Below are 72,089 nucleotides of genomic sequence, written 5' to 3'. Positions count from 1 at the left end.
GCATAGGGATCCTCAAAATATAAAGATAGATGTCTTATATATTTTTTTAAGTTGCTGAATAAAAGTCGGATGAATTAATTTTCATATTTTATGATTAGTTTTGGAGATAACAGAATACACTGCTTAAAATTTTCTGGGCATGGATAACGTAAGGCTGATTGCATTAAAGCTGCTTGGCAGAATTTTACCTCATGTTTTTTTACTCTTACTGTTTATCTGTATTTTCTAATTAATGACAATAAACACATAACTTGAAACATAAAATAGAAGGTAAATCTACGATGCCTTAAGGAAGCACACCACACTTCATGTATGTGTGTATCTTTTTCTCTGTCCACATCGCCTGGCCTCTGAAACCGGACCAGCAGCTCTGCTTTCCTTCCCCGGAGCCTCCATGGGCTCATGGTCACTCCATGCTCGGCACCGCACCCGCCCCCTTTCCATGTCTGCCGCCCTTTCTACCCCCTACCCCAGCTGGCTGGCCCCGGCCCGCACGCAGCCGTTCCTATGATGCAGTACTGCGGAGGACGGGTGGCGGGGGGCTCAGCCCCGCAGAGCACCTACTAAGCAGTCCCTTGGAATGCAGGCAGATCTCCTGGCACAAAAGCCTGTCTGTGATGGTCCCTGCTGAGGGCCGTGCTGCCAGCTGCCCCCCGATCCTCTCTCAACACTGAGGCCTGCACACTTTTCCACTCATCTTTATTTTTGTCTGAACAACGGCTTTGCCTGACTCTTTTTGGACGCTACTGCATTTGCTTCAGCTGCTCTGGTTTCCTCCACAACCCAGGGGCCAGGGGAACGCCCCTGCTCAGCAAGTGTCCTGGGTGAACCTCTGGGGCTCCCCGTGGTAGGATCTTTGATGGCGTACACATGTCTGAATGGCCTTGGTCAACACGTGTGAACTTGTCTTTGAGATTCCTCTTTCGGAGCCAGGTTAGAGGCACCCATTTGAGACTCCACCTGGCTACCTTCTGACCACGTCTTTGTCTCAAAAGGGTATTAATAAGTGTAGCATTTATTTTATTTACTAGGATTGCTCTTCCTAGAAATTCATTTTCCAAGAATGAAGATTTGCTGCGCTGAAGAAATTATATAAGATGTGCCAGCGCCCCTGAAGGTGCCCCAAGCGTATTTGAACAATTAAGACCAGTCCTAAGCAACGTACAGCGCCGGGGTCAGGGTTCTGAGTAAAGCTTTTGGAACGAGTTAAGTCTGGGTAGCTAAATCATTCACAGTACTTTATAAATATGTTTTCTGACTTTCAAGTTAAATGAAATAATGCATGGAAAGTATTTCTGAAGTCTCTGGTATATTAGTTCCCTCTCTCACCTGGTGTATTGGACCCAGTTAAAGAAACACAGCAAATCGCATGCTATTGTTTTCAAACTTTGCTTGAAATCCTTGATGCAGACGATTTATTCATTTGAGTTCACGTCCCAATTTGAGCTCTATAGGCCCACAAATAAATAAATGTTTAATTTCCTGCTAACCAAATATCCTTAGATGTCTTTAAAACAATATGCTGTCTCCAGTGAGTGACTGTGCCGTGTTAAAAGCTCAAGTTAGTTTCACATTGTGAAACCCCCCCCCTCCATCTCCCTCCCTCTCCTTCCTTCTCCCCTCTCCCTCCCCCTCCCCCATCATAGATTATGAGCCAGTTCCCACCTCTCTAGGCTTCAGTTTCCTAAACTATAGCACTAATAATCTCTAATGTGGCCTTTTTACTTCTAATTTTCTATAATTCTAATATCTGTTTATGCTTTTATTTCTATTTGGAAAGTAATTGCATTTGGGAAATGAGTTATAATCATATGTGTTAAAAGTCAGCTATTTAAAATAGACAGCTCTCTTAAATAAATTTAGATAGTGGGCATCCAATAATTTCCATTTCTCATGACTTCCATGAAACAGAGTGGTATTCAGCCCCAGTCTTTGAAATTCTTTTCTGGGGAGGGTGAGAGCAGGTTCAAGGACAAACAGCTCTGCTCCTGGATGCTACATTCAGAGAGTGAAGGAGCACGCTGAACCGTCCTCCTGTAAAACTCACCATCAACCCAACTGCGATCAATCAGTGTATGGAGAGGGCTTGGAAACTTACATTGTTAAAAGGTATAGAAGAAAACATAATATACGTTGCCGTCCACACTGGACTTGTGGGAAGGTTAGTGAGTGGATGGCAGAGGGAGTCCAACAACATTCAAGCCTTGAAACGTGGGGATGGACAGGCCACTGCAGGGACCAAGAGGAGGAAGCAAGGAGGGCCAGGATCGAGATGGGATGGACTGATTTTCCCAAAGTCTGAAGCTGCTGAGTATCCCATGCCTGTCTTCCTATTACACACAACTAAAGGCCCCAAATAGAGCGAGAGTTACAGGGCTATAGGGTAACGACTACACCCACATTGAAACAGAGAAGAAAGGTGACGAGAGAGGTTTCACGGGGCCTGGACAGTGGGAGGGAGAGCCTGTCCCAGCATTGAGCAAACATTCGTCCATTGTTAGTCCATAACTATTTATTATTATTGATACCTATATATGTGAAAATGTGCTGGGTGTTTGATCATTAGTATTACCTTATGTTCCTCCGTGTAGGCATTCCTCTGGTTTCTCTGGACCAGGGGATTTCCAGCAGACCTATGCCAATCCCAAGCCAGGAGAGAAGATTCATGGATTCTATCTGAGATCCTATTAGCACTCACTGGCCAAATGTGGCAACTGAGCACTTAAACACGAGCTGGCTCCATGCGTGATGCACGGGGACTGCAGAGCACACAGTCGTGGTGACGGATGTTAGCTAGACTTACTGTGGTGACCACTTTACAATATATGCAAGTATTGAATAATTATATTATACCTGAAATTAACATAAAGTCTTATGCCAATTATATCTCAATAAAAAATAGAATTACACACAAAATTATGTAAACCATCTTTTAAATATATTTTATGTTGAATACATTTTGCTCTAGATATATTGGATTAAATAAAATATATTATGAAAGTTAATAAAATATACTATGAAAGTTAATTTTCTGTTTTCTTTTTATCTGTAGCTACTACAAAGTTTTTGACTATATTTGAAGCTTGCATTGTATTTCTATTGGGAAGCACTGATCTAATCCAATGTTTCTGAACATTTGCATACAAATCATCTGGGAATTTTCTTCAAGTGCAGATTCTGATTCAGGAGGTCTGGGTGAGGCTCCCAGGAGATGCGGTGTGGCTGGCCCTGATGCTGCATGCACGTCTTCCGTATCTATTTTAAGAATAGAATGAGATCAAAGACAAAGGCATTTTTACTCTGTAACTGGGAAGCAGAACTCCTGCTGTGGAGTGTATTGAAAGATAAAGCAAGAATTGTCCCTTATTACAAATTAAGAAGACCACACATCAAAGATGTGTCCTCAAGATGTTTCTCCTTGCAAAGTCTCTTCCATCTTGATACTGTAAATAAGGCTCGTAACTGACAGAGCCGAGAAGAGTTGGATTTTATGAGCCTACTTACTTGCTTCATTCCTGATATGATGTAGATTCTGGACCAATGAATGTCCTCTCCTGAGCCTAAGGGATTTGGCATATGCAGTTGGAGAGAAACAATGTTTAGAGCTTGAATGCCATGGGATATTGAGTGGAGAAGAGCCACCCCATGTGGAAGGCTAAGTGGTGTCTTAATAAGTAAAAAAAAGAGGGCACTAGCCCAGGATTTGTGGGTGATGGTATTAGTGCAACAGATGGTGCTTAGAGCCCTGCTGTCAGGTAAACCCTGGGGAGACTCTGCTCTGTAGCTTGGCTCCCATCTTGTGGGAGGAGTAGCATCTTTGTGTGGGTGCTGTTGTGTCTTCATGATTTTGTGCTGTCAGAATGCTTTGGTTTGAGAAAAAGAAACCAGTTGGGTCCTTTAAGCAGAAAAGGCAGCTTATTAACAAGATATTGGGAGCTCACAGAGTGCCTGGGAGCAGAGGGCAAGGAGAGAGGGCTGTGCAGCATTTAACAGTGCTCGTGCCACACAGCTGAGCGAGTTCCCTCAGGACATCTTAACTGGTTCCTCGGGCGTCAGACCTGCTGCAGTCGCCCAGGCCCCCACCTGCTGCCATCATTGTCCCACCCAGGTGGCAGAGCTCACAGGGAGGGACATTCCTCAAGGAGGGATGGAAACGGAACAGATGCCCACTATTGCTAGCCTTTGCTGCCCAGCGAGGGTACGCATCTCTGAAGAGAACTTGTATAGCCCCTTGGTCCCCCCTGAGAAAGGAGCAACCCCAAGTTTTGTGCAGCTGCAAGCCCAGGGTCTCTAGGCTGTGTCCCTCCTCTGTTCTGCCATAATTCCATGTCAATCCTCTGAACGCCATAGACCACCAATACCATAAAACCACGGGTGAAAGAGAGGAGAGAAGACCATTAACAAAACCCTGTAAAACACATGTGACGAAGCAAGGGAGAGAAGCGCAGTGGAATGTTACCCTCCTTTTGCTCGCCGGGTCTCCACAGACATTCACTCTATGCCCCTGCCTGCCCTGTCCTGCACCCTTTGCTTTCAGCCACACCCCTGCCAGACAGTGGCTCACCTCCCTGGATGCCCCAAATGTCCCTACTGAGAGATCCGAGCCCCAGTGTCAGTCTGCATGGGGGGGGCCTCTTGTCCCCTGTAGCTGTTACCTATGAACATGGCATTACCGAAAGGTGCTCAGGAACCCCCTCATTCCTTTTAACTTCCCCTCCCCTCCTTCCTGCACTGTAGTCTCCCTATGCTCCCTAGCAACCGGGATCAGGCTCCTCAACCAGCACCATACACCCTCCTTGGCCTGGCCCCCCAGTAACATGAAGACCCAAAAAGAAAAGCAGAGAACACAGAGCAAAACATCTTGTCCTCTGCTTGTAGACAAAACCTAGACAATCAGACCCCAGTAACTCCTATGGTGCAGGTCCCTGTGTTTTTTATTGAATTTGCCTCCTGGCCTCTGGTGAGACTATAATTTACCAAGAAATTTAGAGGGAACCCTAGCCCCTACCCTTGGGTCCTTTTAGCATGCTGTCATTGCTATAGTGGGCCAGTCTCATGTCCTATGGGTGGGAAGATGATTCTGTTTCCTGCAAAGATGTAGAATTAATTTAACCTGAGACAGGACCATGGCGATATACTGTTGTTCCCAATACACGAAGGGAAACCACCTGGCCCCATCTCTTGTGGGGATAACACTGTGTTGATTTCCTTGAATAAAGTACATTTGGAATGACACCCTGGCTTAGGGTTCCAGTAAGTCACAGCCATCCTCCGGGCGCCTGCCTTCCGTACCTGCCAAGTCAATGAATAAAAGGAGACAGGAGGAGAACCCCCATGGCTCCATCCTTCCAGACTTGGTTGATGACTCTACATGTGTGACTTCTCCAGCAAGGCCACAGTGCTTTTGATTTACTGTGCTGACAGCTCATTTGTTAGGGATCTAAGGTGGAGATTCTGACGATCGTTGATTGTCTTTTTCATGTCCTCCCCTAGGAATTTGGGGGAAAAGGTAGGGAGAGTTTAAGGTCCCCCTGAGCTAATGTGTCATGGGTCCCTCTCCCCACAAGTCTCCACTTTACCCAGTGGACTGTGATATTCTGTGTTCCCAGGAATTTAGGCAAGCCAGGGTCCAGTGACACCCATGAGGTATGGGTGTTTCCCTTTTCCTGTATATCATTACCCTGAGAAACAGCTACAGGGCCGTCTGAGAAAGGTCATTCACTTTCATGATGTTACTGCAAGGTCTTTCTTCAAAGGTACCTTCATTTCAGATGCCCTGGGTTTGGGGATCTACTCATTTCTAGGACTGGATGAGGACATGGAATCTTTATGGTGGCGCTCATATCAGACACCTCGTCCCAGATGCCAAAAGTCTTCCATTCTACAAATCAAACAGAGCCTTCTTTGTCAGTTCAGCAAATCATGACATGTGGCCATGGGTGATCACTTAATTGCTTTGCCTGCAGGTACCATGAGAAACAAATTCCTAACTTGCCGGATTTTCTCTCCCAAGTGAAATAAGTAATCTTAATTTCCCCTATTTTGATGTGTCTGCTATATCCTAAGTATCAATACATGTATCACTCTGTGTATGTAGTTACAAGCCAATAAGCTGGCTGCCTTAAGTAGAAAAGATAGAACTACTAGGAGGTCTGCAATATCAGACTTCAAGGTTAGCTCATTAAGAACAATCCCTAAAAGTATGCAGTAGAGTTGGTCCAGTTAGGACAGTGCTGCTACCACCATAGCACGAGACATACTGTTCTTTCTCCAGGAAATTAATTGTGCTACAACTGCCACCGTCACCACAGAATAAGCTTTGAGGGCCATGCTCCTTTGTAACCACCTTGCAATTCAAAGTTTAGGAAGGGCATGTCATAATGGTGAATCATAGGTCATGTGCCCACAACTTAGCTGAAAGGGAAGTCGGGAAAATAAATATCTAGTAATTTTAGTATCTATAGTGAGAGACAGTCCCTACTTACTAAGGAGACTCAGATATTGGGGTGGGTCTAGGTATAGGAAGGAGGTTCACATGCTGGAAACTCAAAGAGAATGAAAAAGCGCACTACACTGTGAAGAGCAGACATGGTGTCCTTCTCCTCTGGTCAATTTCTAGTATCTTCTCTGCATTCATGTTTTTTCTAGATTCTCTTTCTCTGAATGATTTTCAGTACTAAATCTATTCTAGATATGCGTGATACTTAATACTGTTCCCAGTAAAATGAAGAAAAATTCAATTCTAAATAAGGTAAAGGTCTAAAATGTATCTATGCATATATATGTTTTTACTTTAGTGATGAGACCCATAAGTGAACTGGAAAATCAATCGAATACTTTGAATAAGCACCTTATTTGTACCAGCACTGTTACTATGTACTCATAAGCTAAGATAAGTCCCTTCCTTCAAGTAACTCAAACAGTTGTAGAGACATTAAACAGATGACGCAAGGATGAGAATACATGATATAAAGACTCCAGATGCAAGATTGTTCAGAGACAAGAGATCAGGAACCTAGAGGTAGTTTGGAAAGACTTGTTGGAAGGCAGATATTTGTGAAGTTATTGGGCTACCAAAGCTTAATTGAATAGTACTTGTTTTTGTAAAATTGCAGACCGTGTTTTTAAAATTATGAACTTGGGGGTGAGATAAATATCTTTTATAGATAATCTTAGTTTGCTGGCTGTCATCATCTAAACCTTAAATTCTCAATGGCCTTTCAGATCTCAGAATCACATTTGATACAATTTATATCTAGATGTTTTGCCAAGAAAACGACCAGTTGTATGAAATCAGGCCAGCGCTATAAAATCATAGATTCTCTAAAAATCTGAATATGGATGCTTTATTTCTCCAGACTCCCCCAATATCTATTAACATGCAATGGGATAGTCAGTTCAATACAGACACAAAGCACAACGATGAGTTCATGGCCCGTCCTTTCTGATCCAGCTCGGTCACTGAGGTTATGCAACCGACTTCCTTCTGCCCATAACTGTACTTGATATGCCAGCTCTTCATTGTGATACGACCCCCAGATTTTACTCATTCCTCTGTTTTCCAGTTAATCACCTAAACCATATTCCTTTTAACTATTTGCTCCTGAAGCACTCTACAGACGTTTTGATTAGTTGAAGCCAATTCCCCACAGTGAGAATGGGTTTCCCGTCTGTATCATTGTTTGATAGCTTAATAAAATAACCCTTATCTCATATATGTCTAACTCGGAAATTTTAGTTTTTGATGGAGTGGGTTATGTTAGTGCCTATTTTTGCATAGCATACATTGGGATACAGAAATATCTAGATTCCAGATTATAACCATTTTAACCCTTTTCTACCCACTGTAATGATTTCATTCTATTTGCTGCTGTCCTACGTGAGTCTAACACTCCTCTGTGTATCACACCACTCTGTCACTGATGCAGATATAATTCTGAACTAAAGCAAAGAAGATATTTTAGGACATCTCATGAGCTTCCTGAACCAAGACCCAGATAGGTCATGCTCCTGCTTCACATGGAGAGCTACCCCCATGCCTTAGCCTTGGTGTGAAAAATGGCATGTGAGGAAATGGAAAGTCCCCTGTAGATACCCGAGACCAGAGTCTGCTCAGAAATCCAGAATTGAAAGGAAGAGACAGTCCTTCTTACACTATGAGAGATCCATCTATTGTCAGAACAATCAGAACATACATTAGATGGATGGAAATACAGCGTAGGATATGACCTGTGTGTTTTATAATTCAAGACACAAAAGGACCTGGGTTTTTTTTTTTTTTGTATTAAACTGGAGGACATATCCATTAGAAGGGGCTTCATATTCCAATTTATATTCTCTTACTAATTAATTAAATAATGGAGATAAGCTATGAATTTTCTACTACAGAAAGGCTTTAATCTGTACAGTGAACTTCTAAGGGCAGCATAAAGTATATTAAAAATAATTTAAGAAAGGGTTTGATAGATATTTGGAGGCAAAAAATGTCTCATTGTATGATTTAATTGCAAACTACAAAGAGATTTTTCATTTCAGTAGCCTTTGGGGTATTCCCCAGCCCTTGTGGTGTGTACTTAAGGGTTTTATTTACTGTCCCATACTGCAGAGCAGATTCCATTTTCTAAGAAATCATAACTTATTAAGTGAACCTACAAGGTAACGGCAAGATGCCGGCTGAAACGCTGCTCTGCTGTGTGCTCTGTGGCTTCATGATTCATTCATTTCTTCCCCTCCTCTTAGGCCATATGAATGCTGCAATCTCAAGCTCTAAGGTTATGCAGAGGGTGGCTGGAAAGAATACAAATGCTTGGCTGGAGCCACAGCCAGTCTGGGGCAGTTGTTGTCAGTAAGAAGAGGGTGAGCCCATGTGCTGGCAGTGTGGTGAGGGCAAGGAGTGCTTCCTGCTGCAGAGCCCAGAAATTCCTCCCCTTTAAGGTAAAACCCCAGGTGCTGCGCTCCTGTCATTTCAGGGAAATACGCCTGCAGCTTCAGGTACCATGAGCTCGTGAAGTAGGGTTATGCCTCTGTGTGTGTTGTGTGTGCTTGTGCACACATCTTTGCATGTGTGCAGGAGCCCAGTGTCTAATAGACAATGTGTTTCGATAGACATGCACATGTGTGTAAGAAACACATTCACATATGTAAATGTGTGGTTTAAAATGCCATGGCTTAGTATCCTTTAGAGATTTCTTTCTTACTATAAGATAAGATATTTGGAGATAAATTTAACTTAAAAAACTGAACTTATTGCTAACACAACTAAGATAAGGCAGAGAAACTCACAGGGAATAACTACATATGTGTGTATGTATGTGTACATATATATTCTTTTCACTTGTCCTTTATTTTAAACGTGTATTTGGAAGTATTTTTAAATAATGATATATATTCGAACCCTTAAATAGTGTACTGGAACTCACTATTTGCCCTAAACTTTCTTTTTTTTTCTGTAAATTTTATTCTGCTTCTTGTTTAGAGGAAGGCTTTGTCCTTATAAGATGGAAAAATTCACTTTGTGCTATGGTTACCGTTTTACAATGGGTTTGGAGTCCTCCCTAACTGCATCATGACCACACAACCTGAAGAATTGTCCTTTATCAGCATGGCTGCTTGTCTGGGGAGCTCAGGATCTGTGTCTTAGACACAGGAGAATACATGCTCCCATTTTTTTTTTTCCACAGACTAGAAATGATTCCTATTCTTTGCTCCATAGAACATCCGATGTGGTGCCCAATCAGCTGAAAAAGCTGCACAGACGTCATTAGTTCTATGTGTGTGTGTGTATGTGTGTGTGTGTGTGTGTGTGTGTGAGAGAGAGAGAGAGAGAGAGAGAGAGGAGACAGAGAGAGAGAGAGAGGGAGGGAGAGACTGCAGATGCTTAGCCCAGTGCCGAGTGGAGTCTCCATTAGGGCAGCTCTATTGATTTCTGAATCACACTGCAGCAGCAGCAGGGCTGGAGTGCAGGATGGAAAAGATCACGTCTCAGACACAGGGATTACTAAAGGCAAAATAAGTGTGTATATAATAAATATATAAAGATAAGTATATATGTATATATACACACATATATTTGATTTCACATAAAACTCATGTATCTGTTACCAAAAGAAATCAAAAAGGGGACATTTAGACAGCAAAACTGGAAGATTGTTACTGATGTAGAGTGAAATGTATAGGAAAAGTGAGATAGAATGGATTCAGAAAAACCCTTGCTTCTAATTTTTAAGGCATTTTTCATGAGAGATGATAATGTTCTAATTTCCAGAATGCCTTAAAAAAAAAACCCTGAAAAATTTGTCAGAGATATTGAAAAGTATAGTTTATTTGAGGGCAATCTTAAAGCTATACCTGAGAATTTTTTTAAAGTCAGAGATACATTTTTATTAAATTTTGTTAGATTATTGTATCAGTTCGTCACCTTTCATTTTTCTATTTTTGATGCTTTGTGTTGCATAATATCTAGGATACAGTAACAGGCTGGTTGCAAATGCTTGAGACAGAAATAGGTTTCTTCGGAGGCTGCATTTCAGAGGGTCCAACTGTGAACCTGGGAGGTAGCGTTAGAGTTGTCACAAGGTCTGTTGTCCAGGATTTGGTTAGAAATGATTGTTTCTAGGTGTAAAAAATGTTGTCTTGGTCTTTTAGGCAGCTTGAGTTTACAACTGGTTCTTTTACCCCAAGGCTTATCAACTGTCCCCCTCCCCAGAAGAAAGACGGAGGTAAGTTCAGTTCCACAGTTCTGGTGTCGGCAGGCAGGCAGTCTGCATGTGAGCAGCAGAGAATTAGAATTGAACAATCCATTTTACAAGCACACACACACACACACACACACACACACACACGGCAACACCAGTCGGTTGAGGGGGAAAAGGGCGATACCTTTTTAAAAACCGAAAGGCAGTAAGCCATTATTAGCAAGAGCTATATTGAGCATGCTTGCCAGACAGGCAGCAGAGCTGAGCTCCAGTTCCGCCCAGACATGTGCCTTGCCATTTTCATTTTAATCAGCCTGCTCAGGATGGCTGCTGATTCATTTTGCAGGATGTCCCCCTGGGAGCCAAGGTGGAAGCCTGAGGCGAGCTGCTATTGCATCAATGCAGCCACACATCAGACGGGGGTGGAGGCAGGGGGAGAGTACGGACTGCAACGCACCACATCCCAAATTTCAATATGGCTCTTTAAAAAAGTCCTTCGTGAAACCAAGGACTTTACAGTAAATATAATAGACGAAAAAGAAAAGAAAAAATATGTCACATTGTCATTTCATCATCCAACTACCCCCAACATGCGCCTGCATGCACACACACACACACACACACACACTCTTCCACAGAAACGCTTAAAATTCTAGCTATTTTTATGGTCACTGCGAAATGCAATACATACGTATATATTTATTTACCTGGTAACTAGCTGGGGAGGTGTACCTGGTTTAGCAGGAGGCTTTGATTTGTGGGATTGACAACCTTATTATGCAGTGAGCTTATTATTGATATTATTCTGCTCTCGGTTGCCATGGCCACCTTGTGAGAGACATTCAATTTTCTCTCCTCCATCATCATTATCTATGAGGCCATCTGTTGTGGAAAATGAATTCAGCCTCATTTGCATGACTGATAAGCAATTTTTTTTTATCTATTTAACAGAAGGTCATATGCCGGGGATTTGGAGCTCGTGAAAAAAATGTGGAAAAAAAAAGCATATCGAGAGGATGAGTGGGAGTGTGTGCATTAGGGGATGTGTGTGGAAGTAAAACAGATCCCTCAGGCCTGAGAGCCTATCGCACCGCATTTGTCATTCCTGCCCCGGCGACATTTTTTTTCCCTAAGCTACTGCACACTAAACAAGAAGAGAGCTTTCCTTGCAGTCTTCTTGAAGGCCCCCTGGTTTTTGTACTCATTGTTGGTGGGTGTATTTTAATTTTTTTGACTCCCTGGACTGTGGGTTATGATATCAATATTCACTGAAGACAAAAAGCAGCCTTTTCTGCATCTCGGTGGTAGGCATATTCCTCATCATCCTTTCAAACTTGGGGTGGAATAGGGCTCGTTTGCTTTCTGTGTATTTTGAGTCAGCGCAGTTACTAACACTGAGCGTGTCGCACTCGTGAGCGGTTGTGGTCATGTTGTGAGGTACGTGATCTTCGTTAGGTTAATTCTGGGGGCTTAGTGCACAGGGTCTGTTTTACTGTAGTTCAAGGGCTGGTGCTGCAATGCCTATTGTCTGCTCCTTCTTAAGGTTATTTCATAGCATGGCTGGTAGCTGAAGTGTTCCTGGGCTAGGAGTTTGTAATCCACAGAAGTCTCTCTTTAAAGCAAAATGGGTATCATGTTGCATGCTGTAACCGTGATGTTGTTTATAAAAAAGACCTTGCTGCATGGACTGTACTTGGATGATATACGGATATTGAAACAAAAACTTCCCAGAGACTTTACTGAATTACTTGACATTGCAAATAAAGCAATTCATTTTTTACAAAGGCTGTTAAAACATTCTCAATGTCATATTATATCGGCCTGATGATAAAAAGTTGACTTATATTGTTTAAATTGAGAAACTCAAATAAGATTTTCAACTGTAACTGAAACATTTCAAGTTCATAATAATGAAACAGTGTTTCATTTGTAACAGAAGTATGCCTTTAACACAACTTAAATTAATAAACTAAAATTTCAAACTGTGAACTTTATCTTCAGGGTAGATCAGAATAAGGCCATAAATACATGCACAATAAATATTCATATAATGGCTAGCTATTCAAAATATAGAGCTCTGATTTTCAGTTTAGTATTAATTTAGCCATGACAGTTTCCCATACCACTAAAACAATATAATCTATAGAATTTTAAGTTATTTATTTACTTACAGTAAAAATGTTTGTTATAATAGGAGCTTTTTGTTTAAGTGTTTGTATTTTTTACTGAACAAAACTAATTTCATAGACAAAAGCACCCTAGTACCGCCCTTACATGCATAAGGGAGGCTTTCTTTCTAATTCTTCAACTTCATGAAACTCATGTGGCTTTTTAAATGATAAATAAAGGCATGTATTCCATACAGATAAAAATGGGCTTATTTTAAAAATTATAAAAAGGGTTTTTGCACAATACTCCTTTTTGAAAAACAGCACCACTCATACCTATAAGTTTTCACCCCTCAAGAACTTTGAATCCAGAGTGTTGATTGTATATAATACATGCTAGTGATGCATTCTAGAAAAAAGGAAGTTTATTTTTTCTAGTTGACCTAAAGGAAAGTGTATGATTCTATCACCTCAAAGGCAATAGGTCAATTGGTCAAAATTCTCCTTAAAGTTGTACTGTAGTCATAATTTTTTAAAATTAAATACAGTAGACCAGAGCTGATTCATTTGCATAATAGTTCTTTACTTCATGGCACTTTTAAAACTCTCCCTACAGTATCATAGACTTCTCAGAAGCAATAGCAGCTATTATATAATCCTTCTTTTCAAATCAGCCATATTTTTTTATATTTTAGCTTGAGTATTAGAGAAATAATTTCTTTTTTAAACATTAATTTTACACTTGAAGAGTTAAAAACAGTAAAAGGCTGATAGTTTATGAAGATTATTTAAAGTGACCACTTTTCTCAGAGGACTGTAGTTGAAGCATCAGTAATATGATACCTGGATTTATATTGTAATATGTTGCCTTTTGATCATAACATACAGTCTTCAGATTTGTGAAGCAAAATTGTCAACTTTTGAGAAACCTATGAGGTAGCACAGTCGATTTCCCCCCCCCTCCAAAAAAAGTTAATTACCAATCTTGGTTGGATTCTTCCTTGCCTCCCTGACATTTGACTGCTGCTAATTCACTGATTAATCTCATTAATGTGATTATAGTAGGATTTGGAATTGGCTGCCATTGTTCTGTCGACAGCGCTATTCAGCCTGAGCACTTGCCACCTCATTCAGTTTTGCTGTGATTTTTCAAAGGCTGGTTGAGTGAGCTATTGTGAGCAAGGCTTCTCTCCCTTTCCCTTTCAGCACCGGGAGCTGTCCGCTGCTGATAGCAATTACATGCAGCAGTGACTGACTTCCTACTAGTTTACTGGCAATGGGAAAATGGCTCAGTTTCATCACCTTAATGATTGTACTCGTTGAGGTAGAAGGCGGAGCAGACTTTATGGTCACAATGGGATGTTCTGAAGAGTGTGGCAGAAAAGATAGGCAATCTCTAGACCTTTATGTTGCACATAAACATTTTACCCTACTTTTCAAATTACTAGACATGATTTTATTAAAATTACTTGCATACATGTAGTTGTGAGTTGAAAAACCTATGAACACTATGTGGACATGCTTTTCAAATGGAAAATCGTTATGTGATTATTGTTAAAATTTCATTTTTGAAAAGATGAGCCAGAATTACCAATAAGGCAGATAGACCAATAAGGCAGAAAGTACACAGAAAACATAAATTTCAACTTTTCTAGAGTTAAACTTGCATCCTTCAGCAAAACTTAGGCCAATTTCATAAATTTGTGTTAGATGATGAGATCAAGGTTGAAGGCCCAATAATTTGTGACCATGTATGTGTGGTGTACAAAAATTCCTAAAGGAGTATGAGTACATTATTTCCTTTGGATTGTATGAGCATGATTTTAGGAAAATGTGAGTATTTTAAGAGAATGGGCCTCTTCGACGTATAGCTTTCATTGTTCCTATCATATTTTTAACCTAACTTACTTTTCACCTAACTTATTCATTTTTTACACTCTCAAAAATGTTTACATTTCACACCTTATTACTGGATACACCCAATTATTTCACCCTCTGATGTTTTCTGTCTGTTTTATACACCAGCTTTCAATAGATTAAGGAAAAAAATAAGTTATTTTGCAGGCTTAAATCTTCTTAAAGTTTTTCTATTTGTTAAAACTATACTTAAAATTCAAAACTTAGAGTTAAAAATCTGATTATTTGTTGATTTGCTTTTAGAAATACTTCACATGTCTGATAAAAAAATCCAATCACTTCTCAGAAAAATTCATTTTGTTGCCTAAATATGTTTTCAAAGTCACATGTATAAACTAGATTTCCAACTCTACCCATGAGGCAATCTAATTTAAGGGAGAGTATTGTTTGTAAAAACATACTATATCATCTAAAATAATTTTACTCATTAAACAATTTGGTACCTACATTTTTAACTTCAGACAACTTAAAATTGTATTTCCTCTGAAATATTTTATATTAAGACCCCCATTCGGTGGAGTAACAGGGACCAGCAGGATGCTTTTCTGTAACGACCCCACTGTCCTGATGTTGAAGTGTGGCTTGGCTGGATGGCCCCTGGCGTCCAGGGCTATAATTTTCTAATCAATAACCAGTTTTTCAAATGCATCTAGTACTTTGCCATAAAGTCTACCTTGATGCAAGTTCTCACCAGAACTCTGTCTAGGAAGCAAATGAATGGCAGATTCAGAAAGAGAGATCTTCAGTTTTGCTAAATTCTAATAATCAAATTACTTTGTATCATAATTTGATTGCAATAGTGTTATGCATTTTCTTGTTTTCAAGCTTTTTTAAAAACCTCTTTTCATGAATGCCTTCTTTTTGTTTTCTTTGAAAAGTGTGTAGCATTCCTCAGAAAAGAGTAATAGAGGATAAACTTGAACAAAAACTTGAAAATGATTAACATATTTTTCACCAAATAAGTTTCATCATAGTGTATTCTTTACCACAACTCTTACCTTACATTGATTTACACCTTATTCCAAACTAAACTAAGGAGAAAAGATAGCACAAACTTAAAGAAGAAAATATTTATATAATTAAAAAATTTTTATTTTGAAGTTGTAAGGGGTAAATAACATCCATATATTATGGCTGATATAAAAAATATATATTTTTAATTGGCATATACCCAACAAATTAGAAATATTGCCTATAATGATCATAACTTGCACAAGGAATATACTAATTTACTTTCGTAGTAATTTATTGTATGATTTTTTCTGATGTCAGATTATTTTAAGGTAGCAGACATACATTCTTCTAACATTAGGCTATGTTTCAGTGCAACGTGGTTTCAGTTGGAGTATATGCTTTGTGTCCTCCTGTCTCTCTGTCTCTCTCTGTTGCTCCTTTTCCCTCCCTCTTTCCCCCATCTCCCCCTCCCCTCTCTCTCTCTCTCTCTCCCTCCCCTGTCCTCCCTCTTTAACTCTGCCCCTGGTTGTCTCTTTGGCCTCCCTCTCTTCTCTCTGTGTCTCTTTCACACCTGCATTGTTCAAGCATACACAATGATTTTCCTATGCCTGTTTTCACAATGAAACTGTGTTAAGCTTTGACATCATAATGAGTCCTCAGGGTATCTGTATAAGTAATCAGAGATGGCAGAGAAAATGTAAGCCAGGTGTTATAAAACTAGAAAGGATGCATAAATGCTATTTATTATGTGAGGAAATACTGATAAGCATTGCTGTGTTGGGCTGTTCTGTTAGGAAATTTTTCCTAAACTGTATCTCTTTAAAAAATCCCTACTCCCCACGTGGTGATTATTGGAAAAGTTGGGGGGGGGAATGTTTTAGTTTAAGTGTGACGGGTGCTGTGCTGCGAGAAGACGGAATGGTACAGGATAGTCTCTTAAAGCGTCTCTTGCTCTCAGACTGCAGTGATTTCCAGCAGGGCTGGATGGGAAGGGAATTGTAACCTCTGTAGTAACCAGTATGTCTGGTCTCAAGACATCAGGCAAGACGCTCGGGATTTAGAGGAATCACCTCTGAAAGCTAGAGTAAGGTGTTCTTGGCAACTTCAGAGCTCCGTGTCGTCCTCCCCACACAAACCACAGTCAGCATTGTGTTCTGGGGAAAACCTGCAGTGGTTTATCACGGTGGTGGCTCTGCCCTCCACTCTCCCTGTACACGGTGAGCTGACAGAGTGGCGGCACTGGAGGGAAGGGGCCGATGGAGTGGAAATGTATAGGCAAGTGTGATCAACATGTGCCATGGTCTCTCCGTGGCAGAAATAGCCCTGCGTGTGTGGAGAAATAGGCTGCAGATCGGGGTTGTGCTGGATGGCTACCAACTCTCCTACAAAAAGGTACCTCTTTCTTTCTACTTAACGGTTGCCTAGGATTTATCTGATTGTTGCCACTTGCAGCTCTTCAGAATTATTTCACTGGCCTCTTAAGTACCTGGACAAATAGTTGTCTCCTGCTTACCTGGCTATCTTCAGCTCTTATTTGATGCCAAATTATAACAGTTCTTAAAATTGCCTGGTTTGATGTACAAACGAGTCAACAAAGGACTCTTTCTCCAACAGAGCTTCTTCTCCACCTTAATATCATTGTGGGAGCCTGGTATGTGTGCAGGCTGCCTGGAGTTGTTATTAAACAGGAGTCTGTGTATTTGAGGCTAGCGTCCAGGGGGAGGGTGGGAGGGGCTAAGCAGCCTTTATGGTTTCATATGGCCTTTCAGAGCAGTGAGTGTGATAGGAGCAAGGCTTGCAGGGAGCGCAGTGATGTGGCTACTACGGCTAGGGGAAAACATGCGTTGTTAGACTCAGGAAGCACGTAAAAAATAAGCAATTTTTTTTACTGGAAAGATGTTAATGAAAGTCACATATCTATGTTCCCTTTTGTATGTTTGAAATCTTATTTGCTCTTGCCTTTTCAGATAAAACTTTTTCTGACATTTGTTTTCTTCCAGCCATGCTAAGAGGTTGATAATATTTGAACTTTCTTAGAGGAATAGTTCTATGTCTTTTGTTTGAAAAGAACACGATAGAGGAAGCTCACACTGAAACAGAGCATAGTGCGGTTGGCAACCCGAAAGAGATTTTAAGAGTCAGTTGGCGTTAACTCTTGTGTAACTGTTCTCCCATTTGAAGAGGTGGGGGGCCAGGCTTGGAACCTCTTTCTGTGTTGTTTTGGTGCTCAGCAATAGGACCACGGAAAATATTGTGGGTTCAGCTGACTTTCTGAGGTCTCTTTGACCACAGCATGAATTTACCATAACATTAGTGTGCGGGGGGGTGGGGGGTGGGGGCCGGGGCGGGCGGGGGTGGTATTTTTAGACATACAGCCTAGCCGGTGGCTGTTAACAGCCTGACTCTGGTATTTACAGTTCTCATCTATTACATGAAATACGGCGCTGCACATGATACACATTCTGCTCTAGAGATTTAGGGGCCTGTGGGTACAATGTAAGAAGCATACAGCATGCATCCCCAATCTTGCCTGACTGTGTTGGAAGCTTAATAAACATCCAGGTTAGAAATGATCGGTTTAAGCCACAGCTCTAACTTGAAAAATATCTAGCTCAGCCATGAAGTTCCCTCCCAGGCTAGGATTTGGGGAAATGGCTATGTTTTTGTAGAGCTTAAAGGATGCAGCCCGAGACAGGGTAAGTCAGCAGTCTGCCACTGATGTTGTTCTGCTGCAGCCCTGTGGTCTCCCAGGGAGCCTGTGCCGGATGCACAGCCGGGCGGGCTCGCAGCCCATCTCGTCCGAGGCTCCTGTCAATGGAGGCTCCACATCCTGCGCCAGGCAGGGCGCTGCACGCATGCCCTGGCCCCGTCGTTTAGTGGTGCCAACTTATTAATTTCCATCTCCGACTTCAGGCCTGTTAGTTTCCTGTCTGAAAGCATTATTACTTTTGTCCATGTGGCAAAATAATTAGCATACAGATGAGCAGTGGCCCCGGGTCTGAGCGCCGGTAGAGAAGAGGTGCGGTGGGAAGTTGATTGGATGCACGGAGAACAAATGGTGGGCGTGCAGAAGCAGAAGAGTTTGTAGTCGTGGAGCAGGTTGGAGAATTTTCTGGGTGAGTCCCTAAGATGGAAGCAGGGGTGGCTGCCGTGGGAACGACGGCTCGGAGGCTGGCCTAGCCGGAGGAGCCCCTGGGATGCGGGCTCAGGGCGTTCACTCGGACCACTTTGTTTGCCATTCTTCAGGTTTCTCCTTGCCGGTCCCTCCAGGTAAATATGTCCTGTTCTCCTTGTTGTTTCCAGAGCGTTAGGTCCGCTTCCCAAAGTGGAGCAAAGTTCAACTCCGATGGTGGGTAACAAAAGGGTCGGCCTTGCTGCCGGTCTGGGGCAGCCGCTTCATCCATCTTCCGTGCGTCTGTCTGGAGTGAAAATGAACTGTTTAGAGATTATTGTTTTCAGAAATTTACAGCAGCCATTATTCAGTGTGTTTAATTAATATTTTCTGAAACAGTGTATCCAGACCAGTAAAATTAGCAAATGTTGTTTCAATGAAAGCCCAGACATAATTAGTTTTGACTGGTATATATTTTTCCTAGCTGGAAGAAAATTTTAGCTAATTTAACCAGCAACTTACTGGAGATTTTGCAAATCGAACTGAAGTTTCTATTGATCTGTAGGATCTACAGATAAGAGATAGAAAAATTAGCACAAGCTCTGATACTTTCAGTTCTTTTCAGAAAAATGGAGACTGTTTTTACAAATCAGTCTTCTGAATTGAGAAATAAGTCTAAAGCCTGCTGGAATCCTAATTTTCTATTGTCATCAGTGGCACACATTTCTTATATAATTCTGTGACTGTAGTACTGCAATATGGGTGTTTTAATATTTAGTTAAATATACTTTCATCTCAAGAAATTCACTGATAAATAGTTCTATCCTGTTTTCATAATCCCTATTCTCCTTAAAAGGTAAGGTTTTCATTTTAACTGACCTAATTATTTCATCTGCTTTTAAGGTAGGACTTAAGTAGAAATTACTATCCTTTAACTGTCTTTTTATAGGTTCCTGAATTTTTTAAAATCACTTAAGGATTTTATTTTGCTTTTATTTTGAAGCTTTTTAATTTAATTTAATTTTTTTTTTACAGAGTTGCTTTAGTTCAGCTGTTTGCTTTAGACAATGACAGTGAATATTTGATAAAAAATACAACTTTTTGGAGGGTCATTTCTTCTGTTTAAAAAAGCTATGTCTTTCCAAAAAAGAAAAAATAAAAACTACCTTCCATAAAAGTAAACCTCAAACAGAAGATATTGGAAAACATTTTAACCCTTTATATGCAGCTTCCGATACTTGGTTTTGATAATTTTCCCCCTCATACTTGAAGTTTCTGAATAGTCACATTGAGCTTTGCGTAATAGCTGAATTGTGCATTTTTACATCAAAGAATATATATGTATACATATATATAATCAATTTTTTCTATGTTATCTTTAAATTTGCTGGTAAACTAGGATGAGAAAACAACTGAGGGGTGTTTTTTTTTTAATTTAACCCAAACAGTATTAAATACCAAATTATTTCAAAATAGATTCGTGAACTCTTACCTAGAGAAAAAGAATATTTCTTTTATTCTTCCATTGAAGTATTTTATTTTAGAGTTGAGCCAAGCCTTCTATGATTAAAATCATTCCTTGTAGTTTTACAATGGGTTATAACTTTCTTGGGGCAAATTATCAGCATTCATTTTCTGACCTCAACGTGTCCATTTACACCCAGAAGAGAACACTTGACTGTTACCTACCACGTTGCTTTCTTTGTGCCTGGCTGCCTTTCAGAGGTAGAGTCTAGCTTTTTTTTGAGGGCCAAAATTATGTCATATTAGTTTCCACTTGACAGAGTTACTTTACGCCACTGTCTGTCACACTGGTTCTTGGGTACACTGGTTTTGTGGACTTGGGAAGGGCTTGCCTTCAAAGACAGTGAAAAGTCCCAGGGCTGGAAATATGGTGATGTGTGCCTAACTGGAAATGTGGTTTCTAAGGGCATTTGTCTTTTTCTTTTCCTTTTTTTTTTTTTTAGTTTAGTTCTAAGGTTGCAGATAAACTTTAGAAAGAAAAGTAGCCTTTTATAGCAAATTTCTTTAAGCTCAGTGAGTGGCCAAAATACTAGTCTGAAATCAGGTGCCCTTCAATTCCAAAGGGAAGAGAGGTCGGGATACGGGGGGTCTCTGTGCCTAGGGTGGCCCAGGGCCATTCTTCAGTGGGTTCCCAGTGACGGGGAATGACGAGAGTATCAATATCTTTTCTTTCAAAAGGTTATTGACCTTATTTGTTTAAAATTCTGTACTAGGATGTATTTTTGTACTTTGGGGGAACTACAATTAATCTCTTCAAAGGTTCTGTTGAGTGCATGTATATATGTGTTTTTAAAATGCCAGTGTGGAAATGTTGTGTGCAGGCTGACAGTGTTTGAGCCATTGGATTAATATGTGTGTCATGTAGACCTGTTTTAGATATATTTGGGTACTCATTGTATAGTTGAAAGGAACTTTATGACTCAGTGTTACATACTGACTGCTTTTTACTAAAGTCTGACTGCTTACATGGTGCAATCACATGGCTTTAAAGAAAATCACCCCAAGATTGTTGGACATTAGCTTGAGATGTTTTCAGGTTGGGATGTTGGACTTAGGTCATTAAATCAAACAACTCATGGATTAATAACTGATGAGGTAGGGGTTCTTTTTAGTACATTGATGAAGATTTTTATTAGAGAATTTCTAGCTCAAACACTGTTTTGAGTAGTATCTTCATGCTTGGACTCAGTGTATTTTAATGGCACTCAACAGAATGCTTTCTTAAAAGTCAGAATGACCCCTCAATCACAAGAGCTCCCACATCACTCAACCCTAAAAGAGATGGACAGTTCTTAGAGACTGACTTTAAATTTAGCCCAAGCTCCCCTACCTGGTACATGGATCCACTCGCCTGTTACCATCTGATCAGAAGCTGAAAGCATAGAGCATGGTCGCCATGAAACAATGCTAGCCAGACTGGTTGTGGAAATAATTGAGTCTGCAGGGCACCCCGTAGAGAGCCAGCAAATCAAGGCTGCTCTGGAGCGGTCGGCTAGATTGTGAGCGTTCAGAAATCAATGCTGCATCTGCTAGTGGACCCTCTGGTTCACTGAAACTCCCACCTGCCTAATGCATCTGGGCAAGAGCTTTTCAGAAACCAGTTTCCTTCAGGATAAATTTAATACATCTTGAGGGCCAGGCACAAGCAAATTGATTCTATCTATCTCTGCACCAGGAAAACTCATAAACATCTGTAAGAACACAGATTTTCCATAACCCTAGGATTAAGGGATGCTATTCTGTGAAATATCCCAAGCCTACTCCCTTCATACCTCATGCCAGCATGGCATTTTTTAATTAGGAAGTTGATTAAAAAGGGCACGGTAGACCACGGATGTATGGCCCTTTGGCATCCGTCCAGCTGTTTGTTGTCTGGGTGGTGCTCATCACCAGTTGCAGGAAAGAGGGGGGATGTGTGGTGAGGCTGAGGGATGGCGAGAATGGGACTGTACTGGTGTATGTGCTCATGGCGCTGGTTGTAGCTTCATCCTTAAAAACCCTCATCTCTGCAGACAGACTTGCTGGCTTCCTTTAGGAAGCAGTGATCACTGCACTTTGAACACATGAGCAATGGATGCATTGCATTGAGAAATCCTGTGGTTCTGATTTCTCCGTGGCCAATATGATAAGTCGTAATTATTTGCGTTTTCTGGATTCAAAAATCTGACCTCATGTCCTGTAGTTTGGCGAGAATGGTCACAGTTCCCAGAATAGTGCTGTGTCGTTTAAGAGTAACTGGTTTTCTTTCTGTTTTTTTCCTTTTCTATCTTTCTTTTTCTTCCTTTCTTTTTCTTTCTTTCCTTTCTTTCTTTCTTTGTCTCTCTCTCTTTCTTTCTTTCTTTCTTTCTTTCTTTCTTTCTTTCTTTCTTTCTTCTTTCTTTCTTCCTTCCTTCCTTCTTTCCTTCCTTTCTTTTCTAAGGGAAGCTTCTTTCTTCACTGGCTCTTTTTAGGGCATGGACTATATTATCAGAAGAATAAATGTGGTACTCGATTGTAGAGTTCCTGTGGCCAATGTGGTATGAATAAGTGCCACGTGATGAGTGAAACCCTGCCCCCTCCCACGAGCTCCTTCCCAACCCGAGAGCCCCAGAGAAGCAGAAAGAGATGCCCAAGTGAACTTGGGCGGTGGGGTGGCCCTCGGGCCACTATGTCCAGGACAGATGTTGACTCAGGGTTTAAGATCAGGGGAGTGTGTCTCTCTCTGTGAGAATTCCAGCTGCTGGGGTAGAGATTCTTCCTTTTGTTCTCCTCTCCTCAAACCCAACTTGCAAATTTATGAATCATGTTTAGATTCTGCGTTTTAAAACAGTTTAGTAACAGTCTCGTTAGACTCAGTAACAAGGGCAGCCCAGGGGCTCCCTCACCATCTTCTCCTGGAAGAAAAAATATCAGTCAGTGCTGAAAATTAAAGGGGTAGCTCCTTAAACTCATCTCCTCCCTTCATTTTTAGCACATTAATGAGCAATTCATACACCCTGCATATATTGAGCACCTACTGTGTGCAGAACCAAAAGAGATAGCACTATGATAAATTTCTAACCCACAGTGAGTCAAGGTGTATAGACATACATACATACATATAATAACTATATATTAATATATAGTATATACCTATGGCATATATTTATAAATATAATTTATATAAATATATTTATATATTTGAATATTTGTATAAGTATAAACATAATATAGCTATTATTTATATGTATATTATATTATACATGTATAACACATGTTATATTACATACAACATACATAATATATTTATATATTATATATAAATATATTCTTAGTAATCACAATTCTTCTATGTCTACTTTTTCTTGCATATATTTTGAAATAGATTAAACCATTTTTCTCACTTAATAAGAGAGTAAGATAATCGTTGATGTCCCTTTCTTAGATGATTCATACTTCGGGGATCCAGGTGATCATTCTGAAAATTAGCTCACAATTGCACGGCATTGTATAACCATATTTCTCTACTTGATTAAATATATGATTTAAGTTTATCTCCTTCTTATAAAATCTAAACTCCAAGTTTGTGAGAGTTCTAGGTAGTTGGTCCTCATTCACCATGGTTTATATATGTATATCTTAGCTGTCCCCTTATGATATGCAGTTACAATTGAACAAGTCTTTGCTTACCTGAGAATGCGTGAAACAGTAAACAAATTTCTGTTTTGAGGAAAGAGGGTTGGTAAATGTCACGTGTCTGTTTTGCAATTTCTGAACATTTTAAAGCTGTTGATCCCAGAGATCAGCAGCAGAACATTTGAGGAAGGCATGGCTAAGCCCCAGATCACCACTGAGTGGGGTCTCACTCACCTCTGACTTGGGTCTGTGACGTCACGCTCGGCCTCGACGCAGGAAAATGAGCAGGGTGGATGGGGGCAGTGACCCGGTCATCCACAGGCTCACCACTGGCTGGAGAGACATCGAGGGGAAGAGAAGAAGAGGATTCAAATTAGAAACTGGTCATGCATTCAGACATTCAGATGACTCCACTGCAGTCCCTTGGAGGCAGATCTGTTCAGAATAAGAACCTTCAATTAAGTCTTTTTTCCCCCAACATTTAAAAAAATTAATTGTTATTGGAGTATAGTTGATGTACAATGTTGTGTTAGTTTCTGCTGTACAGCAAAGTGAATCAGGTATACATATACATATATCCACTCTTTTTAGATTCTTTTCCCATACAGGTCATTACAGAGTATTGAGAAGAGCTCCCTGTGCTCTGCAGCAGGTCCTTATTAGTTATCTATTTTATATAGAGTAGTGTGTATATGTCAGTCCCAATCTCCCAATTTATCCTTCCCCTTGATTAAGTCTTGTAAAGGAAAAGTTAGATTAGAATTAGCATTTTATGTTCTCTCGGAGTCTGGAACTTTAAGTAGCTCAGACATCAAAAAACTGCATGTCTTTGCTTACAAATGGAAGTCTGAGATTACGTAAAAGTGAGAAGTGCTGGTTGATGGTAGATACTTGTATATAACAGGAAAGGAAATCTTAATCATTTGCTCAGATAAATTTCAAACTCATCTGTTAATCGTTCTTTGGTGAACATGGCACATTTGGTAGTGAATTAACCCTTGGAATTTTCCACAAACTTTGTGTTTTGAATCTTCCTTATCTTTTGCCATTCTCTTCATAGTCCCAAGAACAAGAATGGAGGTAGTTTCACTGCCCAAATGTTCTTTAGCTAATTTGCTGTTACTGGGATTTTGTTAGCTCGAAAACAATCCTTTTCCCTAAGAGACCCACACCCATAGTGCAAGCCAAGAAGTGTTGTGTCTGTTCTCCAGGGACGGTGTAACACACCTGTTTACAAATGGACTCTGCCACCTGTTCATCTAGTTAGTGATCAAAAGAGTGTCTCATCAAAGGGGTCAGTTGGGTGGGAAGGACGGTGAGATTTGTGAGATTAGATGTGGCTTCTCATTTTTAATATGTAACATTTCATGTATGTTCAATTTTGAAGAAGTTAGAAAATACACTCAGCCTGTGATAAATATTCATGGCTGTCAACATGCCAGGGGTTAGAGGCAGGATGCATACAGGGCACAGTATGGCCAAGGATATTGTGTACTTGGTGCTTTACAGATTCAAAATCCAGCATATGCAGATTGAATCATTTGTTTTAGCTTCAGATGCATTACTGAAATGTGAGGGATGCTGACTCGGCAATCAGCATTAGAAAAATGGGACTCTGTAGAAGAAAACGACCTTCAGCACCTGATCTCCACACGTCTCATCCTCTCTGCACAACCCTGTTCCTTGCCTGCTCTCCACCCCACACCCTGGCCCTGGCCCCGTTCTCCCTGATGGGAATGTGCCCACTGGCTGTAAGTTTGGTGCACCAGCATCCCAACTTGCTCCTGCCCAGGGATTTTCAGGTAACCAAGGGCAGCATTAGGAGGACCACTAACAAACCGCTTTACTGATTTTCAGCTCTCTCCCAGAGTCAGGAACTCTCCCCTAGCTTGGTGATATCGGTTGGATTACACATGTGCTACGAAATTCTGAGTAAAATTCTTCAACATATTGAAAATGACCAATGACACTAGGAACCTTCTCTTTCCCGTTAACTGCTCAGAGGGGATTTTCACCTAATATTATACAGTTTAGTCATCCTTAGGCATCCTTTCCTTTTTAAAAAAACATTCCTTTTTATTTTCTCAGTGAGATTTTCCCATCTGTAGCTAACCTAGACAATGACAGAGCTCACGTAAAGGTACCTCATCTTAGTTCAGCTCTTCTCATAATTCAGGGGTGACTTTAAACAAGTCATTTCTACTCTCCACGTCTCAGGATCTTTGCTTAAAATGGGGGAGGGAACTCCATAACCTCTCAGCTCCTTCCTGGTTCTAACGTTGTGTGTCTCTGTATCTGCCACCCCTGGGCAGGGTCTCCTGTGCAAAGGTGTCACTGTGCAGCGGTGGGGCTTCAGGCTGCAGGCAGTGCCCCTGCCAGAGGGCAGCAGCACCTCCTGCTTCTTGACTGGGATCATTTCTAAGGAAGAGCAGGAAGCGAGCCTAAGGCCAATAGCCTGGAAGATTTAGAGGAGGTGTTGTTTTTGATTAGTGGGTCTGATCTAGGATTGCTCAGGTCAGTGGAACCGACATGGGATTCACCCAATCAGAGGCTTCTTGGTCACCTAGAGAAATCACTGGACTGTGTGTGAAACTCAAGACATGTAGCTGAAAACCAAATTCCTCCTAAGTTCTTTTCTCTCTTGATTGTATCTGCTTTGTGACTATGACTTTATTTTGCTTTAGGCAAGTATTCCTTTATGGCGACTATACACGGTGAGTCGTCCTGGTGGATTCACACACTTCATGTGCTGCACAAGCTCTATTACTCCTGCACTGCTTCTCTCCACTTGACCGGTGGTGGTGGATCCTCTCCACCTGCCACGCTGCAGGAAAATAAAGTGCATGCCGTTAACCTCACAGGCTCCACGCTTGAAGAAACAGCCCCATTGGCTCTCTGCCTCACCTTCTTTCCAAGAAGCAGTATTTAGATAGCAGTAACAGCCTGGGTACACACAGGTTAAGCACACTTTTTTAGCAGCTAACATCCATTATACAATTCATGTCCTACTTCTGGTAGCCTAACGCATCCAAAGTGACGAGACCTTGTGAGTACAAATAAACACTAAGTTTTCACCACGGTAGGCAATGGTATGTTCAGAAATGTAAAAGCGTGGGCTGGATATTGTCCTCAAAATGTCCCACTAAAGTCGAAAAGAACGACAGGCCCATAATGGGGGAGGGAGGGAGATGGAGAACTCACCCTACGGGCGATGCTAGACAGCTCTCCCTGCGCACACCTGAAACTCAGACTTCCCACCTGAGTCACAGAAGTCTTTCCAGGTCGCTGCTACCAAGGAGGCCCCTTTGGGAAATTTTAAATGAAAATGTGTTTCATTTAATACAAAATCCGCTCTCTCAAGAGCTCAGAATGCCATGTGCATAACTTTTCTCCAAGCGTTGGGAAATGCTTCTCCATCTAGAGACAGTGGAAAGATGCAACAGGAGAAAAGTGCTCTGCATGCCAGTGGAGAAGGGGCTGGGAGGAAGGGAAGAATAAGAAGTGGGAGGAAAGGAGCCTCTAAAAGAGAAAAGTTCATGGACAATAGAGAAATGCTTAAGATGTATGCTTCGGCTATTCCCAATTCTAATTTAAAGTGGGATGCTGTAAAGATGGGTCAACTGGTAAAATCATACTTTTGGAAGATCAAAATTTCGGTATTATATGAGAAAAATAGACTCTCAGGAAAACATCATAATGACAATAAAAATCATAGCTAATATTTATTAACAAATGCACTACGTTGAATGCTTTACTTATGGATTTTATAATGTGAAGCCTACAAGAAGCTATAGGATGATGGGTACTCTTATTATCTCTATAATTATAAAAAGGCAAAATAACATACTCATTACAGAGTTCAGGTTATTAAACATATATACTGCTTAAGAAAATAAACTCCCAAATGAAAACTTTTTATTAAATGTGAATGTAACTGAAGAGTCTCTGTATCTATAACTTAGAACTTGTTTGGGCTGACAATCATGATTTTATGTAGGCTCAGCGCTTATTTACAGAATTTGATCTAAATATATGACAATATAGAGGTTTATCATTCTACTTAATGATGAACTAAAGGAATGAAGACATTCAGTCTTGAGGTATTCAAAAGTAATCCCATGAGGTGTCTCATAAAACAGAAGACATTTAAGAAAATAATGGGAATAGTTATTTCCTCTTTTCTCTGGAAAGCTCTATGTCGAGTTAAGGATTTTTTTTTTTCCACAGAGAGAGGTATGTTACAGAGACAAATTTATAATGAGCTCTATAACAGAGTAAGGGTTGTGCCCCAAATATGTTTATGAAATTATGTGTAAAGATAAATAAGCCATGCAATTCAGGCTTCATTATGGCTTTCAAATTAGTAATAGTCTACTGTTCTATGTTAAGATCAAATTTAAGCATGACTCACAGAATGTATAATGTCTCCAAGAGTAAAAATATAAATACTATTCTCCCTCATTTTGCTTCACGGGAGGACCAAAGCCATGCTGTGAAGCTACACCCTTGAATCTTTTCTGCAGTGTGAACCCAGTTTCCCTTACTCCAAAGGTCCTCTGGGATCCAGAAGGACATCAAGTATCAAGTAGCGTCTTTTCCTGTTTTGGCTCTTGGAGGAAAGACATCCAGGCTTCCTCCTTACACTTTTGCTAACTTTTTCAAAAACTAGTTATTTCAAACTAATTTATAACCCTATATCACGCTTACGCAAAGCCTTCTTCAGAATGTCAGATTTCTTATCTGCTCTCAGATCCTGCTGAAATGAAGCAGGCATTCTTTCCACTGAGCTGTAGACCCCCCCAGAGAGCTGCCCCTGCAGAGAGTCACACATCCCAGAGGAGGGTGGCAAAGAGCACGTTTAAAGGGCCTGTGGACCACGGATCACCTTTTAGTTCCAAAGTTCCATTGTACACCAGCTGAGATTTTCAGACAGCGTGCTTGATTCTGTCAGTTTTATTTTTTTATAAAAATGCCATCACTGTGCCAGGGACAGAAATAAACAACAAATGACTACTTCCTTCACCCTGTCCTCATTGATGTACTGAAGGCTGTGGATGTAGAAGATGCATCCTTAATACTTACATGTGTATGTTCTGAAAAATAATGCGAAGTGTTGAGTCACTTCTCGGGTATTAAGTTCATTGCGATTCCATTCTTTTTGTTGTTGTTCTCAATGCCCAGGCCACCCACAATTTGTGTTTTCTCTGCTTCGTTCATTCTTTTCAAACAATGCACCCCAACCAACAGCTAATGAGCCAAGTAGCAAAGAAATATTCTTTTCTTTCCTGTTCTTCCCCATCTTCCACCTTTTCCTCGCAGCCCCCTTCTGACCAGAACCTCTTGGTATTCCACTTCTGAGGGTCCTACCTGTCCTAAGAGGCTCCTCCCACAGTGTGTGGGTGAAGTGCCCTTGGTGCGATGAACATGTTCCTTTCTGTCCTCACTTGACCGGATTCAGGCTTTGCCTCCATTCTGAATATAGGAAGAACGGATAATGGAATGAAACTATCAAAAAAGCTACCTTAGAAAATCTCAGAAGTGCTATATTCTTGGGGAGGGAGAATAAATTGTGGTTCTATTCCTTGGTGGTCAATCCAGTCAGAAACCAAAGGTAGAAGCAAAAAGTGGAAAAGCAAACAGTCTGGTTCCAAACATACATGGGGACAGAGTGGGAAAAGGAGGGACCGGGGAGGCACATACTGTCAGTGCTACCACAGGGTGACTTTACAGGATGGGAGTCCCAGCTCTGGCCTCGTGCTCTAAGTTCCCTTAGATTCCACCCTTTCTGCAAACTCTCTTTCCAAAGCCCAGATGCTTAAGGCAGCATCTCTCCCAGTGTTCAGAAATTGCAGACTCTCCTCACTGCCATCCATAAATCTGAGCTTCGCCCGAGCAGCGTTGTCACACACAATTAGATACTCGGTACTTGTAATGGAGCATTATGATTCACAGGCGTTGAAAGCTGAGGCATGAGCTCACCCAAGGACTAAGGATGGTGAGGAGGTGCAGCGGGCACACCCCAGTAACAACCTGGAGCCGCTGCACACTGAGGCACTGGGGTTCAGAGGTTCTGCTTGGCTGACGTGGTTAAGTAACACCAGGACAGAGATTCAAGCTCCTTCGGGAGAGGATGTCTCCTCTCGAATCCTTTACAACATGTGTCTTAAAGGAGATCTCAAGCTTGAGGCAAAGTAGGCGCACAATCTGTGTTTAATTGGATTGAGCGTCTTACGGGGGGACAGAGGGCTCGTTACACCTCCCCATTTGTTCCTGTCCCCCTGACCAGTGTCAGACCCAGCAAGGGGAGTGAGGGGTTGAGGGCCTGGCCTCCCCTGAACACACTCAACTCCAGAGTGTTCATTCACTCTGACTGCAAGTGGAGCGGGTCCCCCAGTCGCGTGACACAGCTGCTTGGTCCTCATCCTCCGGACGATGCCGTCATCCTTCATTTAACCCAGGGAAGCAGTTCCCGGTCTATACCTTAGACCCATTCGAGATCAGCTGTGCTGCGCCCCACCCTTCACATCCTGTGCTCCCTTTCCGTGTTACCTAAGGAGAGTTGGAGAGTGTTTATTAGATGAGGCAGAACAGTTACCTGATCCAGGCTGCTGGGCCACGTCCTTGTCTAGATGCATCAGCACAGACACACCGGTTGGACACGAGCGTGTGTGTGACGTGGTCTTGAGGAAGCTGCCATGTGCTACACATCTTTGGGCTCACGCTCTGTCAGCCAGGATTTACCATCAGCCTCCTTTTTGATTCCTATGTCATCTTGGTTATCAAAATCTTATGGTCCTCACTTGTCATCTGCAGTCTTGAAATCAGATCCCGCTGGTCATGTTCAGATCGGGGTCTGGAGGGAAAGAAGAATCTGACCGATGTGAGATGTTAGTATGGTCAGAAGATGAGCCATCAAAGTGTCAGGGTTTAACCCAGCGGGGATTGTATGTCCACAGATTGGATATCAGATGTAAGAAGTTTCTTCTGTGTTCTATTTCTTTATTTGCTCACATTGTTTGTTGGCTACTGGTAGAGGAATTTTGCTGTCTGTTCCCTTCCATCTGAAAGTTGTGCGTATAATTATTCTTTCACCCATTTCTTCAACCAACTCTGTATCAGATTAGATGCTGTGGTCATAAGAAAATAAATCAGAATTACCCTCTGTTCTCAGAAATTGTATAGACCAATAGGGATGAAAATACAAATTATAAATGACTCTAGTGTGATTTGAAATTTGACACAAAGGGTAAGCAACCATAAATTACATGTTATGATTGTCTCAGAGAAGGGAGAGACTGTGTCAACAGGGCTAGAGTGGGGATAACATGAAAAAGGTCGTGTCTAAGATAATCCTTGAAAGGAAAGTACATTTCAACAGATAATTATAGAAGGAGGAAAAAATTGGGGTGGGGGAAATAAGGTGAGGAAAGTTGCTGGGAAAGGATACACGTGGCTTTACTAAGGGATGACTTAGAGACCATTTGTTGAAGTGAGGACAGGTGGAGCAGAGGACAGACCTGAAGCCCAGGGTGGGGTAGGTCATTGTGGGTCGTGCCTGTCATCCTCACAAGAGTCTACGTACGATGAGATGATGACTTTTTTCTGCAGATAATGGGAAATTGCGGAAGGTTTTTGTGTAGTTGAGTGACAAGACCAGAGCTATTCTTTGGGATAATTAATCTGGCAGCCAATCAGTGGCTACTTCCTGCCAATTCTGTCTCTAAAATAGCTCTCCCAACTGTTTCTTCCCTTCCATTCCCCCTACCACTTTTTCAGAGTAGACTGTCATTATCTTTCTCCTGGACTCTTACAGTCGCCTTAGATGCCGCTCTCCCAGCCCCACATATACTCACGCTCACACTTACAAATGCATCTACATTCTGTTTTTAGATTAATTATTCCAAAGTACAGCTTTGGCATTTTCATGCTCAAACAGGACTGGGGTCTTCCTATTTCCTAGAGAATTAAACCCAAACACCCAACCTACCGTTTGAGGCAATTCCCCACCCATTCTCAAGTCTGACTTCCATCCCTGTCCTATCCTCATCAATTGCAGATCTTCAGGACAGTGAGGAACTTGACTCTCCCCTGGCCACGCTGTCCCTTCCTGCTGCCCTGTCCTTCCCTGATATCCATGCAAACATGCTGTCCACCCATCAAAGGCTGGTTCCCATGCCACCTTTCCACAAATTCCTTGCTTGTCCTCCCGGAGGAAATCCAGCCCTCTTCCCCGAATCTCTACAGCCTTTACTTCTGTGGTCGTATCATTGTCTCCTTTGTATTTACAGTTCTTTATGTCACAGTACCACCTCCCCTATGAGGCTCTGAAATGCTGCTCTTAGTGTGTGCATTCCTACCCAAACATTGGACCTGGTTGGTGCTCAGCAACTCTGTTAATTGAAGAGAGGCTGGTGGGGAGACCCGGAACACAGCACCCTCTTTATGGCTGTTGGAGTGACCAACACACCATCTTTTCTGGGGACCTTGAAAGTCCTGGATCTTCTGTCATGATTCAGTGTAGAGTTATTTATCCCAGGAGTGGTGATCACCTCATTCTGGTCTATGTTACTACATTGTGTACCTTGACCTTTGGAGTAGGTATGTTTTTGTTGCATGGAAATTAGTTCACAAGGTTCTTAGGACACTTGGATGAGTGGGCGTGCCCTGACTTTTCCCTGAATCACTGGGAGACTTCCTGTAAACATGGTGTTGCCTCTAAACTCCCTGAAGAAAAATTTCAGAAGCCAGGTGTACAGACTCCTATTTGAAAACCTGAACCTTCCATACACTTAATTTTCCTTCCTCTACTTATTCAGTAAGTGTGTTCTGTCTCATTCGGACCATTTGATACCACTTAAAAAATAAGCAGTTGTGTATCTGCCACTTGAGTTCAAGCAGCTGAGAAGGACCTTGAAAACCCAAACTCCTGATGCTTATTCACAGCATCGATATTAGTGCTGGGAGGGAAATGGAGTTGGACTCCTGGACAGGAAAAGTTCTCCCTTTCCCTCAATTCTTCCTCCAGGGCAAGGACTAGGATGGAACGAGGATGAGTCAGGGGCACAGAATTTCGGGAGGTGGGCACCCTCAGAGAGTATCGCATGGCAGAGGAGCCTTTGACCTCCTCTCATCTGGTCTCAGAAGTCTCAGCATTCTGATACTGAAAAGGAGGGGGTGTTGAAGCCAAGTGGGACAGACTAATGCTGGGCCCAGGGAGTCGTCATGGAGAAATAGGCAGCCGCTGAACACCTAGACCAGCTCTGTCTGCCACAGTGATCTTAGGACGCAGTGGTCTCATAGAAGGCTCTGCTCCCAAGGCAGTGAAGAATCCTCTGTGCTTTATGATAATTTCAAAACCTTACATTTAGTTTAGCAATTTAAATAGTATGACTATGCTGAATTAAACTTACTCAGAGAAAATAGGTATTTAGGTATTGAACTTTATTTCTATGTATTTTAACCAAAAGCTGGTTTAAGGGGTCCACTTTAGCCATCTAACGTAGGAATGAGTAGAATCGGTGTGGTCCACTTAGGTGAAGTGTGCATATAGTTACATACTCTGCCTGCTGTGTTTAACTGGAATTTGCAATGTCCTTTCTATTTACTGCTGGGCTCTGCTTAAATGGTGATGGTTTTATAGATTGTGAAGGGGTTTGTGATATTGGTAAAGGAGTAAAAGATTAAGTAAGGAAAGAAAAGAAAACCAGTAACCTAGTGCTTATTGTGAAGTTAAAGTGAAGAGGAAGGGAAAGATAGTTAGCGCAGAAGCACAGATGAGGCTTTGGGTGTGGACTGGGGGAGACTGAGGGCCAAACCGCCATCCTCTTTCCAAAACTCAGGTAATGCCCTTCCTGTGTTAACCTGAACTATCCTTAGGACCTGGCCCTCCCCTTACTAGTATTGTCTGTACCACTCACTGGCTCTTCTAGTCACCTAACTTCTCAGGGTACTTATTAATGAATGTATTCATTTCCCACGCAAAGCTAGATTGTATTTCCTTGAGAATGTGGGTATCAATTTCCATCATATGGATTTTCAAGTACCTTACACACATAGAAGGTGTTCAGTAGATACTTGTTTGATTATTAGACTGATTTGGGATACAAATATCACATATTGTTAATATGTTGTTAAATCCATTGTGGCTGCAGCATCTTAGTTTACCTTCTGGTGTCTTTTTTTGCTTTCTGCCTCCACACAATCCTAATTCAAATTTCTGTTCTTGAACAGAAGAGTCTTCAAGAGACAGTGCAAATCAGAAATATAAAAAAGGAAACCTGATTGATGATAACCGTGTGTAGCAAGTGTGTGTGCGTGGGACCCTGGTGTGGCTCACTGTGTGAGGTTTCCTCTGTGGGCAGCAGGGCTCGGGGGTGACTCTTGAGGGGCTATCTTGTTTCCTGCCCTGTTCTCCTGAGAAGGAAAGTGACAGATATCATTTTCGTTGTTGATGGTGTTTATTACTCACACAGCCATGAACTGCGGTCATTTTCCGGTAAGCTGGCCCTTCTTTTGTTTTCTTTTGGTTTTTAAAGTCTCCTCTTGGCTTCCGGGATACATGAATTGCTCTTGACGTGGAATCCTGTAGGATACGCGGCCTGCCCAGTGAGAACTGTTGAGAACCATCCTGACACAGTCCATACACCACCCCAGTGTTCCTTTGGCTGAAATGAACCCGTGGGCCAGTGGCCCCCGCTCGGCAGGGGGGGTCCCTCCTCCCAGCCCAGCCGAGCTAAAGGGCGACGCTCTTCCTTCAGAAATAGGAACATTTGCTTTTCTGGTTTTGACTATGTTGCTTTTTAACACCTTTCGGTAAACAGAAGTCTGTTGATAGGAACTTACTGAGGTCCTGGTCTGTGCTGAAGATGGCGCTAGGTGCTTTGAGAATGTGAAAGAAGAATGGGCCGTGACAAGAGTGAGTAAGAGGAAAAGGTGCCCCAGTGGAAGAACACGGAGTTACGGGCTTTACCCCGAGTGTGAGCCAAGCAGTCACACTACTGCCACACTTGCTTCAGCTTGTCCACCTTTTTGACAAACCACTTTATATCTCTACCTATAAAACGGAGCATAACATAGAGACATCATGTCTATCGAGGTTCCTGGGAGAATGAAATAAGATCGTGTTTGTGAAAGCGCTTTTACAGCTCTACTGCCACGGTGATGACATCCTTTTTCCTTTTCTTTTTTTTAAAAAACATTTTTAACCTAGAATTAAGGATGGAGCCTGATTGCTTCCTCTGCAACACATAGTAGATGCTAAGTAAATGCAAGTTGAATAATTTATTGAATGAAAACAAGGATATGTACTTTCATAGAAGTGACCCAGTACTGATTTTGACTGAGGGATGTTCATAAGTAGCCCCCAAAGTCAGAAATGCTTTTTTTTTAATTAATTAATTTATTTTTGCTGTGTTGGGTCTTCGTTTCTGTGCGAGGGCTTTCTCTAGTTGTGGCAAGCAGGGGCCACTCTTCATCGTGGTGCGTGGGCCTCTCACTATCGCGGCCTCTCTTGTTGTGGAGCACAAGCTCCGGACACGCAGGCTCAGCGGCCATGGCTCATGGGCCCAGCCGCTCCGCGGCATGTGGGATCTTCCTGGACCAAGGCTCGAACCCGTGGCCCCTGCATTCGCAGGCAGACTCTCAACCACTGCGCCACCAGGGAAGCCCTAGACGTGCCTCTGCGTTTGCAGAGTCCTACTCTTTCAAGCAGTCAGCTGGCCCTTCTCTCAAGGACCTTGTTCACAGGTCAGATAATGATTGCATAGTGCCGTGCCTGTAATGTAATTAATGATTTTGGTTTTAGCAGAGTTTGGGATGAGACAAAAGAGCCCATTTAAATTCTTTAAGAGTTATGCGTATTTGACTAGGTTTCTACTTTTTGTTCAGCCCCAGCCGTCTGAGCACACAGAGCTGTCTGTCTTTCCAGGGATGGAGGGAACGCATTGTTCATTGTGAGCAGGGAGCAGCCGCAGGTGCGCATGTGTCAGCCTCCTTGGCGGCTGGCACGGTGACGGCTCGACGTCCCGGTTGAGTTTGCAGTCTGGCAGCCCCTCTTCCTCAGCCTCTCAGAGGAAAAGGGGTTCCACGTTTCCAGAGCTCACCTTATAGAGATGAACAGACTCATAGGAAGGAACACACCAAGACCACTTCTGTGCAAAACAGTCTGAATATTTAGACAACACTTCCTGACTAGTCAGTTCATGGTTCGTGCATTTGTTTGACCTGCTGAAATTTCAGCCTCAGGTCTGGCTGAGTACTGGTCACAGAATCAGTTTCTGTTTCATTGTTTTATGTTTGTGAAAATATTGATATCAGTTTATTTCTTCTCCATCTGTATGTGCATTGTTTCCTGATAGCTGTGCAATGTGCCTCTGTTAATGTTCTTTGAAGGTAATTGGTGGAAGGAGTATTAACCTGTTATGGATGTAAATTTTGGAGTAGACAGAGGACCTTTTGTGAGTCCGAGTTTAAAACAAATCAAACCATTTTTCTTTATTTTTGTGTCAACGGGGTCTAGCTCAGCCTGGCACACAATGTATATTTAAAGTTTTTTGTTTGATCCTAGTCACATGAACTAAAAATTTGGGCACTGTGGGAGATCTACATGATATTCCCATACTTAACTTTTCAATTAAAAAAGAACTTTTAGAATGGCTATATTGCTTTATTTATATATCAGTTTTGTTTTATTCTCTGATGCACCTGAGTGTTGGGAGCAGAGCCTAGCACAGAATAGGGCTCACACGTGCGACTTAAGTGATGAGAAAATAGATGTGTCTACCCACATATGTGAAATGCGGCGTGTTGCAGTTCAAAAGGAACCTTCAACTTGTCTGTTTCAAATAAAGTTTCCTTATATAGAGAGAAAACGAGACAAAGAGGAAGGAAAAAAGGAAGAGACATGGGCGGGCAGAGACTAGGAAACAGAGAGAAAAGGGAAAAGGCAAGTGAGATGAAACGCAGAGTCGCACCGAGGGCAGAAAAGGAGCGTGTGGAGTCGACAGAGGAAGGGGCAGGATCCGGTCTGCAGAAAGCCAGGGGGACTCAGGTAAACGCGGGTGTCCCTGTTGCTTTAATAGGATTGGGAAGAGAGAATCAGCGCCCAGTCAGTTCTTGCTGCTGTGGCCAGTTGCCTCCAGGAGACTGAGGGAAGAGCAAGAAGGAGACTTTGCCAGCAGTCCTGGAGCAGAAGCCCTGACCTGGGTCTGCTTGTTCTCACCCTGATTTCCGCTAACATCCGCAGACATGCGTAGCCGTTCTGGGCTCTCTGGGAGTAAAAGCAACTTGTAGAATATCAGCTCTCTGTGGGTCGTGTTTGAGAATGTCCAACGACCTCCCTACCTACCACCAGAGCTTACAACCCAGAAGGTACAGTTGACAAGATTCTTTTAACTCATCACCTTACTGAGAACAGAATACTTCATTATTATTTGGAAAGATGTACTTCGTTTACGGTGTAGAGTTTGCACTGGGAGAATGCCACTATGTAAATCACTGGGGGAAATGCAGTCCCCTCACTAATGATGCAAAGAGAAAGGTCTGGGTGATGTCGTGTGTTGTTAGATTCCCACAGGATTGGTTTATGGAGAACTCTGTGTTACCTAAAGCTGATTACACAAGGCTGAGAGCTGACTGTTAGAAGTAATATACTGCTCTGCATCAGTAATTCCTTATGAAACAAAGAAATGAGGGATATTTAGATTATATGATCATGTCAAATGTTCTATAATAAAAAATGGGAAATCTGGAGGCAGTCAGAAGTTAAATGTCTCTACAAACATGTAAACATACAACTGTGTGTTTTATATATTTCACATATTGTTTGTGTGTTTGAAACATACCATATCAACTTTACTCCCAATAAATTTCAAATAATTATTATACACAAAGAAGAAACATTTACATAAAAGAATTTGAATTTCTGAGTGAGTTTAATCCCCTTTTGTGTGTTTCTTGATATAAAACCATACTGATGATTCTAGTGTTTTGTAATAATAAACTGACTTCAGGACAGGTTAAACGGCTTGGGAATCCCTCCAAAGCCATTGACAAACCAAACAATATTGATTTTTTTTCTCCTTTGCTTTAAACTTAATTAAAAGGATGCAATACATCAGCAAGCTGGTGGAGACTTATCTAGAGACAAAATATGATTTAGAAATCTGACAAGTGAAAGATTGCGATGAGATTGGATGTTTAAAAAAAACATCTTGAATGAATCTGTCCTCTAGTCAATGTGTATGGGAGACTCTCACAGTCAGTTTTAAAGGGTGGATGAGTCAGCATTAAACAGAGCTGAAGAAAAACAGATGATTAACTATTTGGATGTTTGAAGTTTCCAATTTCATTGATAATTATGCTTTCATTTGAAAGAAAGAATTCCAGTCGTATATTGTTTACTTAATAAGCACGGAGCCAGGCACTGGGTGCAGCCCCACACCTGCACCCACGCTGGAGCTGGGTCTTGAATGGAAGGGCAACCCCCCTTCTCCTGAGCTGAGGCCGGTACCACCTTCTCCCTCCCACAGCCTCACACTGGGGATCTTAAGCCATTTGATTGGTGGACATGCATGCTTCCAGATCCCAGGCGTGGCTCTCTCCCCAGGTCCACAGTCCTGACTGGTGGGCCCAAAGGCTTGGACTGGGGTCTCCTCTTTTCCTGACAAGGTGACAGGTGGGCAGGGATGCACCTTGAGGGGATTGTGGCCGCATCTGTGGCTTGGCTGGTGAGCCACAATGCCCACAAGGCTGTGGCGACTCTGCCTTGGTAAGATGTGCTGTGTCGTGTCCTTGGAGAGGAAGCCAAGGCTTTGGGTTTTTGACCAAATTGTGCCCCTTTTTAATAAACAGAGGTTCTCATGGCCAGAGGAGAAGCTGTCCCCCAGCAGTGCCCTACAAACTACAGTGCTACTAGCTCACTGCAGTGGAGGACCGTGCTGTCCTGTGGGTCTCAGTGTTAAGATTCTAGAACTCACAAAAACTCCCATTTCCATGACTACAGATGGCCTTATTTTACCCCTCCCAGAGCGAGGATTTTTAGTATTGATAACAGAATCTAAAGTATTTATTTCTAAAACACAGAGGAGTATTTATCACATTAAGAATTTTGGCTCCTTTTTTTATTTTAAAGAAAAGTCTTTAAATTGAATGAATGTCTGGAAACTTTATACTATCAAGGTCTGTTTCTTAATTGCGGCTGGGAAATTATTACTGCAAAGGCATTCTTTAAATTAAACCATATCTTCTTCATGAGGCGTTCCCTGGCAAATCCCAACCCAGAAGGGATGCTTATACTTTATATGCATTGAATGACTTCACATCAAATTGTTTATCACATGGGGTCTCACTGGTTTTTTAAAAATATAATTCTGTCTTGTCTCCTCAAAAGAGATCTGATCTTTGAGCAAAGGATCTAAATTCCTCTGACATCTCCCATTGTATTTGGTCATCAGTACACACACGGTATAAAGAGTTACCTAGAAATGTGTGTGTGCTAGTTGGTTTGGAAGTTGAGTGGCCCTTTGTATTTCGGACCAGAATTAAAAGCTGGACTTAATCAAAGATCCATCTAGTCCTCAGAGCCCATTATTACTGATGATCAGGATACTTGCAGGACTAAACATGCTAAAAACATTGCATGGATATGTGTTTCACTTAGTTTCTTCCAGAATTAATCCAGACTTCCCAAGCCTTCTTTCCAGATCCTCCCCCCAGAACCTGAAGGTTGTGTGAACATTGAAACTGAAGTGAATATGAGAAAGTAGGAAGGACAGTAAATGATTAACGTGGTTTTTTTTTTTTTTTTTTTTTTTTTTTGGTGGGGGGAGAATAGGTTTTTCTGGGGTTGTTTTCTGTTTTTTTACTATGGTTATTTTTCTTTTTCTAACCTTTTATTTTATATTGGAATATAGTTTGTTTACAATGTTGCGTTAGGTTCAAGTGTACAACAGTGATTCAGTTATACATACACATGTATCTATTCTTTTCCAAATTCTTTTCCCATTTAGGTTGTTACATAATACTGAGCAGAGCTCCCTGTGCTGTACAGTGGGTCCCTGATGCTTGTCTAGTTTAAATATAGCCGTGTGTACATGTCAATCCCAAACTCCCAAACCATCGCCCCCCTCCCCCACCTCGGTAACCATTAATTCGTTCTCTAAGTCTGTGAGTCCGTTTCAGTTTTGTAAATAAGTTCATTTGTATTATGTCTTTTCAGATTCCACATATAAGCTATATCATACGCTATTTCTCTTTCTCTGTCTGACTTCACTCAGTATGACAGTCTCTAGGTCTGTCTATGTTGCTACAAAATTTTTTTGTTTTAATTGCGGTAAAAACACAACGTAAGATTATCCCCCTGAATTTGTAAGTGCACAGTATAGAGTTGTTACCTATAGGAACGAGGCTGTCCAGCAGATCCTAGAACTTATTTATCTTGTGTAAATGGAACTTATGAACAGCAAATCCTGGCAATCACCATTGTACTCACGGTTCCTAAGAACTGGGCTATCTTAGACATTTTGTATAAGCAGAATCAGGCAGTATTTGTCCTTCTGTGTCCGGCTTATTTCGCATGGCATAATGTCCTCCAGGTTCATCCATGTTGTCACTAATAGTCCTTGTATGTATACACCATATTTTCTTTTTTCATTCATCCCTTTATGGACATTTATGCTGTTTCCATATCCTGGCTGCTGTGAACAGGGCTGCAATAAACACAGGAGTGCAGATATCTCTTTGAGATCGTGATTTCAATCCTTTTGGATAAATATTCAGAAGTGGAATTGCTGGATCGCATGGTTGTTCTATTTTTAATTTTTTGAGGAACCTCCAGACGGTTTTCCACAGTGGCTGCACCAACTTACATTCCCACCCACAGTGCACAAGCGTTCCCTTTTCCGTACATTCTCACCACACTCGTTATTTCTTGTTTTTTTGATAATAGCCATTCTGACAGGTGTGCGGTGGTATCTCATTCTGGTGTTGATTTGCATTTCCCTGACAATTAGTAATGCTGGGTACCTTATCATATACCTGCTGGCCATCTGCATGTCTTCTTTGGAGTAGTGTCTATTCAAGTCATTTGCCCATTTTTAAATTGAGTTCTTTGTTTTTTTGCTGTTGAGTTGTAGGAGTTCCCCACAGGTTTTGTATATTGCCCCCTCATCAGATATATGGCTTGCAAATATTTTCTCCACTCAGTGGGTGGTCCTTTCACTCTGACTGCATCTCTTGCTGGGCAAACACTGTAGTTTGACATAGTCCCACTTGTCTGTTTTTCCCTTTGTTGCTTAGTGTTGTTAAAATGTCCACACCATGCAAAGCGATCTGAAGATTCAATGCAATCTCTTTCAAAATCCCAATGGCGTTTTCTGCAGAGATAGAGAAAACAATCCTAAAGTTTATATGGAGCCAAAAAATACCCCAGACAACAAAAACAATCTTAAGAAAATCACTTCCTGATTCAAAACTATATTACAAACGCCAGTCGTTTAAACAGTATGGTCCTGGTGTAAAGCCAGTGGGGCAGAATAAAGAGCCCAGGAAAACCCCACCCATGTATATACTTTCAATCAATTTTCGACAAGGGTGACAAGATTATACAATAGGGAAAGGATAGTCTCTTCAATAAATAGTGTTGGGAAAACTGGATACCCAAATGCAAAAGAATAAAATCGGACCCCTCTCTTATACCATGCACAAAATCAGGTCGAAATGGAGTGAAGACTTAAACGTAAGACCTGAAAATGTAAAACTCCTAGAAGAAAAATAGAGGAAAAGCTTCATGGCATTGGCCTTGGCAATGATTTCTGAGAATAGGTTTGCTAAAATTCAGGGCCCATTTCTTACCTTAGATGGCTCTTAAAGACATTCCCTTTATTCCTCTGCCCTTCCTCCCTCTCGGGAAGGCGCTCATATGGTGACAGGGAGGAGGAGGACAGAATTTCACACTGCGCAAAAGGGCACATTTGTTCTTCCTTAAGAAATCCCTGAAACCCGCCCTGGAGTACTAAGTGGCACAAGGGGCTGCTGCATGGTGGGGGGGGAGGCTGGAGAGACTGGGAATGTGATGGGTTTTAAACCCTGTCTCTGGGGGGAAATTGACAGGAATGCCATGACCCACATGCAGAAAAGCCTGCCTTTGTTGAGCACCTTTCCCACTGATGACAGCAGGTGGGCTCTGCCCTGTGACGGGGGACACGCTCCGGCATGCCAGGACAATCCTGGTTTACACCTGCTGTCCAGGTCCCCCGTCCACTTGAACTTTGTCCCAAACAAGATGCCCCAGTTGTGTTACCCTATTGTCAGAGCCATTCAAATAAAATTTTCAGGATGCTTCTGACTTGAGCCCAGTGGGAGAAATGACTCAGAAGGCATTTCTAGGACACTGGGGCTTTTTTGCTTCTTCACTGAGATGCCTTTGGGAAGCAGAGAAGCAGAGAAAACCCACAGAACTAATGTGCATGGATACAGCTGTATGTACTGTGCTCAGCACAGCTTGCAGGGACCTGGCGTTGATAACATTGGCGTTATCACTGGCCCATCCCGGCGTGTCCACACTGCAGGTGATTCCAGCCATCTCTAGAGGGTCCTCCAGATTGATGGCAGCAAACCTGAGAAGGGCACCTTGGCCCGCGATGCAGGTGCCGCCCGCACCAGGACGAGGGTAGATGGTTTTTGTTGCATCGGGGCTGACTGCTCTGGTCTGAGGTGACTTAGCGAGGTTATGAGCCCTGCATGCACTGAGCTAGGCAGGCAGCCCTCTGACCTTTGAACGACCTCCCCATGAAGAGGTAAGGCTTGTTCCTGGTACCACTGAATCCTGCGTTTCTTCAGACCGAGGCAGGCTGTGGGCTTTCTTCCGTCACGGAGGAATGCCAAACCTCACCCTGGAGCACAAAGAACCAGCTGGGGGCACCTGGCCCCGCACGTTCCTCCCTGCTGGTCCACTTCCCTGAACACTGACGGAGCCACCAGCCTCTTTCTCACTCCCACTTTCCCTTTCCCGTTTCTCCTGGAGTTAATGACATTAGTGAGACAGCATTTCTGCAAAAAAGAAAATGTATCACTGCTGAAATAACGTGAAAAAAATCATGTACAATCCGTGCTCAGAAAAGCACCCCAATGTTAATCACAAAGCTTTAAAAATTTTTTTTAGTTTCTTAAACAAAGGTTAAAATCTTCAAAATGGAAATATTTGTCATGAATCACATCCTTTCTCTTAAAATTAAAAAAAAAATCCTAATGGGAATAATAACAGTTCACTGAGCAGGAGAAGCAGTCTTTATTGGAGAATTGGTCTCATCTCCTGAATAGCTCTTTGTTCTTCCATTTGTTTTAAAAGGCATGTTTCCTCTCGTCACTTAAATGGTTTGTTTCAGGAGCAGCGACAGAGTTTACTTGCATTTCAGGCGACTTGTGTCAAAGTTTCTTGACCGCTGAAGTTTCCTTTTGACTGATTCTGCCTCGGTTATAGGCACCTCCTGGGAAAATAGAATGAGATTTTCTATATTTCCTATATTTATCCTACTGGGGTTTTTAATGTAACTCTGCTCTTGATTCTCTTGACTATGTATTGGGGTTGCCATTCTTTTGAAATAAACTGATTCCGAGGGAAGAAACCCTGTCTCTGTCTGTCTTTCTGGCAACATTCCCTTTTGGTTGGCTTCCCTTCCCTAGTACTGCGAAGCATCGGTGCCCTGGGCGAGCCTTGAGCAATGGCTGGGAGGCAGGAGAGCCATGACGTTTGTGGTCTTGCTGCACCTAATTGACCAAATGGATGATACCCAGCAGATAACACACTCTTCAGGATACTTCATGTTCCGTGTGCACAGCCATCATCCTGGCCTCCCGTGAGGTGTGACTCCAATTCCCTCTGTCTATAGACTGTCCAACCTCTTATCTCCTCATCTGATTCACACTCAGTCTTCAGAGAATTACTCCCAACTCCTGCCCAGCCTACGGTTTCCCTCTTCCGAACTCCTATGTATTTGCTCCAAAGACCTCAGCACTTTTAATGTCATAGCCTGACAGGGAAGGGTGTACATCAATGTCCTATAGTCCAGCATGTCTCCTGATTCAGGAGGAGTTCTTCTTAAAACTTTCCTGGTGTGCATTCATCTGCTGATCCAGTGTCTGCTTGAATACCTACCACTTTGGGGATATCATATGCCTCATGAGGAAGCACATCATTTTTCATGGCACATAACAGATCTAGTTCACAGACAGTGATTGCTTCTGTACCTGGGGTCAGCTGCTTGAGAACTGAGACTGTAAATACAGAGATATAGGTGTATAGAGATAGATATGATGTCGGCTAAGCATCTAAAGATATAGAGCAATCCATCTCATAGTACCCCTCAGAGTGTTGTGCACATGACCCTGTTTTCAACCAATACTCAATAGTCGACTTCTTCTACAAGGTGAATGGTGCAGTGGGCATCAGATTATACCTGAGGAACAGTGGGTTTCGTGTTTATTCATATGTGCCTGTGATTTAGATACCCTTACCCTCCCTGATAAAAAGAGATATAAAGTGAAGCATATTTAAAACGAGCATATTTTGATCTCATTGGTAAAATGGAGATAACTCTAAAGCAGGAATTCCTCCATTTATATATTAAATGAAAATACGATCTCCATCCTTTGTTACAGTAAGTGCTGAAGCTGCTTGGCCTCAGCTGTGCCATATAAAGTATAGGTGACAAATCTGACTTTGGGATAACGGTTTGCTGAGCTCAAGGCAAAATTCATATGATCCGGGTCCTCACCAACTCTTCCCGAATTCTTCCTACAATGAAACTATTCTCAATACGCAGCAAGGCCCAGGGGGTTTCGCGTGCTGGTGCTTTCCCGAACCCGGAGACCCTCTCCACATCCGCCTGAGGACACACTGCTTTCTAAGCTCGATCAGGTGACCTGAAGCAGCCCGTCGTCTGCATCATCTGTGACCCAGTAGGCTTGTCTGCAAGCCCTGTCTTTACCTGTGACCTGAGGTTTTGTACTAATTTAATACTTCACACTGAAAGTAGGGCTAGCTCATAGGATGGGATCGTGTCTGCCCCTTCACGCACAACTGCACGTCTCGAAGCAGCCCGTCCAGTGCCCCCAAGGGGACCCCGTGCTGACTGCCGTCTCCCCGCAATGCCCTCCTGTGAGCGTGCCCTCAGCCCCTGCCCAGGAAGACTGGGTTCCTTCCATGGATCTCCTCCCACATCCTCCCTCTTTGCTCCGGTATTTGGAAACCCATCCAACTCCTGACAAGCCGGGAGGAGGGCTGTGTCCACCCCTCCCAATGGACACACTACATACTATTACTTCATTGTGGGTCTGCTTTGTCCCCTCCCTGGAAGGCTTTGTCCTCTTAAGCACCGTCTTGGTAGCTCTAACAGAAAAAATCACGACACTGATGTCCAGGTCCGGCACGTTGCGGACAAGCGGGGTCCACACCTCCTCTCTGTGTGAACTTGTGGCTCTGACTGTGCGATGGATCCTCACAAGGAGCAGGCATTTTGGGGGACATGAAAGCTCCTCATTTCTGTGCTCCCTGGGCTCCAGAGAGTGCCCTGAAGTCTCCCATTTTCCTCTCTGCCTTGGAGCTCCTGGCAGGCGGCCCGTCACACAGGCTCGGCCAGTCTCTTCCACCCTCCTGTGGCCCCTGACCCTGTTCTCCCTCTCAGCCCTTTGGGGTTTGAGGCCATGCAGCTCCCTGGCATCCACCCTCCTGCGATGGGGGCCCCATGTCGCAGAGCTGCTGGGCTGGCATACTGCATTCCCCCTGCCACCTCTGGGGCCACTGCCTGGCTGTGGCCATCACCTCCGCTTCCTTTATCCTTCCTCTTATGACTTAAGGTCTTTCCTGTGAGCAGGAACGTCCTTGCAGGTGACATAGGAATATGCAAGACAGAGAAAAGCGTTCTTTTGTAACTCATGTTTCAGTGGAAAGGAGGTACCCTGTTCCTTCCTCTCTCACTGATTTTCACACCTTTATTCCCCATCTGCTGTCCTGCTCCCAAATTTCTTCTTGATTGTTTTCCTTACAGACTTGAGGTTAAAGTAAGAAGACTCAGTCTGGGAGAAGAGTTCGTCAGGTATTAGTCAGTACATCCGATTCGGTGAGAGCAGGCTTGCTTGTGATATGGGAACGCAGAGCCACTTTGTTTTTGTTTTTTTTTTGAACTATAAACATACACTCTGCTCTTCCTATGACTTTAGCACAGGGCGCCTACGCTCAGCGTGGCACTGAGGCTGGGTCCTCTTCCAGCTGTGTGTCCACGTGTCTGTCTGCTCAGGGCCCTGTGCTGAGCCCTGACCCTGCAGAGCCCACCCTCCCCCTGCATTTGCAGTGTTGCGGTGTTTCCTCGGGCTCTCTGAGAATCATGCTTTTTTATATCTCAAAAGATACTCCAGAGAAACTAGAAAACGACGTACAGAAATACTGAAAACTTTTCGCACATCATGTGACAGTGATGTTCGGGTCCCTCCCAGACCCAGCTGTGTAGAATCATCTGGTCCAAGGGTGACTGCGGGGTGGGGCTGGGCGTGCACCCCTACATGTGTCCTACCACAGTGGGCTCCCGGGGGTCTGCCACACCCGCAGCAGCGTGTGGACTGTGGTCCCCGAGCACGGGCCCGGGCGCTGCGCCCCAGAGGCCCTGGTCCGCTTGCCTCGTCTGAATAGGATGGCTTCATCCCTGCTGCAGTGGTGACGTACCACTGTGTTGTCGCCTTCCCGTCTGCGAGGTGAGCTTTTTCAGGTCGAGGACCTGGAATCCTCCTCCTGTCTCAGCCCCGACTCGCGTGCCGCAGGGTCAACTCTTCGCAAGGAGGATACGCTTGCTGGATTAAATCTGTTAAATCACGGTCTCAGGACTTCCAGCTTCAGGTCCAACCTGTAAAATCATGGGCTGGGATCTCTCACTGTCCTGAGTCCAGGACACTTTCATCTTAGGTCATGAAGGGATTTAAACCCAGACCACACATCACTGGTTTTTCATAGTTGAGAGATAGAAAAGCCATTCCACAGCTTTGTAGCGAAAACCGAAGAACATAGCACCCCTCCTCATTTTTTTTCTAATTTTTGGTCAATTTCACGTCTGCAGCTTCTGTGCCTTGTCCATGGCTTTGAGTTTTACTTCTCCGAGTCTTCCTTAAGCAAAAATAGAAATTTCATAGAGCTGTATTTTTTACCAGGCCTTTCCCTTTTATTTCCAAACTGATTTTCATAATAGTACTATAAGGTGAGTGGGGCAGGTGTTGTTACTATTCTCTCTTTTTCTCGTGTCCCTAAGAGAGGAGCCAGTTGAGTTGTGAAGTTCATACTGCTGGAAGTGGAAGAATTCGATTCAAACTTGGGTTGCTTCAGCTCCACGACTTTAAGCCTTTCCCTTGAGCCAGTGGTTCTCAGCCCTGGATGCTCAGTAGGATTACCTGGGGAGCTTTTAAAAAATACTGATGCCTGGGCTTCACCTCACACCAATTAAATCCCGCTCTCTACAGGTGGATGTTGCCGTATTTTAAAAGCTCCTAGATAATTCTAATATGCGTGCGAGGCTGAGGACTGCACTGTTTGCCTACCTCTCTGTCAGAGGCGGAGCATATGGAGAAAGACAATCATTTGCGCTGACGGGCCGCATGGACGGCTAATAGAATTCTGACGGGTTAGCCTTTGGTTCCTTAGTCTCCCAATTGGTATGGACATATTGTAAGCAATTGGGCTTGAACGATTCCCTTTCTTCATTGTTATCTTCATGCCCACGTCAGTGTTGTATTTCGTTAAAAAGTAAGTTCTTGAATCACACAGGCTGAATTAATACGACTAATTCTTTCCTGACCTCAGGTGTAATAAAGTACATGACGCTCTTTGAGCAGGAAAATGCTTAAAGATCATCTCGTCCAACGGCTTCCAAGCTTTCATGAATGAAGAATCTTTTTAGAAAACGAAAGCAGATGAAGTAGAAGTCAGGGCTCTAGACCCCCAGCTCGACTCTGCCCTCACTGGCCTCCGGGGCACATATGAATATTACTCATGGGCTGGATGTGACCTGGGGTCACTAGGGGGGAGAAGACACGGTTTGAAGACAAGTTGTTGAAAGTTCTTGTATTACTGCTGAGGAACATGAGAGCAAGAAGGGGATTCCAGGGACTTCCCTGGTGGTCCAGTGGTTAAGACGTTGCCTTCCAATGCAGGCGGTGTGGGTTTGATTCCTGGTCGGGGAGCTAAGATCCCACATGCCTCTCGCCAAAAAACCCAAAAGTAAAATGGAAGCAATATTGTAACAAATTCAATAAAGACTTTTAAAATGGTCCACATCAAAAAAAAAAAAGTCTTTTAAAAAAAGAAAGGGATTCCAGAGGGAGCTGAGGAGCCAGGACTTCCACCTAGAAATCCTGGCTTCCTCTCCGCTGCCTTTTTGCCTGTGTACTGTAATTTGTGATTGTGTGGCTGACATCATCATGACACTCATGAGTCATGATGTTGTGATGTGTGATGCTGTGATGGTGGGTTGCCAAGCTGGTGTCAGAACATAAATACCCTGACTCCCACCAGGGTCCTAAGCCTGAAACAGGAAGGTCTTCCCCAGGGAGCAAATTTCCTTTCACCACACACTCTGCCTTCTCCTTTCCCCCACCTCCTGGGATCCACCTCCTGGGACCCTGACAGTGCTGGGCTTAGAGTGAGGCTGTGTTTGTGCGGTGACACAGGTGAGCTTGGGGTTTGGGGATTACTGGCTCTGTAGGCAATTGATTGGATCTACATCTAAATCTCATTGTTTTGTCTCCTCAGATGATGCTAAGAAAGTCACATCATTTCTCAAATATCAAATGCTTTAAAATACCAGTCATGTGCTCACCCCGGTTGGAGAGGATTTTCAGGTCTGTTCCAGTCAGCCTGCTTTTACTCCATGGACAGGACCATGAGTTAGATTTCCGTGGCAGAGCACCAAGCAAAGGAACAAGGGACCTTCTCACTCCAGTCTTACAGAAAGTGTCTGTTGGAGTGAGCACAGTGGTTAGCTGGTTGTTAGGGTTATTTTATTATTGTTGCTGTAGGCTGTTGCTGTACGTTCATATATTTGAAGATATTTTGTATTTACTTCTCACAGCCCAATTTTGCTATAAGGCATGTGTGGAAATTAGCTCACTAAATGAAACTAGTCTGGCCTGAAAAAATAAGAATAAGCAAAGAGTGCATTTTTAAAAATTTAGAGTACGAGCCACTATACTCCTACCATACTTGAAGTGTGATGGGAAATGCTATAAGCCTGAAAACAATGTGAACAAACAAACAGAAGTATATAAAGAAGCAAACTTTTAGGCTACTGTGAAGAAAAGCTCCAACCTGTCTGCCAGTGTGAGATAGAACACGTCCTCATCAGCCAGTGATGGTACCCGTTGAGGTTTCCTCAGCTGAGGGACAATGTCCAATCCCACTCTGTCTCCAGGGGAGGATTCTGTCTACCAGACAAGTGGCCAGACGAGTGTTCCCATCACCATGGGTGCCCTCGGAGGACAAGGAACCTCCGCCCACCTCTCTCATCAGGAGCCACAGAGGCCTGCAGGAAAGCAAGAGAATGAGCCCATAGCTTACATCACCATAGCTTATATCACCATAGCTTATATCACGCCGTAGAAAGTTCTGAAAAGTGTAATTATCTCAGAGAAAAGACCTTTTGGTATTAACTAACTTTGAGTTAAGTGCTATGAATTTAAGCAGAATACACACCTAACATTCCTGAGACTGACCTGAATGTGTTATGTCGACCTCAAACAAGAATGTCTTCACTCAGAGCATTTGTATTTGGCTCTATTCTCATAAAAATCCAAAAGGCAGCTCATTGTGAAATGAATCTGAGACTTCAGATCAGCCCTTTCCAGTAGGAATATAATCTGAGCCACAAAGTTACATATGTAATACCACGTTTTCCTGCAAATATTAAATGCAATAAAAATAAACAGATGGAATTAATTTTGATACTGTATTTATCTAACCCATAATATCATATCAATAGGTAGTCACCATACATTTATTAATGAGATATTTTACGGTCTCTTTTTGTACCATTGTGAAATCTGGTGTGTATTTACATGTATGGTTCATCTCAGCTTAAAGGGACCACGTTTAGCACCCAGGAGCCCACACGGCTAGTGTCTGCCATATTGGACAGCAAAGCTGTAGGTGATCTGGGTAACGAGAAACCCTATATTACATTCTCCCCAGGATTTTTGTTCTGTCTAGGTAATGATGATTTTATTTTTTTAAAAAGTGACCTCTAATTGCACTGAGGACTTAGTGTGGTGTTATGAGCATAGGCTGAGGACTTAGATTGCTGGGGTTCAAACCGGTCTACTATTCACAAATTAGTGATGTTGGGCCAATTAGTTAGCATCTCTGTGCCTCATTTTTTTTTTGTCTTCTGTGCAAGCGGTGTTAGGATGCACCTACCTTGCAGTGAGGATTAAGTGAAACAATGCGTGCTCATTACCTAGCACATAGCAGGTCTCTATTTTTAGGTTATTATGAATATAACTTCTCTTTCTCCAGAAATGAATGATAGCACATCAGAAAATGAGTCAAATAGATATATCTAATGATAAATCCTATAAAAATGATATCTGTCTGGGGAAGGCTGCAGAGAGGGACAAGTAAATACTCTAGCATGAGCTGTGTGTCCAGCAGAGAGTCCTTGAAGGCATGCCTCGAGTCCCTATATCACTGTACTTACTATCCAGTGTGTTACGTACGTTCCAAGGGTGAAATTGTAGAGTTTATTAGTTTCAGTTGTGTTGGTATTATTATTTCCATAGAAAGCTTATTGCTTCTCTTTTGTTTAAAAGTGATGTTATGAATGCAGAAATAACTATGATCTTATGTGTTTAAAGACTATGAAATAATTATTAACTAGAATATTTATATAAATTTAAAGACCAAGTTCCCTAACTTACTGATGATTACAGCTTAGCTGCAGAGGTGAGAAGGAATCTTAAAAATTATCCAATCCACTATCCTCATTTTATAAATGAGAAGGTCACCTTGTGCTTTTGAAATTCTGTCATTTTTCAACCCACAGTAATTAGATTATTTATATTTTTTAGATAAACTTACAAAAAGATTGGGACTGGCCCATGTTAGTTAATGGTTCTTTAAATCACTTAGTTTTGAGCATTTGGATAAACGTTAAGTCGGGTATTCTGCATTAGAGCCAGGATGCTGGATACCTGGGGTTTAATAAAAAGTGTAAAACATAGGGGCTGAATAACTTAGATTCTAGTCAATTTTTTCCAACATTTTAAAATCCAATATTCTGTTTTGATAAACGTAAAATCATGTAAACTTCTTTAGACTTACTGAATTTTTAAAAAGAAAAATAACTGGCTAAAATCAAATCAGAGCAAGGGCAACTTTAGATGAAATAAGTGTGCACGTGTGTGCACTTCAGCTTGCTGTGTTAGTGTCAGCTTTTCCAAGATGGCCTTGCCCAAGTGCAGGGAACCATTTAGGGCTACTTAAAATCATTAGAGCATTTACTTCTGACTCACAATAGGCAAGCATACTCTAACCCAAGTAGAAGCTAGATTTACTGTAATTTTCAGTTACAAAGTAAGATCCCAAGGCCTGAAATTCTCATAAGTATCTTCTAATGGGTTCTTTGTTTTACTTTTCCCATTTATAAGAAATCATGAGAAACTTTATAACTGCATTACTTCCGTTAAAAGTATATATATATTTCATTTGATTTTGAATGATCTAAAATGGTCTCCGCATTTTAATAACAATGATATTGTCTTAGAAGAGTCATCTATTCTATCTGCAAAAGAGAATGTTTCTGCTTGTGAGCCAAAGCATGTTCACAATTGCTAAAAGTTTTCTCATAAAAGAATGAAGAACTCAGGATAGATGTATCAGAGGGTGTGAGACTGTAGGGCAGCCTGGAGATGTAGAAGGAAGTCCAGGGTCAGAGTCGGTCTGGAGTCCTAGCTGTGTGTCTCAGTGAGTTTCTTTAGCATCTTGAGCAGACGTAAGAAGAGAACAATATTTCCTACCTCTGAGGAGCAAATGAGATAGTGGGCCCCCAGCATCGAATTTAGCATCTGGATTCTTGTTTGTCAGTTATTTTATTGAAGTACAGTTGATTTACAACATTGTGTTAATTTCTGCTGTACAGCAAAGTGATTCAGTTATACACATATATACATTCTGTTTCTATTATGGTTCATCACAGGATATTGAATATAGTTCTCTGTGCTGTACAGTAGGACCTTGTTGTTTATCCATGCTACAGATAATAGTTTGCATCTGCTAATGCCAGACTCCCAGTCCATCCCTCCTCTACCTCCTTCCCCCTTGGCAACCACAAATCTGTTCTCTATGTCTGTGAGTCTGTTTCTGTTTTGTAGATAAGTTTATTTGTATCATTTTTTTAGATTCCAGTGATATCATATGATATTTGTCTTTCTCTGTCTGAGTTTCTTCACTTAATATGATAATCTCTAGGTCCATCCATGTTGCTGCAAATGGCATTACTTTGTTCTTTTTTATGGCTGAGTAATGTTCATATATATACATACAACATCTACTTTATCCATTCATCTGTCGATGGACATTTAGGTTGATTCCATGTCCTGGCTATTGTAAGTAGTGCTGCTATGAACATTGGGGTGCGTGTGTCTTTTCAAAGTAGAGCTTTGTCCAGATACATGCCCAGAAGTGGGGCTGCTGGATCAACATCTGGCTTCTGAGTTGGACATTCCCTAGTGGGAGCTGTTTTCTGTGCTTTTCTTTATGTGAAGATTCTTAGTCTTCTCGCCACTCTCACATACAATAGGAAGTGTGATCTGGGCAGGCGTGTGAGGACCCAGAGAAGGAGGGCATTCCAGGTAGAGTTAAAAGATTCATGCAGAGTTGAATGCGTAGAATTTCATATTTCATGTTTCCTCCCACAGAACTGCTAAAATTGGAACGAATAAGGTTGGTGGTTAGAAAAAATTGAATTCATGTTCCACAGGAATTCTTTCCCTTTTCTTCAATCACCCCATTTTCCAGGTAAACCTAGAAAATAGGAAATACCAGAAACTTCCTCATCTCATCTTTCTTTACTTTTATTATTTTTAAAGGTTTAAATTATTTCTATGTAGAATGAGTCCTGATATGGCCTTGGGTGAGCGATCTGATTGTGAGATCCTCACCTGACCCTGCGTGCGCTGCCGTATTTAAATCTCGGGCACCTGCCCTGCAGCCCAGAACCTTCTGCTGGTGACTGATTCCCACCTGACAGGCGGGCAGTGTCCTGGCATCTGAGTTCATCTCTGACTCATCTGTCTTTGTTGGTGGTCTTAGTGGGGAGGCCAGAGACCTCAGGACTGACTCAAATTTCACACACCTGACCTTGTTCCTTAATTTTTACTCAAGAACAGACTTCTATTTCAAAAGCGCCACCCCTTTGAGGACATATTGTAGGGCTGTGTAGTTCCAGGACTACTTGAGCGCAAATGCGTGTGTGCACAGCCTCGGTTGATTCAAGAGGAACAGCTTATGCATAGGGAAACCATCCAGTCTCGGTGTCACTAACCACGTCTCCTGTCCTCTCTCACGTACAGAAGCTCACGCGGAGGCCGAGGCGGAGGTGCATGCAGCTGCTGCCCGGACATTTGTCTGACCCACGTTGACATCTGCAGTGTCACAGACTGTGGTAGGTTAACACAACTGGGGTTGTACTTTTGTTAGGACTGTAAAGAGTGGTACCCCAAAACAACTAGAACTTGGAATGCAGTGATGCCTGGTGTCAAATTAGGCAACTGAGAAGGTATTTCTTATTGATTTTGGTATTTAGATGTTTCAGTTTTACTTTTTTGTTTAGTTGATTAAATATGCACATGTTTAACTGGTATATCAGCTATGACTTTTTCTGATATCTTTACACTGATGAGAGCATTGGGTGCAATCCAAATATTTCAGAAACGAATCAAATCAAACCACATGGACATTAACTAAAAAGCGTATTTATATATCTACATAGTGTTTTTAATTTCTTCATTTTCCATTCCTGTTATTCACATGGTGTCTTATAGATTACAGGCTACTTCTACCAGATTCTTAAAGGGTCTTCACAACCACTCTACAAACTAATTGGTGGGGCGTGCTGAGTGAGCCTACGCCCATAACCCATCGTCCTGGCACCCACTTTGTCTTTCAGATGAGCGTGACACAGACTCAGAATTAGAGGGGCAAAGGTGGCTTTTTGTGAAATGTTATTCTTTTGTAAAATTCCTCTTTACTATTGATTTATACGTGGAGAGGCAAATTGTTAATGAGAATGGTTAGCATGTGTTCTGTGCTTGCTTTGCGTTGGGCCACGGTGCAAACTTCCAACTTATCTTTTTGAATCCTTGCTGTACCCTTGAAAAGGAAATATCGTCACCCCCTTGTACCATGAGGACCCCGGGCTGAGGGAGGTGGACCACTGGCCCAGGTCACACCGATTTCAGAGAATCCACCAGCGTTTCAGCTCACAGTTTCATTTTCCCGGGCTGGCACGTCCTAGGAGGTCATTTGCATCCCTTTCAAAATCTCTCTTGAGACGTAATTTCATTCATTTTCAGCTCTATTAATGGGGAGCTTTACCTTGACCAGAGCATGTGGGTGACCTCTGCCCTGTCCTGTGAGCTTGAAGCACACACAGGACTTTTCCGGGCCTCTACTTTCTCTTCTGACCATGAGTGGGCGAGTGGGGCCATGCGACTCTCACAAATTAGACAGATTCAGTCCCCGACAGGGCTGTGAGAAACGAACCAATACTCTCTATGTACCAAACAGCTTTTAGTTGTTCAAAAATTATACATTTTTTCAAAACATTTTCGCTTTACTCTCCCTCACTTTTTTGTGGTACCGTCATCGGGATCCTATCTTCTAAGTAGTGTCACTCCCACTAATGCTGAGCTGCTGGAGAAAGAGGCTTTTCAGCTTGAGTTTTCTTTACCTAATTAGTAATGCCCACTGTAGGAAAATTAGAATATTAGCATGCATATATATATATATATATATATAAAATTAAAAAGTTAAAACACTGAAAATACCAGAATTCAGAGAGAACTACAATTAATCTTTTGGTTTAAAACCTTTGCAATTGTTATCTTCGCACATGATTTTAAATTAAGATGGATCACACCGTACATTTTGTTCTTTCCTCCTTTTTTACTTGGTGTGTCACACGTAGCTTTTTCTATATCAATAAATATATTTTCATAACATCATTTTTTCTTGATCAATAGTATTCCACTTCACACCTATGCTGAAATATATGTCTGCTGTAATATTATCAGTTGGCTTTTTAAAATTCTGCTTTGCAAAAAGAGTTTTAATGGCCAACATTTTACCTAAAATTTTTACACCATTAATTATTCCTTTAGCATAAGTTCATAGTACAAGAGCTAGCTCAAAGGATATGTACATTTTTAGGCTTTTGAGAAGCACTGTGCTTTCAAAATGCTCCTTCTTTCCACATCTTGCTGTATGACTGTGTATCCTCTGTGATTCTAAATATAGCTAACCATCGGTGTTTGAATGCCATTCCATAGACGACCTTTATGAACTTTTCTTTAAGAAAAAGTAATCTCACATTATGAGATTTAAAAGGCTAAGATTTTATTTCTCTATATATTCCGAATTCCCAAGAACTCAGTTCCAGATCCTACACTTTCATCCTCCTGTTCTTTGACTGATGCGTCCTATGAAGTACCCACTGTGTGTACGATGTAAGGGAGACACTGCTGATTCATAGGTGGATGGGCAGGGCCCTGCTTGAGGGTCTCACCTGTTAGTAACAGAATCCATACATACAGTGGGTGCAGACACATGGCATGAAGAGCACAATAGCAAACTTGCTTTAAAATATAATCTCATTATTAGCCATTCCAATATAGTAACTGGGATTATTCTTAATGCCTCACCCTGAGTATTGCTAGGTCCACAGCCATTAGAGAGAGGTTGTACCATGTTCATTGTACTGTTCTGCAGAGTGTACTGAACAAACTAGTTTCCCCTCCACACCAGTCCCTGGAAAGGAGCTTTTTTACTGCCTACTTGACTATTCCTAGGATAGACTACTACTGGGCTTCCCTGGTGGCGCAGTGGTTGAGAGTCTGCCTGCCGATGCAGGGGACGCGGGTTTGTGCCCCGGTCCGGGAGGATCACACATGCCACGGAGCGGCTGGGCCCTTGAGCTATGGCCACTGAGCCTGCGCGTCCAGGGCCTGTGCTCCACAACGGGAGAGGCCACAACAGTGAGAGGCCCACATACCGCAAAAAAAAAAAAAAAAAAAAAAATAGGACAGACTACTACCTAGCAAGGTGGCCCGTGCCATTGTTGGGCTGCGTTAATGGTTGGAATATTATTCATAATATTCTTGAGGTGAAATTACCGTTTTATATTAGGTACCTATTGTTCCCAGTTTTAGCTTCTGGAGAGATATAGAGTAAGTTCAATTCAATTCAAGGGACGTATTTTAAGAATCTGCTATGGTCAGGAACTGTTACAGCTGTGAAGGGCCAATTTCTATTTCATATGATAATATTTCAAATGTCTGATGATTTATATTTTCCTAAATATACAAGTTAAACAACTAACCCTATTCAAGGTAATTGAAGTGTTACTACACTGAGCTTGCTATACATTTCTATAAAGCAATAAATTTTGACCTCATTCCTTGACCACACTCATGGGCTAGTTGGAGAGCTTCCCCCAACTGACCATGAGGAGAGCGACGCACCCCGACCTTCATACAGATTACCGAAGACTTTGTTAAAAAGGACAAAAGCCATTTGCCCTAAACTACTAGTAACTGAGACATGAGAACACTTGCTGTGGTGTGTACACTTGGTACAACAGATAAGACTGAAGTGAAATGGGGAAAACCGAGGGCTTCTGTCCTACACCTGCCGCCTCCAGCAGGCCCAGCTTCCTTGGGTCACGGCCACTTTACCCACAAGACGAAGGACATCGTAATCCCCTTGGGGACTCAGCCTCCAAAACCGCAGGGCAGCTTCCCACACCTGGGAAGCTCCGATGCCTCTCAGGCTGTGGGCCTGTTTTCTGGAAGATTCCCCTCACGCCGGCTGCGTGCCTGTGACACCGTCGTGGACACTTCCGAGGTGTGACCTTGTCCTGCAAGGCTGACGACTCCTGAGGCACGTCCACGTTTCAAAGAGGAGAATGCGGAAGGGGAGGTGATGTAAGGTGTCCGGGATCAGATAGACGGGGCGGGGCCTGGGCTGAAGGTGCCGCACATGGCGGGCTCAGGAGAGACGCCACTGCTCCAAACTCTGACCTCCAAAGAGCTCCTCGACCACCTGGTTGTGTTAGAGATAAATGCCTACGTGCAAGGCAGCTTCGATATGCGTAAGTGTAGAAACCACAAAACCGATCTGCAGACATCTGGGTTGTACAGTTCAGATGTGTAAGTGATCTTTAACCAGTGTTTTTATGGTTGTTTCACTAAAATGACCCCATTTGATACCATATAAAATCATTATTACATGCTTAAAGTACTCTTCATATGAAGAGAACCTTCGTAGAAAATTCATCCTTTGTATTTTAGTCCATGAATGTGTTTAGCTGTTCATGAATATTTTATTACTTTTTAAGTTTTCTAATATTATTTTTTCACTTTTCCCCTTTTCTGATACTTCTTTTTACTACTTCTTATATCTTATCTCTTTCAAATTCCATAGAATTTTACCACATCGAAGCCTTTGTTTCATTCACCTCTTATCCCATCTTTGACTTTATGCTGTGAGCTTGTCACTGCCTCTTTAATAAGTAAATCATGTAAGTACAGCCTTGTTACAACAGCTTCTGAATAGAAGTAAGTCCAGGGAAAGATGTGTCCAGTGTCTGCCTATTTGATAATATAAATTAGAAACTCTTATAAACTAGATAAGCAAAAGAGAAAGACGTGATGAAGGCTTTCTCTTAGCTTGAAACTAACCAGCCAACAAACTTGGAGGATAATGGAACCCACGGGAAAAGCAGCCCAGCCACGGAGCAAATACTGGCGGAAGATGGAAGGACACTCTTGTTTCCTTCCTCCTCCTTTTCCTCCTTCCCTCCTTTCTTCTCCCCCTTCTTTCCTCCCTCCCTTTCTTCCTTCCTTTCTTTCTTTCCTTCTTCTCTCCTTCCTCCTCTCTCCACCTCTCTCTTTACCTCTCTCTTTCTGCTTCTTTTATGTTGAGTGTCTCAATCATGACGATAGCATATGATTTTTGCTACATACCAGGCATTATTTTCCTCCACCCTTGAGACTATATTCCCACTCAGGAGTAGCCCTGAAACTCAGGAAGTCAATACCTTTAGCCCCTGTAACACCCCAAACCATAGAACAAAGGGAGTTTTGTCACCTGTGCCCAGACCAGGAACCCACGGAGGGTCCTGCAGTGTCACAACGGTCAAGATACGCAGAAGCATTAAATGACTAGAGAGGCCTGCAAAGGATGGTTCACCGAGGAGACGCTTTCTTTAATCCTCACAACCATGTCTGAGTGGCTGTCGCAGAGGACTGCTGGTCCCGAGCCACGTGCCCGGCTGACACCCCGTCACAGTGACTCGGGGTGAAGTGGGAGGGGACTAAGAGGGGCCTGGAGGCTGCGCCCTGGTGAGTGGCCAGCACAGCCCCGAGCCTCCCCAGGCTGGGCGAGGAAGAGTCAGGATGGACGAGAGCAGGCCAAGGGGACGGTGACGAGAAGGTTAGAGTGAGGACAGGAGACACGTCCTTTGGCCTTGGCAAGACCATGGATGGGGGGCATTCTTCCTTCTCCGTGACCTGGCTCTCAGGCTCCAGGTGACACTTTATCCTTAAATTTTCTCCACCTTATGTGTGTCCCTCTACATGGAGCACAGGTATTAAGATACAGCCAGAAAGAAAACATGTTTCATCTGACTGAAGGTTGAGACCTCACACATGAGAATTTAAAACATCAACTATTTAAAATATCAACTCTCCAATATTAAGGAATTATCGCTGATTTTTTCAGGTATAAGAATACTATCAAGGCTGTGTTTAAAAATAAAATCCTTATATTTTAGAGATGCATACCGAAACACTGCTAGATAAAAGTATATGATTTCTGGAATTCCCTTCAAACTAATGTAGAAATGGTTATCGGATATGATAGTACGGATGAAGTGTCACCGGCCAAATGACATTCTTAGAACTGACTGATGGGTAAATGGGTTTATTATACTCTTCTGCTTACTCTTGCGTTTGTATAAAGGTTTCCATATTAAAATGTTCCAATGAACAGGAAGTTGAGAGATGTCCTGGAGCACCAGACTCCCAGTGAATAAACCCGACTTCTGACCTTTGAAAACCGGGGATAAATGTTCTCTCTGTGCCTCGTTCTTGTTAACTGTAAAATGTGGGTATTAATAGTGTGGATCTCCATAGGGTTGCTGTGGAGATGGCATGAGCTGTTATATGTAACATGCTACGCATGTGTGTTACATGTGAACCACCCATGAGCGCCTCATACATAGCAGAGCCCCTACACGTGGTCACTGTGGGCCGTATCATTAACTCTTACAGAGGCGGAAGTTTTGTGTTTATTTTCCACTTGGAACTTCTTACGTTAGTAATTGCTCTGTGGAAGAAGCCCTTGGTTTTGTACATGAATAGCGTTTTGGAATCGACAGTTACCGTTTCCATCTTAAAATCAAAAGTTGAATTGATTTAATAATTAGTGGCTTTTCTGTGACTTGTAACATTGAATATACTTTGCAAAGTATTTCAAGAAATGATATAAAAACGCGTTTTAAAACTTGCTGGGAATATATTATAATTTTTTTCCTTCGAAGCAGGAGAGTTTAGATTAGTAGATTAGATTTAATTGCTTTTTATTTCTGGTGCGAACTGTAAATAACTATTTTTTCCATAAACACAATTGTTGAAGGCCCACTTTATTCTGTCCTTACCTAACTCTTGAGTGGTAACAGCTTTGCCATTGCATGATTAATCGTACAATGCTCTTTTACACATTTAAATCCTAACCCATAGGTGTTCTAAGAAAGGAATCAGTACTGGGAATTTGGACAATTGTATTTTCTCAAGAACCCACTTTCACTGATAAACACAGTAGGGGTTTTGGAGGCGGGACGGATGTGCTACCGCAGAGGTTCATTATTCTCTCTATTCTCACCATCCTTTCTCTGTGTGTGGGGTCTGCTTTTCCCTTTTCCCCCACCTTGGGATCACCTGTACAACACGGGGGAACTGGTCATCATTTCAGTTGGTGAAAGATGACAAAAGTGGTTTCCACAAGGTTGATCTTTGAGCCACTGCTTTGTACAATCACTGTGCCAGGTGAGGAGGGATGAAGAGATGAGTGAAGACCGAGCATTCGGGAAAGCGAATCAGGATTTAGCAGGGGAACAGAAACAGTGAACGCTTGGTGCTACATGCGAGAGCCAGGTCAGCTCAAGGGAAGGGTTGCTCGTTCTGATGGGCAGAGCTGGGAGGGCTTCCTGGATAGTGTGGGTTAAACAGGCTTTGGCGTCTGACACGGAGGAAAGAAACGGTCATAAACAAGAGAGAGAAGGGGGAAACATGAAATGTAAATAGCGTTCTCTGTGTACCTCTGTAGAGAGGATGAGGTTCAATCAACTGTCCGTCTAAAATGAATAAAGGTTGAAATCTGCCTTCTCAGACCCTGTCCTGTGGGTCACTAGCTCCCACTCTCATCGCATAAGGAGACCCCAGCGTTAGGAGCGTGTGCAGCAGGATGCCATCGGGGGGCCAGTGGGAGTGCACATTACCACACAGTGTAGTGATGGTCCGTGTCTCCCTTTTGTCCTCCAATCTTTTATCCTCAGATTTGTGAAGTCACTTCTGTGTGCAGTTGCAAAAGGATTTCTTTTTTATTTTATTTTTTTTGTGGTACGCGGGCCTCTCACTGCTGTGGCCTCTCCCGTTGCGGAGCACAGGCTCCGGACGCGCAGGCTCAGCGGCCATGGCTCACGGGCCCAGCCGCTCCGCGGCACGTGGGATCTTCCCAGACGGGGGCACAAACCCGTGTCCCCTGCATTGGCAGGCGGACTCTCAACCACTGTGCCACCAGGGAAGCCCCCAGGACTTCTTAAATTAGCTGACACGTTTGCAAACTTCAAGAAATCTGCCTGATCCATATCCTAACAAGCGACGTGGCCCTGGACTGGCTGGTTGCCCAGTCACAGCCGCTGGGCTGAGCAGGTCGGGGGTCCAGGTCTGAGGGCCGAGTGTGAAGGCGCCACTGGACGTGCAAGCCGGTGCCCTGCTTCAAGACCCTGTGCTGCGCGGCACAGTGGCCGAACCTCCCGAACTTCGATTACAGACATCCCTCCAGGAATACCAATGCTCATTCTCTTGAAAGGAAGCCTGAAATAGCGTGTCTCGGTGTGTTAGCCCCTGAGCACCTCCTGTGTGGGGTGCTCACACCCCACAAATGAGCACACAGTGGGCACTCACAGGACCCACGGGGCGGGCAGGGGGACATAAGTTGTCAGGTGGAGAGGGGAGGTCGGCAGGAAGGATGGCGAGAAGCATCATTCAGGAAAGTTCTGGAGGGTCTTCCCGGGCAGAGGAGGGCGGCCAGAACGCTCCTTCACTAGGAAACAGGAGGAACGCAGCCTGAGGTGTAGAGAATACACTGATTCCATGTGGATCGGCTGAGATGAGGGTCAGAGGACTGTCCCTCGCTGAATCGTATGGAATTGGTCTTATGGGCAACAGAGAAGGACAATGAATGTGTGAGTGGAGATCATTCGAGTCCCGTTGAAATGAGAGGAAAGGCTGCCTGGCCATCCGGTGAGGTGGAGACCTGAAAGAGGAGCATCTCTGTTTCCATGATGACGCCAGCACAGCGCAGGAAGTGCACTGGCCAGGAGCCCAGCCGCACCCTCGAGCCTGTCCTCGAGGAAGCCACTCCCCGCCGTGGGCTTGGCTGTCTTTCACCAACACAGCTGGACCTGGACCAGCACCCCTGGGAGGGGGACAGATGCTCAGAGCATCACGCAAACAGGAAGCAGCACCCTGTGGCCAGAGGGAGCTCGCAGGGCAGAGCTGCAGCAGGCAGGATGGAGCTGAGAGAAATGAACTTCACTGGAATTCCTGTACAATAGGGCTCTCGGTGTTCTCGTCTACTCGATGTTCCCCAAAACAATAGCTCACGTGCACATCCCTGCTGTGTAACACACACACGCGCGCACACACACATGCATCTTTACACCCTCTTTAAATTCCCTTTCTAAACGGGTCTCCCTGGGGAGCCCCAGGCATCCTCAGAACTCACTCCATGTCCACTCCTGCAGTCGCCACCTCCAGTGCCCCCGACTGTCCCCCACTCTGTCCTCTCGCAGCCTTTTCTCACATTCCTGGGACAATATTGACCTTGTCTCATGAACTTGCATAACTACTGTCCTTCCTTGTCCCAGCTGCCTCGTAGCACAGAGCAGGGGCACAGCCCTCCAGTCGGGGTTAGGGGGTCTGATGGAAGGACCCCGGCTTGAGTCTGCCTACCGACTCACTCTGTGGGCATCGCACGTAAAGATACATGGATCTTTTCTTCCTGCCTCGCCATGGTGTGTGTTGCAGGTTTTGTGAGACTCCGTTTGTAAGGAGACTTTTAAGAATACATGTGCAGTGATACCACTAAAGACGTCCTGTACTGCAGTCTGGTATTCCGTGTTAATACTCACTGTTTATTTAAAAAACACACTTTAATCACACTAGACCTTCTTTCCTAAACTACTCTCCTTTGTCTAAGAGATTACTTTAGAAAATAATCAAGCCCAAACCTCCTAGAACATAAAGACTCACAGTTTGGGATTCCTGACAATAGAAGCTAAGAGTTTTCACATTGTAAGAGTGACACATATTGTCCCTTTTCCCAATTCCCCTAAAGTTTTTTGGAAGAAAATTAAATTTACATTGTAATTAAATTCTGACATCTGAGTCCTTCCTTTGAGTGCATGAGTTTCCCTTCCTGCCTTCCTTCCTCCTTCCGTTTTCCTTTCACAAACATATGACGTGTGTGCAGAGAGGCCCCGTTCTCTACACTCCTTTCACAATTATTTGGTTAGCATTCCAAGAGATCTTTATGTCATATTTTTATCTAATGGAAGAGGTAATAGGTTTACAATCCCCAAAAGAGCATCAGTACGAATTTTCACCCACAGCAATGTTCTCGGGGGTGGGGGACGGCCACACTGCTCCGTAGCCCCCCACCTCCGGACGTGCCCGGAGCGTAACAGGCATGTCTTCTCGGGTGTCTTTCTTCTTCTAACCCCGCCGCCTCCTCTGGAGTCGCGTGGATGTGTGGCGAACCAGGGTGAATGGCACGGAGCTGCTCACGGGTGCAGCGGCAGGTCCAGGCCAGCGTGTGTGCCACGAGCCCTGAGCCCCTGCCTTCCCCACGGTGGCTTCAGCGCGCGTTCTTTCCTGGGCAGCTGGAAACCTTTCCAGATGAAAAATGTAGTCTTTCTGGGCAGACCCATTAAAAACCTTACAAAATAATGCAGCCCCGCATTTGGCAGGAATGTGACGGGACTGGAAGGGCCTCTGTGACTCAACTTCCCGTGTTTTCTCTGTTGTTTCCAAACATTGTATTTACTGGCAGTCGTCTTTACATGTTCTTTAACCTTGTGTGAAATCTCTCTTCTTATTGACTTTTTCCTCTCATTTAATATTTGACTTCTTTCCTCAATGACTGAACATCATCAATTTTATATTATTCATTTTTTGTTTTCGCTCAAAAAACTAATGATTTCATTAACTCCAAGGATACAGTAGCAAACTAAAAAAAATCCTTGCCTTTAAGGAAAGAACATCTCAGTATGTGTGTGTTTGGCCACAAGCAAACACAGATAAAATACGTTATGCTAGAAAAGGGGCGGGACCAAGGGGAATGCAGAGCTGGGGCAGGAGGAAGCAGGGTGCTCCTCTGCATACGGCCGTTTAGAAGTGTCTGGCTAAGAGGAGCCTCTGGGCAGAGTTTAGAAAGCAATAAGGCAGGAAGCAGCCCAGCAGGGAGAGGGGCTGTGCAAAGGCCCTGGGGCAGGCAAGGCTACTGGTATTTTCAAGACACAGGCAATGGGCCACTGGGGCTTAAGCAGAATGAACGTGCCTGGGACGTGGAGGGGCATTCGCTGGGCTGGAGGATGTGGGAGGACTGGGCTTGAAGGAGATTAGGAGCCCAGTTCTGGCCAGGTTAGTGGAGAAGCCCATCCTGTATCCGACAGGGAGCCCAAGCATCTGGTGAATGCACAGGGTGGGGGCCCCGGTGCTGGAGACTGAACCTTAGAGTCTTGGAGATGTAGGCCATGGGGAAGGCCGAGGAGGGAGCTCACAGAAGAGATGAGGGGCCCGAAGACTGAGCTCTGAGACGTACCGGGGCTGGGGGTTTTGAGGCGCGCAGTGACGGGGCAGCGTGAGGAAAGGGGGAGGCCGAGTCCGGATTGGTGCCAAAGCCGCAGGTGGGTGGGATGCAGGGTGCCGAGAACCCACCCTCGGGTTGAGTTGTGTCCGGGTCATTGCCAGCCTTGGCCACAGGGTAGCTATAGGGATGAAGCCTCCTGGTGTGGGGGGAGAAGGGGTGAGGAAGTGGGGACGGTGAACACCGGCAGCCTCCTGAAGGGGGCAGGGCGCTGGGGCAGGGGCTTCAGGGAGACTCTGGCTCCAGTGAGGTTGTTTCTGTTGTTGATCTTTTTTTTTTTTTTTTTTTTTTTTTTTTGCGGTACGCGGGCCTCTCACTGCTGTGGCCTCTCCCGTTGCGGAGCACAGGCTCCGGACGCGCAGGCTCGGCGGCCATGGCTCACGGGCCCAGCCGCTCCACGGCATGTGGGATCTTCCCTGACCAGGGAACGAACCTGTGTCCCCTGGATCGGCAGGCAGATTCCCAACCACTGAGCCACCAGGGAAGCCCCTGTTGTTGATATTTGAAGAAGGGAACTGACAGCCTGCAGGCATGAGGATAGGGGTGATGCAGCAGAGCCAGGAGATTTACTGATGCAGGTGGAGCAGGGGGAACCTGTGAGTCATTTCCTTGAGCCTCGGAGAAGAGAGGAAGCCAGCGCCGAGGCAGGAGCGGTGGCCGCAGAGAGGAGCCCACCCGCGGGTTCCCTCGCAGTGTCAGGAGGAGGGCAGCCTGAGCGCTGCTTCTCCAGGGACCCGGGCACCATTGTCGATGGAGAGGAGGAGAGCACGGAGGACATAGAACACGGGAGACACAGCCCAGCAAGGAGGGAGTGAGGAGGGCCGGTCAGGGCCAGGAAGGCCAGTAGCCTGGTGGCCCAGGGCGAGGGGCTCGAGTTCTGGGGAGAGGAGGAAGATAAATGGTGATGGCTGGGGGCTGGGGTGCCAGCTACAGACCGTGGCACAGATGCAGCTGTTGCTGTGCGGGAGGTTTAAAGCGTGAGGATGGGGGGAGACGAAGAACATCCGGGGAGAGGCCCGGACACAGGGGACGAGGAAACATCCACACGGGAGAAAGAGTGGCCGCAAAGGAGCCGGGAGGTGGCAGAGCCTGAGCACACGAGGTCCAAAGGGGCTGGGCTTTATCATCTGCAGGCGGAGATGCGGGGGTCTGCAAGCAGCAGGGGAAAGTGAAACACCCGCTCCGCAGGGCAGGGGGCCCCTCTAGAGCAAGCAGGCTCCAGGCCTGGCAGGAAGGGGGCGAGGTCGGTGGACAGGGCTGTGCAGGGTTGGCGGCACCGGAGGACTGGGTGAGGGAGGCCTGGCGGCGCTTGGCTTCCGGGGGGCGTGAGGGCGCCCTCCCAGTGGACGCCCCTGCCGAGAGCCAGGAGTGGGGCAGGGTCTTGCCGGGACCCTGCAGGCTGCATAGCGCACACTGCAGATTCGTAAGTAGGGAAACGTTAATTACAAAGAGACTCTTGCTTTTGCCCTCGGAATATCTCTGCATTTTGATATCTCCCTTTACAGAGACCTACTGTGCACCCACCCAGTTAGAAAAGCACTACTGCTGCAGACCGAACTGTGTCCCCCAAAATTAATATACTGAAACCCTAAGCCCCAAAGAGAATGTATGGAGACTGAGGCCTTTCAAAGGTACTCAAGGTTAAATGAGGTCGTAAGGGTGGGGCCTGATCCAATAGGGTCTGTGTCCTTAAAGAAGAGGAGGAGACCCCAGACCCACTGCCCACACGAGAGGAGAGGCCACATGAGGACACAGCAGGTTGGTGGGAAGGGGCTCCCCCAATCTCTGCCCCGTTGATCACAGAATTCCCACCTCTAGAGCTATGAGAAAAGCCCTCAGCCGGTGGTGTTTGGTCACAGCCCCTGAACAGACTCAGCTCCATACAAGGGCTGCAGCTCAGGCGGGCGGCGTGGCCATGCGGGCCCTGCTGGTTCCCTTCAGACCTAAAGGAGACACTCCCGCCGCTGAAGACCGGCCGTGACCTGAAGTGCAGACGGGCTGGGGAGCTTTTCAAGTCCTCGAGTTCCCAGGCACTACCATTTCTAACATGTGCCAGCCTTGTTTTATGAATGCAAGAGGCCGTCTTCATTGACTGGAACGCACAGATCAAGAGTGTCCCAGGCGGTGACCTCAGGTGGGCCTTCTCAGTCTGTTGGTGACGGACGTTTTACACTTTCAAGGGTTTCTCAAAGTTCTAATTTAGAAATCCACACTCTAGGTACTGTGTTCACTTGTGACCTGATCAAGACTGTGGAAACAAAACAAACGGAAAAAGGTCACCTGTTCATCCCCTGCTATGGGTCAGAGCCCTTCAGTGCCTGGATGGCGGGAATCCTCACACACACACACACACACCCAAACATACACACACACACGCAGGCACAGGGTCCCTAAGTGATGCTCTCCCACCAGTCCCCGGGGTGGCTGCACACCCCTGGGGAGCAGGAAGGGGAACAAAAGCCTTGCCATTGGTTGGGAATCCACGTATATGATATAATAAATTCAACTAAATGACCAAGAAGGCCAGAAACCTGAAATGGGGTTCTTCAGCTAATGTTAAGAGGAGGAAGGTCTTTACTGGAAGGACGCTGGGGTGCCGTGTCACACACGCTCAGTGCTGTCTCCGCAGCCCTTGAGCTGGCCCGGAGGGCACCTGGCCTGGAGTCGTGGCCGAGCTCAGGCTGGGGCTTCGGTCCATCCAGAGGCCATGCTCTGTCTTCTTTATTAACTATGTTTGTGCGATTGCATGCTGTCTGTAAGGTCCCTTTATCACTCTGCTTAAAGAGTGCCTGCATACATTGAGTACCAGTTAGGGATATACTTGTAATTTTTTCTCTGCGTGTTTGTCGCCTTTTGGGCTAACATCAAATGTGACAGATCTATGATTAAATGACAGGTCTTCCCTTCATATTTATCCCATCCCTAAATCTGCCACATGGTAGGACTCGAAAACATCTGTTTGAAGGGAACAAATCATTGTATGTGAAATAGAAGGTGTCATCACGCTCATAGTTGAAGAAATGTGATGAAGCCAATACGAGAAGCGCAAGTCGGCTGCTGTCTGCACACACACAGATTTCTAACAGGTAAACGCGTATGATTTCTAATTAGATTGAAAGCCGCGAGTGCCTTTGCAGGAGCTGATGAAGGACCATGTGATTCCGGGTAGCAGGAGATGGTTCTTGCCGAGAGAACCGAAGAGGATGGGGTTCCTGCAAGTGGAGAAGGGGCGTCCAGGAAGAAGGTGCTGCGGGACCAGAGGGTGGAGGTGGCCAGAAGCCACAGGACTGTGCAGATGACCGGGATGCAGGAATGTAGGGGAAGAGCCAGGCGAAGCAGTGCCACCCGTTGGAGAGCTTTGAAGACCAGGCCAAGCTGTGAGGACTTACCACGACGAACGGCATCCAGGGGTTCCTGGGGCAGCTGAGCTGAGGTAGGACAGTGCTTGGCTTTGAACAGAGAGACCTGCTGGGATCTCTATGCAGCCCTCAGGCAGAAGCAGCTAGAGATGATCCAAATGAGAAATAAGAGGGAGATAAAGAAAGACCAACCGGTAATAGCAATGACCTAACACCTGCCTGGATAAGAAGCATTCGCATCATGATCTCATTTAATCTTCGCAACAGCTGTTAAGAGACGGGACAGTTCTCCGCCTGGATCAGGGCCACACACACAGGAAGTGACAATGCCGTTTAGATACACTCATAGCCACTGGCACTGATGTAGTGTTCAAGTGCATGGTCATTTTTCCAGAAATTCTTTTTTTTTTAACATCTTTATTGGAGTATAATTGCTTTACAATGGTGTGTTAGTTTCTGCTGTATAACAATGTGAATCAGCTATACATATACGTATATCCCCATATCTCCTCCCTCTTGCGTCTCCTTCCCACCCTCCCTATCCCACTCCTCTAGGTCGTCACAAAGCACCGAGCTGATCTCCCTGTGCTATGTGTCTGCTTCCCACTAGCTATCTATTTTATATTTGGTAGTGTATATATGTCCATGCCACTCTCTCACTTCGTCCCAGCTTACCCTTCCCCCTCCCTGTGTCTGCAAGTCCATTCTCTACATCTGCATCTTTATTTCTGTCCTGCCCCTAGGTTTGTCAGAACCATTTTTTTAAATTATTCCATATATATATGTTATCATACGGTATTTGTTTTTCTCTTTCTGACTTACTTCACTCTGTATGACAGACTCTAGGTCCATCTTCACTACAGGTAACTCAATTTCATTTCTTTTTATGGCTGAGTAATATTCCATTGTATGTATGTGCCACATCTTCTTTATCCATTCACCTGTCAATGGACACTTAGGTTGCTTCCATGTCTTAGCTATTGTAAATAGAGCTGCAATGAACATTGTGGTACATGACACTGAATTATGGTTTTCTCAGGGTATATGCCCAGTAGTGGGATGGAGAACAGTATCTAGGTTCCTTAAAAATCTAAAAATAGAACTACCATATGACCCAGAAATTCTTTTTTATTGTATTTTGCAAAATAATTGGATTGGAGTTTTAAAAAATCTTATCCTTCACCTACAGATAGTTTGGGAAGGACCGAGTGATACTCCTTGGGTGAGATCAGGTTACTGGCCACAGCAGAGCCAAGACTGGTCACTAAGCCCTAGACCCTCGGTCCTTACTGATGACAAGCAAGAATCTGCACACCACTTTCCTAATGTTTAAGCTCCCTGTGCAGTAACGTCACTGTCCTGTGTGAACTAAGAAGGAGATAAAGTGTCCTTTCTAGTTGCCTTGTGAACGGATTATTTGTTTCCCTCCACCTGCTTCCCTACAGATTTAGCTTAATAATGATACTTTACTTAGGCTAATAATTAAATAAGTGTGAATTCCCTAAACATATAATGGCTGATTTCGAGGCAGGGGTGAGTTAAAATGCTGTGAAGGGAAGCCTTAGCCCACAGTCAACAACTGCAGGGTGTCCTCAAGGCTTAAACACACACCAGGGGAAGATGGTTACACATTGGAAATTCATGACAGAGAGGATTTCTCTGGAGGATTTCCTGTTACGCTTTCCCAGTGGCACTTGATCACCACTGGTTCCCATTTGTCAATTTATTACTCACCATCATGTTTTCCAATTTTTTTTTAAAAAGTGTTTAGTGTTAAATAGTGATTTTTATTATACCTCTGGCTATTTTTCAAGTTAAAAAATTAATGAATAATTTTCATAGGCTAGGGCTTGTTCTAAGTGTGGAAAGTTGGGCCTGAAAATGATGCACTTTGTGTTTCAATCAGAAGCGTTTCCCAGTTCCCACCCCATTTTTTCCTGCTGTTCCTTCTCTTCGCTGCCGCCTCCTCCATGTGGGTAACTGACCACCTTTATGGGCAAATCCGCAAAATACTTGCTCCACCCAACCTCAGTCATCTTTACGCAACATGTGCAGAAATTAAATTTCTGTGTTTTGGAGGTAGATTATTTTTTCCATACGTTCATCACTACCTTTCACTCCTAGTTAACAATGACAGAGAAATTGATCATTTTCAGTTCAGAAAATAAAATATTTCCACCCAACGTAGGCATATGCATGAATCAAATGTACACGGGCTTCGGGGAAATTGGAAAATGACCTCATTTTAAACTCTACACCTTATTTCACAGACCTATTTCTAGCATTTTGGAGTTCCTATCCGCTATGCCCCCAAATCTCACCCTTAATTAATATTAATCAGAAGACTGAATCTTAAAAAAATTTTCAAGTCAGGCATTCAGAGCAAACATTGGATTCATACATGCAAAGGGAATTGAATGAGGTGGGAGCTCAGGATGCTATTCTGAAGGCTCTGTCCTTGGTTCTCTTCCCGTCTCATTTCCTCATACCTGCTTTGACGGTGGTGTCCATTCCACGAACATAACTCTCATCTTTGCAGTTGAATTTCAGATCCCTGCCCAAGCTTCTGGAATGCAGATGCCCAGATTTAGCCCTTGGCAGGATATTTCCATTTGGACGCCCCATGATGCCTTGAGCTCAGCATATCCCAACCCCACCCAAAGTCTTTCCATCCCGTGTCTTCTATGGTTGAGTTCATACCTGTTGGATTGCATTGGAATCTTCCTGTTGGAAGCTCCTCTAGCTGGTCAGGTGCAGAGCACAGGGCTACATAGGCTTGCCTTGTACCCTTTCCTAAAGGCACAGTCACTTATAAAGCCCTGTTTCCTCCATCGGGGGAGGTTCTATCCTTGGTTCCCTCTACTCCCCTTGTTTGTCACAGGTTGGTCTAGTGCTACATTCACTTCTTATACCACTTCCAGTTTTCTTTCTAAAACAGATTGTAAAGCTGGTGCTTTGGGTCATTCATGTGGGTTCAAACCCAGCCTGCTCTCTACCTGTTTGGAGGCCTTGGGAATTCACTGACCTCTCTGAGTGTCAGCTTCCCCATTTAAAATGATGGGAATCATAAATGATGTGCAGGCTGCCTGTGAAGATAGCAAATGTCGCAAAGCACAAGTGCCCTTTGGCGAGGGCCGGCGGAGGCAAGCGAGTAGCAGCTAAGAGGACTATCACTGTGGGTGCTGCTCCCCTCCCCAGACATTTTCTTTCCAACATTATCTTCCCTATCAGCTGTACCCGGGGCCACTGCTCTTCCAGCATCACCGCACACCTTTGATTTGTGACTTCTCCCGGTTCATAGCCACCACCACCCCCCACCTGGGTCACGCTCCTTCACCTGTCCAACGGCACTCCTCCCAGACCACTTTCTTCTCCCCAGCTGTGCTCCCAACCGCAGCCCCACTCCTGCACTGTCCTCAACGTCATCATCAGTCTGAGTCACGGGAGCTGCCGCCTACAGACCGCAGTTCAGCGTCCCTGCCTCTCACCCACTTCACTCTGCCAGTGCCTTTGCTGCAGCACCTTTGGGGCTTCCAGATGTGACCCCCGAAAGCCCCTTAGGGTCCTGAGCTTGCTCCTCCTTATTGCGCAGTTGGCATAAATATCGAGGTTTTACCATGTGAAACCATCCAGGGCTCCCAATGGAGGTTCCGTTGGCTTCCTATTGTACCTGGGATGGATTATCCCCATGGGGAGCTGTGTCATATTTTAGGAAAAGCACAGACATTGAAATCAGATAGATCCGAGTTTCAAGCCTTGCTCTGCCACGTATTAACTCTATAGGCTTTGTCGAGCTTTGTAACTTCCCTGAGAATAATTTCATTAATCTATAAACTGGGCATAACACTAGTACCTGCCTTGTAGAGCTGCCGGGAAGATTAAATGAGATGCTGCTTGTCAGGCTCTTAAAATAATTCCTGAGACATAATAAGGTTGTTGAGGGCTGGGCTGAGGTGTTGGTCTTGCCACAGGTGAAGCTCTCACCAAACTCCAGCACATCCCCAACACCCACGCCTGGAGCTGGGCCCCATGTTTGTAACAACCAAGTGAGTCAGACCCACCCTCCAAGCCCACCCAGGATCACTTCATGAACCACACCTTGTGCATCAGCTGAAGATCTCATGTCCTTTGACTTTTCACTTCCTTCACTGATGCCTTTATAAGGTCTACAATCCCATCCCTTCAACGTCCTTCCCTTCCTTTTTTTTTTTTTTTTTTTTTTGAGGTACGCGGGCCTCTCACTGCTGTGGCCTCTCCCACTGCGGAGCACAGGCTCCGGACGCGCAGGCTCAGCAGCCATGGCTCACGGGCCCAGCCGCTCCGCTGGGCACGTGGGATCCTCCCAGACGTGGGCACGAACCCGTGTCCCCT

This window comes from Leucopleurus acutus, assembly GCF_964270905.1.
Source record: "Leucopleurus acutus genome assembly, chromosome: 12".
NCBI lineage: Eukaryota > Metazoa > Chordata > Mammalia > Artiodactyla > Delphinidae > Leucopleurus > Leucopleurus acutus.
This window is presented reverse-complemented; position numbering follows the sequence as displayed.